This window comes from Vidua macroura, chromosome Z (assembly GCF_024509145.1).
Source record: "Vidua macroura isolate BioBank_ID:100142 chromosome Z, ASM2450914v1, whole genome shotgun sequence".
Classification (NCBI taxonomy): domain Eukaryota; kingdom Metazoa; phylum Chordata; class Aves; order Passeriformes; family Viduidae; genus Vidua; species Vidua macroura.
Window position 1 is genome coordinate 72,647,733 of NC_071611.1, and position 70,816 is coordinate 72,718,548.

Sequence of the window (70,816 nt, forward strand, 5' to 3'; positions counted from 1 at the left end):
GTCTTTAAAACTTTCAGGCTTTCAAATCATCTGTACATTGTTCAGTCTTGCGTGTGGGTGGCCTGGATAAGTTTAGGATGTGTTTTTCTCCGACTGCAGTTAGAATTGTACACTAAACTCTTGGCTGTTCCTGGGTACTTTAACAAGTTGATGAGCTTGCAGCCAGGTGCCTGGGGCTGGGATCCAACGTGGGCGGTTGACGCCGGTGCTGTGTTCCTTTACCACAGGAGCAGGGCCATCCCTGGCTTGCACAGCTCTAAGGACAGTGAGGACTCCAGCTCCCCACCATGTCCAGTGGCTGAGCACAGCTGCAGAGAGACAGGATAAAACCCTCTTTGTGACCTTTGGGGCTGTGGGAAAAGCAAAGGAATTTTTCCTCTGGGTTGAAGAAGAAAGTAACAAAGTCTCTTTGGTCACCATCTTTTTCAGTGCCACCAGCACAGAGCTGTGACTATTGTGGTGGGCATTTTGATGGAGACTCCCAGGCCTCCTTCCATTGTTATTTCAGTCTATTTTAGATGGATTCTGCATCTGCATTTTTTTCAAGAGGAGAAAAAAAATAAAACAAACTTGATGATTTTTGTTTTGTGGAAGCTGTGCTAAAGGGACCAACAAGCACAGCATAGATTCCTTTCATGTAATAATCCTTGGAAATAGTATGGATAGAATAAACGCCCCCTTCCAAATAGCCTGTCAGGCTGGTGCAAATCCTCAGAGAAGCAAAACATGCTTTTGCTGATGTAGTTCCCACTAACTGGGTCAGTCAATGAAATCAACTGCCAAGGCAAGATCTGCTGAATTTTGGAAAAGCTGTGGCTGCATCGGGGTTTGGGTTTTTGGTTGGTAAAGGAAAGTCATCTCTGGGTCTCTCCAGGGCAGTTTCTGCAGAGTGGAGCTTAAACAATGGGATCTGAGAGAGCACTTACAGATGGGAAAGAAGCAGCTGGAGCCTTATGTTTCCTTTCTCCCCAGCCTCAACTCCTGATAGCCATACGAGGGACACCAAAGCTGCGGCAGCCCAACCGATTCTCGCCTTGCCTGCGTGACTTCCTGAGGCACTGCCTGCAGACAGACGAGGCACAGCGCTGGTCTGCCAAGGAGCTCCTGCAGGTAAAATGCAAAGGGGCTGCAGGTGAAAGAGTGTCTGAGGGATGGGCTCCTCCTCCACTGAGGTCCAAGGCATCAGATGAGCCCCCGTTCCTCCTCACCTCCACTCTTGGTGCTGTTCAAACGAAAACAGTGAAGAATCCTAGACTGGGCTGGCAGGGCCCTGTGAAAGTCATCTGGTCCAAGTGTCCTGCAATGAGCAGGGACATCTTCAAAAAGATCAGGTTGCTCAGAGCCCTTTCCCACCTGACCTGGAATACCTGCAGGCATGGGGCACCTACAAGCTCTTAGGACAACCTGTGCCGGTGTTGCACCATGCTCCGAGTAAACAAGTTCTTCCTTAGACCTACTCTTGATCCCCATTTTGTTTAAAAATATTTGCCCACATTCTATTGTTAACTGGCCCTGATAAAAAAGATGTCCCCCATTTTCTTCAAAGCCACTCTGAAGTCTTGGAAAGTGGCAATAAAGTCTCCCTGGGGCCTGTTCTTCACAAAGCTGAATAACTCCACCTCTCTCTGCATTTCCTGAGAGGACAGGTGCTCTGTTTTCTGGCTGTTTCTGGAACCCAAGGAAGCCAGTCCTGGCAGAGCAGTCTGGAGAGATTTGGCTGTGGGCAGGAGGGGCTGTGGGGGCTCACTGTGAGCCTCTGAGGGGCCCTGGTTTCTGCCCCCCACCCCACCCTTAGAGGTTTCTGGCACGCAGACAGGGGCAGCTGAGAGGGACTTGTCCCAGCCCCATCTGCTGCCTGGCATGCTCAGGCAGAGGGGAACTGGCCCAGGCTTACTGCCAGGCTGTGTGGCAGAGAGGGAACTGCAGCAGCCAGCGCCACTCGGCTGGCCCTGCTGGGAAGGAAGGTGCCATCCAGCACAGGAGAGGCAGGGCATGGAAAGGTAGACACTGCTCTGTCTCCCTGTGGAAATTAGCACGGTGCCTGTCTCTCAAAGACAAATGTGGGTCATTGGAGTTTCCTGAAAGGAAGAAACCCCAGGGACAGAAAGCAGCATTTCTAGAGCACTGGCAAGGCAAAAATCCCAGCTAGATGGAGAAACCAGAATAAAGGGATAATTGGGATTCTGGGCCAGGTTTGCCTGTGATGGCAAGGTCCAGCACAGGATGACAGGGGAGCAGATGTCCCCGTCACTCCTCTTTCTGGGTCTTTCTAAGTACCAGAGGAATCCTGATTGAGTCTGTGAAGCACTGAGCTTGGAAAGTCATGGTTCACTGCTCTTTGTTGTTTTTTTTTTTTTCCTGTGGACAGCATCCATTTGTAACATCAGCCAAGCCAACGTCCACCCTGGTACCACTCATCAGCTCAGTGAAGAAGAAGAAGAAGACAAGAATGTAACAATCAAGATATTATCTCCATAACCAAGTTAGAGTAGGATTGTAGAGTAGGACTCCAGAGTAGGATTGTTGAGTAATTTTGTAGTATAGGTTTATAGAGTAGGATTGGAATAAAATAAAGTTTCTGAAGCATCAACTCATTTGGAAGATTCCCCTCCTTCTGACCCCTTCAGAAAACTCAACATTTCCTTCTGAATTGCCCGGTGTTTTTTATTGGTGCTAAGACACGCTTATGGCTTCTTTGGTATGGTTTATAAGTGGAGAAGGCTCTTCTTCATTCATCCTCTTCAGACCACACTGCCTTTGGAATACAGCCCACTGGTCCCTTTTGGCACATCTGGGGCACTTCTAGTTGAGGCAGAAAGGGCAATGGCATTAGCAGGAAAAACCAAAGGGGGAGAGGGGAAGCCAAACCATCCTGTGCTGATGCAGGCCTTCAGCTGTGACTCCAGAGCACTTGGGCGCTTGCCACTTGGATTTGTATCCCTAAGTGCAATGTCTCTGGCTGGAGGAGAGCCTTGCTCAGCTGAGAAAGCAGCAAGATCAGAGGGGGTGCTCTGAAAGGTCTCCTGCGGTGCAGAGCTGTCAGCGACTGTGAGGTGAGAGCGGGCCCGGCCTTGCCCGGGCTGGAGGCGCAGCAGAGCCCCGGCAGAGCCCGGAGCAGCCTGAGCCTCGGCAGAGGCAGGCTGCCAGGAGGCCCTTGTAGCTGCAGGAGGCAGCAGCCCGGCCCTGCGTGCCTCTTCCTGGTGTCATGAATGAGGTGCCATACGTCAAGTTCAGTAAACTGCAAGATTTAAATTTTAGCAGCAATTTTAATTGAGGTATAAAAAAATATAAAATAATAATAACATCAAATATAATGAAGTAGTTACAAATAGAAATTTGGCAGTGGTTCTGATAAAGCATAAGCAAAACCAACCGGGGGACAGGGAGGACCTCTCACCCTGCCGCACGTACAAAAGGCAAAAGAATCCAAGCACAACTTTTACACTGTATGCTAATACATATTCATCAATAGTTCCTGTAAATCTCCTCCCAGTTTTGATTCTTGAAGTCTACGTCACCATATTACACAGCGCATGTTCCCATTGTTGCTGGGGGGTCTTCTGGACTCTTCAGGGGTCTTCTTGGATGAAGGCCGATGGTCTTCCTGGCTGTCCTCTGAATAACCTGGCAGGTTGCGCATGCACAGGGAGCTTGGTGTTACATAAGTAAGCATTATGTTCCTGTTTTGGGTTCTCTATCTGGAATTATATCAACTGCTTTGTCTTCAAGGCTGTTCTTGCCTAAGAAGAAGTTGCCTGGACTTTTATTTGTCTCAATGTCGATTCCACTCTTGGAGGTTTTCCCAACTTTGTCCTTCCCAAGGCCGTTTCTGCTAAAATATCTCAATACTCCATCCTGGATCTTATGAACATCTGCGAACATCTGTTTTGTGATGCTAATGACATATCGCTTTCCCCTATTACTTTTTAACAAATATTTTCTAAAATATCAATATAGTTACAATTATTAGCACAAATCATCTTCATTTATCACATCTCCATCTGGCTGTGTTTGAAGGTAGAGGGTCAAAGCAAACTCCCTTGGTTCCTCCCTGAGCCCTGCCCAAGAGGAGGATGAAACCAGATGTGCCCGCACTAGAAGTTATGGTAGCTTGTTTATTCAACAGTATAAAATCTGGGCCCTCTCACAGCAAAGTTGGCAGCCTGGCCTGAGGGTGGGCGAACCACATAGGAATTCCCCGTTACTGGGAGTGCTTCTCCAATCCTTTGGTGTGACAGGGCATCCCCAGCTGACGTGTGTGTCAGGACAATGGTCAGTATTAGGGTAACTGGTGATGTGTCTTTCTTCATCCCTACAGGCAATCTTTTGTAGCAATAATCGGGTGCATTGCTTAGCTTATCCTTCTCTACTTCTTTGCTGCTTTGCCCTACAGGAAATGACACTTCTTCCTTAAGTTGGTGTGGGTGTCTTTGGTGCTGACCCTGCCAGCAAGCCACTCCCTTCAGAATTGGACTCGGTGGATCCCTTCCAACACAGAACACTCTGTGATTCTGTGATCACTTCTACAAAGTTTGCTCAGAATGACTTTCAGCTAAAACACTTGAAATTATTTGCTGAAATTAGAGTTGGTAGATAGTTCTTGATGGTAAACAATGGAGGGAGAGAACAGCTTCATGTGGTTTTTTTGGGGTGTTGCTCCAATTTTGTGGGTTCCTCCCTCCATTTTGGGATATCGCACCTCCGTTTTGGGGGTCTCCACCCAGCGATTTTGGCTTCCACTCCTTCCACTTTGGGGCCCCCCTTTAATTGTGTGCACCCTATCCCCATGTTCCACACATGCCCAGCGTCCCCAGTGTGCACTGAATGGCCAGCAAGGGACTGGGGAATGCTGGGACCCACAGTGATGTCAGTCATCCCTCCTGGTTACACACAGGACTCCTCGGCCCTTTTTGGGCTGCCCTGGAGTGCCAAGGCCACGGTGAGGAAATGTCTTTGCTGCCATGCTGTGCAGGATCTTGCTTGGCTCATTATGGCCTCATGTCCCCTGTGAAAAGAAGTGATACAGCACCAGCACCAATCTGTGTTATCTCTAACTGGAAACAGCTATTCTGAAACAGTCTACAACAGCATTTCAGTTTACATAACACATTATGTTTCTTACTCCATCATGTCACATGATTAATTTGGGTGAACTAAGTTTTTTCCTAACCAAATTCTGTGTTTGAAAAAAAAAGACCTTGTTATTAAGGACATATGAGTTTCCCTCATAGCATCAGGTATTATTCCTTTCCTATTAATGAAGTCTTTGAAGATATCCAGTTCATGCCACAAAACATCTTGATCTTCCTTGTTGCTGTCAGGGATTAATGAATATATAAATCCAGCAAAGTTATCACACTTGTTGCACAGTGCCTTTAAAGTACATTAACTGATGGCAACAGTTCTAATTGTTAATATTTATTGTACCTTGATTACGTAAGTCATTACAAGGTAAAGAGTTCCTCTGGCATTTTATTAACTGAAACTGCTTGCAAGTTAAGCATGCATACACTCACTGGTCTCATATGGTCTCAGTCTCTGCAGATTTCCAAATTACATCGCTCACATTAGTTCTTGCTGGATGACCAGGGCACTGTAGTATGGAGCCAACACACTTCCATACTCTTCCAAGGCATTTAAAGCAGAAAATATTGCACCTATCCTTTCAGATGCTATCTGCTAAGCCTCACAGTTGGCCAGTTCTCACAATTTTTAAACTAAGCCTCACAGTTGGCCAGTTCTCACAATTTTTAAACTAATCTCCCACTTCTTGTCTAATCTAGATAACACTTTATCTTTTGTTCTCATCTTAGATGCATGCTGCACACACTAGCTTTCTTTCTGGATCAGAAATTCACCCATTCCTTATCTTCTCCCTGCTCATTGTGAACAATTTTTGGTTTGGTTGAATTGAATTTTTCCTGCTATCTTTTCCTTCTGGGCATCAGCTGTAGTTAACTTTTTTTTGCATTTGTACCAGTCCTAAGAAAACCTGGTGCAATGGTTTCTGACTTTCCCTGATAACAAAGCAAAGAATGTGAATTGCAGATGGCAAAACCCCCACATTTAAAAGACAAACTATGCTGTGCAGCAGAAAGTACAATTCCGCCTGAAGCATCCCTGGTGGGAGGGGTATGTGGTGCCTAGAGAGTTGTGAAGAGAACAAGGAAGGAGGGCAAGGAGTGAGAGTTCTGTACTGCTGTGAGTAGCAAAATAGATTTGATATTTCTCAAAAGAAATATTAAAAAAGTTTGTATGGTTTCTGTTTAAGACTGGGGGCTTTAACTGTCAAGCCGTTGGGTATTTCTCTTCTTATGTAAGTTAAATAAATCTTTCGTTTTTCAATATAATTTATATTGCACAATATAAATTTTCCATAATGCCCTGATTTCTAAATTCAAATAAGCATATACAAGACAGTCAATGCCAACGTTAATAACAATGCTGTAGCACTACTAGCTGCACTTAATCTCCAACATTGATATACCCAAAATCAGACATCTCTGAAAGATGAGCAGGAGACACCTGATTTCCAGAGATGCTGGACTTTCCAGAGTTTTCACCAAATCAACAGGACACCTAAGTTCTTCTGATCTCTGAAAGTCAAGTCTACCTCAAATCAGATGTTGAACAATAGAAAAAGAAAAGCACTGTAAACCTCTCCAAATTTACCTAGAAGTGGTTTTGCAGTAGAAAACAGCTGAAGTCACTGCATAAAAAGATGCCAAATGACCAAAATCAACTGACCAAAAAAATGGAAGAACTTCCTTCTAGATAACATTCAGCCCTAGCATTTTCAATTAATCTCTTTCAAAACCCACTAACAAAACAGTAAGTTAATTTGCAAGCAGAAGTTTTAATTTAATAATATTCCTTTGAGCAAGGTAGCCAGGGTGTGCAATGCAGGACTTTCTCAGCATCCAGAGCCCAACTGTCCAGAATACCATCTCTTTCAATTTCCTAAATACTACATCCAGCCCTTTTCACACACTTGCTAAAAAGTTCCCTGTTGCTCCATGAGGTTCTCGGTTAATAGACATGTCAGGGTTATCCGAGTGACACTGTCACCCAGCACAGATGGGTTCTCTTGGGGATATTGGCAGAGTGAGGATAGCACTAAACCATAGGTACAATTCAAACTTTGTTTTCTTAACAGGATGTTATGATTGATACAGAAGAGAATTTATTATTAGAATGGCACAGGATTTCTACAAGCAGAGTCAACATAGTACAATCTGTAACTAGCACGGTAGGGAATTTATAATACAATTTAACTTATAATTTCTCATCACCTGAATCTCTGCAGCTCAGGTCAGATCCCAATCCATGGTTTGCTGTATCAGTATTACAATGACAATCTCGAGGGGCTGGGGAGCCAGAAGTTGCAGGGGCTGCCTGGGAAGTCAGAGCAGGGCCTGGCAGCCAGGACCACCCAGCCATGGCAGCCAGATCAGCCCAGGGTATCAGACACTTCCCTGGGACAACAAAGGGCAGGCTGGGACACGGGACCAGGGTGGAGCTGGCTTGGCCACCAGGCACTCACATAACGTGACACTGCACACGTATACCAAGCTACTAAGATGCAGGTATGCTCAGATCTGAATCTGTGCCTAGCCTATATAAAGCATGCCCAGGTAATATAAGGGCTAAATAGAAGTAATTTCCTATGTAAACCTACTTTTTTTTTTTTTTTTTTTTTTTTTTTTTTTTTTTTAGGGAAATGAAATTAAAAACATAATTTATTTTCTATAATGCAACTTACAAACCACATATTTTTTGATGTTGCTGTAAGATAGATGGGAGAGTTAGGTATTCTAATTGCTGCCACTGCTTAGGTATTCAGACTGAAGATCTTTATGTACACTATGATCAAAAGCAATGCCTGATGGTGTCAAAGGAGAGATTATACCGTGTTTCAGCCGGCTTCAGATAAAGACCATCTTTGTTTACTGACCTTCACTGTAAAAAGATTTTAAGTAACAGACATATAATGTGAGTTCAAATTAATGTTATATAAAACATCACTGTGTACAGCAAACTGCATCTGCTGCTAACAGAGTAATGGTTTAGCTAGGAAATTGCTAGGTTAAATTCTCATCAAAATCTTGTGTCTGAAGTCAGTGTATTACCCTCTTCACATTAGTTTGTTTAGATCCACTTCTCATCACAGATCTATGATTTAAAGCTCCATCTAGAAATATAAGTCTTGTGCAGCCTTTGCTGTGGAATTCTTAGCAAGTAGAGCTGTTTGAAAACTCTTACAACAGTATATTCAAAAGAATTTTTTTTTCAATCTAGGATTAAAATACTTTAGAGAGAATATTAGTTTTTAGATAGAACATTAATGCCTCTTTTGAGAAGCTTCCTAATAATTTTTCACCTTTATAAATGCTCAACCACCTTGTAAAACTGTTCTGAAAAGTGTACTTTTTTGTCATGATGATGATTAGTAGAAATGAGAACAGATTTGCCCCTTTTTCCAAAAATATCCTAAACTGCTCTCCTACGCAGACAGGTTCCTATTCCTGGATCTTACATAAGGATCCACATTTTGGATACAGAAAGTTAGAAGTTCATTTCCTCATTTCTTGTATATACATGTAAACAAAGATATTGAATAGTCCCACTATTTTTTTTGCCAAAGTATGTTATTTGAAGCTGTATTTCTGTTAACAAAATACCACTTTGGTCAAAAAAAGTGGGGGCACATGTAAAGATAAATGGTCTTTTTGTAGACTGTGACTAGGAAGTAACCTCAAAACCTTTTGCTGCAAGCTACTGATGACTGCGATAGGTAAATCTGTTCTGTGCTCCAGAAAATTTCTGCAACATAGGTTTTGTTTTCATCAAAATATTTCAGTGAAACAGTATTCTAGTAGGAAATTACATTCTGGATAAATTAATCTCCCTAGGGAGCACATCAGTTCCCGTTTCAGCAAAGACACAAGCACATGAATGACGGGGATGAAATCCTTCTGCCTTCAGTCGGCTCCTAAGCTCACAAGACATGGGATCCCTGCAGTTTTCATGCTGCCTTGATAACATGTTGTAGACACAGAAAGATCTGCTAGCACAGGATCATTCAACTCTCCCTCCTGTCCTCTGTCATTTGCTCACCCTGGAAACTAGAGTTTCTCAATTTAGGAGTGAGGAGTAGTGGAGAAAGCTGTGGGAAGACCTGGGGCATATCTGACCCTGTTGGGAATCACGCTCTTCCCAGCCTTCGTCCTGGAGTCGTTGCTGAACTCTCTGGATGCCTTGAGGGCACTGAAGGGTTGCGGCTCAGTTCAGTTCAGCAGTGATGTGGGAAATGGATTTGTAGAGACAAAGACCAAGTTCTGCACTGTGGCAAGTGAGCACCTGAGAGAGGTTGTTTTACAAGGACAGAACTGATCAAAAGGCTTTTTCCTTGATGTCTCAAAAATCAATAAGAACTGAAGTAAGGGAAGTGGAAAAGACAGAGAAGTAAGGAATGATGTGTCAGTAGATGATAGGAGAGGTTCCAGAAATGGGGCAGAGGCAATCACCCGCATCAGCAGCCAAAGGTCTGGGGAACTATCAATGGATCAGTGTATCCAGGAGTGTGCAGTAGAGCAAGAAATGCCATTTTCACTGCAGTTAATTTATTAAACAAATATCTCTCAATAGAATTTGACATCAGTCTTACTTCCCTAAATGTGTATAAATACATAACTTACTTCATGGCAACATTAATGATCACAGCAGCCAACAGCTGATTGCTTGCAAATTTACTATAATGCTTAAACCCCTACATACTGGAATTCCTTTTCTTTTTTTTTTTTTTTTTTTCAAATAATCAAGGAACTGAAAAGAGAACTAAATCTTGTGCTCTTTCATTAACTTGGTCTTGAAGAATTGGCTCACCAGTGATCCTTGCATCATATTTCAACAGCTACGAAGTCTTACAGCACTTAAAATCTTTAAAAAATCCCAAACAAACAAAAAACAGAAAGACTAATTATTTTGCAGCCAAACCTGACACAATCGAACACAGTACAGAATTGATAATACTGTTTCACTAACTTCCTTTGCAGTTCTTTTTCTGGTAGAACTGGCACCTTTTGTGGAACATAAGAGTGTTTACAAGAGAGAAAATGTTCTGCAAACTGAAAAGAAGCCAGCAAAAGTGCCTCTAGGGAGGGTAAAATAAGAATACCTAATTGTATTTAAACATGCAGATGTATTTTTGCATAAAACTGTGCTGCTTCTTAATTCTTCTTATAAAAAATACATGGGTACTTGGACATATGTTAATACAAGGAAATCATTCTTATTCCAGGGGTTATTTGTTTCGAGTCAACATTAGCCAGAAGGTATTTCTGAGGCCAATCATGAAAACGGAATTTTTAAATCCTTACAGATTGTTATTTTTAATATGAAAAACCACAGCTAGTGATTTTTATTAAGAGAATACGTATAAAGAATAAAACCTCCATGTCTAAGAGCCTGGGTAAGCACAATTCTTTGCTTATTCATATGCTGAGTGCAGACTGCAACTCAGTATTTAGCAGGGCTGCAGGAGGCAGTGCGTGCCTGACCACACTCTCCTCTTTTTTCACCCTTCTAATAGCATTGGACAGTCAAAAAAGCAGTGAAAGAAGAAAGGCATGTATTAAGGAATTTGTTATGCAGGATGCACTCAGGCTTGACGCCAGTCTCAGCCATGTAGATGAGACTTAACCCAACAGTTTGTTATCTCTGTACCCTGCTGTATTTACAGGATTGCAAACTGAGAGCAGAATTGAACCTGAGGAATCATTTTTCAGAATCATGGGGCTTTTTGTCTATAGGAAGGCAAGATGATGCTGTTAAGAGGCAAAAACTGTTAAGAGATCTGGGTTCATAATTAAAGATTTCTGATGTGACTCTTTCAAATTAGTTATGAACTCTCATTTTTTACTCTTGATACCAAGGATGATAAGAGGAATGCTCATCTTATTCAGCTGAAGTGTTTAATTTTCCATAACTGTGATGTGCTTTGTGGTGGCAGTACTGAATGTCACAGAAACAGCTATGAGGACCTAGCATTATGTACTTTGATTGAAGATACACAGTCAGATAGCTGAACTGAAAACTGAAAAAAAGTTTTAAAATAACCTTAGAACAGATCAATTGTTCCGCTCCAGTGTGATCTCTCAGTGCAGAATTATGCTGAAGTTAGTCTTGTAAAAGCTTTGTTAGAGGTCGCTTAAGAGCTGTTTTTCAGTCAGCTGCATCAGACAGTGAGTGTTTATCTTCTATTTATTTAATTGCTCACTTCAGTTCACAACTGAGGATGTTTGTTCAAACGGAGGAGTAGTTTGTTCTTCTTCCAAGTACTCTCCTTCTGACCGATGATGTTTCCAAAGCAGCAGCCTTCAATCCCGAGCCCTGTGTCAAGCCCAAGAGGATTGGGTTTAGTTTCTACCTCGTGTCCTCAGCGTGGAGTCAAAGGACAGCAGGAAAAGACGATCCAAAACCAAGGGCAAGTAACACTTTACAGAGTGAGGAGGCTGAGGGCCGAGATGACCCTCGCCACAGCTATGTTTAATACCATGCAATTAAAGCACGTGATTTATGACCGGACAGGGCACCAGTGCTACGTTTTGGCCACAGCCATACACATACCTCGGTACTAGGCAGGCTTGGCCCTACCGTCGGGAAAGGAGCCAATTTCCTTCCCTTCGGGCCGACGGGGCTGTGGGTGACTCCACGCAGGCCCCGCCCGCCGCCAGCGCCGCCCCTCGGGCCGAGCCGCTGCGGCCCCCGATCCGTGTGGGGCCGTGTGGGGCCGTGTCGGGGCCATGTCGCGACACAGGCGGGTTCTGCGGCGGCAGCCCGGCGGGGCTGCGGGGGACTGGGCTGCCGGCGCCGCGGGGCGCGCCCGGGCCGAGGCCCTCAGGGAGGTCGGCGTGGACGAGGTGGTGGAAATGGCGGTGCAGCTCGCCCTGGAGCGGTTCCGGAGCGGGGACGAGGCGGGTGCGCGGCACAGCCCGGCCCGGGGGCAGCCTGCGGCTGTTGGGAGGGCGCTGGCAGCGGGTCAGGGAGGGGATCCTGCCCCTCTGCCCGGCCCTAGTGAGGCACGGCTGGGGTGCTGTGTCCGGCTCTGGGCTCCCCAGCACAGAGACAGGGAGCCACTGCAGGGGTCCGGCAGAGACCACCGAGATGAGATGAGAGGTCTGGAGCATCTCTTATCAGGAGAGGTGTGGGAGTTGGTCCTGTTAAGCCTAGAGGAGACCGAGAGGGGATCTCACTAATGCATACGAACATCTTCAAGATGAGTCCCAGGAAGGCGGTGCAGACTTTTTGGTGGCAGGACAAGGAGCAGTGGCCATAACTTAAAACACAAGAAGTTCCACCTGAACATGAGGGAGAACTTCTTTCCTTTGAGAGTGGCAGAGCACTGAAACTGCTGCCCAGGGAAAGTGCTGAGTTTGCCCCTCTGGAGACATCCCAAACCCTAGATGTGTTCCTCTGTCAGCTGCTCCAGGTGACCCTGCAGGGGGTTGCACTGGCTGGTCTCCCTTCCAATCCTAGCAATTCTGTGGTTCTGTAACACTGAGTTGTCAAGATTAGTGCCTGTTGCATTGTTACTGTTTTCTCATTATTATTTATCATTCTTCTAGAGATGGAATTTCCTTCTAGTTTCACTAGTACTGAAAGAGCATTTGTTCACCGTCTCTGTCAGTCTCTTGGACTGGTATCTAAAAGCAAAGGGTGAGTCAGGGTACAATTTTCAGTTTTTTGATGCAGACCAATAGAATTTCAAGACTAATGATAACCTGACTGATGTTTTCAACATACTCAACTGTGTTGCAAGGAATAGTATTAGAGAAAAAAGTGTAAAAGAGAAATGAGCATCTGTGTTTGTTGCTGTATGCATGCTTGGAAAAGCTTGTGACATGCCTTTTGGGACAGCTTGCTTTTATACTTTGTGGATTTAATGGCTCCATTAAAAAAGCTTCTCACTGTGATTTCTGGTTTTTTTTCCCAAAGATTTTGCATAGCATCTCCTACCTTGACAGATAAAAATCAACCTAGAGTAGGTTCCTTTTTCCTAAAATATGTTTTCTTCTCCCGCCGACAGAAAAGGAGCCAATCGCTACCTGACTGTAAGGAAGAAGGATGTATCAGAGGCACACGCAGGCATGACTTGTGGCTTGGCTCTCCGTACAAAACACGCTGTTCGGAGTCTGATTCAGCGCTTTCCCGTCACAAATAAGGAAGGCACGGAACTCCTGCCAAGGACAGAGCGAGGAAATGCCTGTGCTGTTGAATCTGGTACGTTGGGCGTGTGTTCTGCTTTGGACTTGTCCATCGCCACCACTTGGAAAAACCACCTGCAGCCCAAAGACAAAAGAAACCTCTTTGTGTTCTGTCCCCTCTCGTGTCCTAACAGACACCTTCTTGCAAACGCATTAATTTTCCTTACTTTTAAGGTCTTTTAGAACTGGTGCTGTGAGGAACTTGGGAAGTCATATCATGCACATGGTGATGTCCACCTTGTGTTGTGTTACTTTAGAATCTTTGAGGCAGTTCCAGCCAAACCTTTTTGGAAGCACAGTTTGAAATGTGGCTCCATAAAAGTTCTGTGAGGTGGGATTGAAGAGTCAGTGTTCCCCTGCTGCTGTAAGAACACCCATATGAGAAAATGAAGTTGTCTGTTCTGCTTGTAGAAATTAATGTCCTTGATAAATGAAGAATTTTAATTTTTATTTCTTCATCTCTACAAAATAGATTTGGTCCTTAAGAGACTACTGTCCAGACTTCTTGATTTCTTGAATATGGAAGAGTTCACTGAAAGACAAACTTCTGATAAAATGTTGGGTTTTTTTTTTTAAAAAAGCAAGGTTTTAATCTAGATTATTGCTTTAGCAGCTACAAGTGGAAGAGTTACAGTGTGTTTCTGTGTGCAGAGATGGGTGTAGTGAACAGAAAACACTTGTACCAATATGCCTTGTTTAATGGCATGGTTCTGATAGGTGGTGTCTGTTCTTGAAGTGCTTCCTTTGCTGTTCTTTCCAATTGTTTCAGTTGTTTAATAGGATTGTTTAATGAACAGAGGGAAGCTATAATGCAAGGACTGAAATGCAATGTCTTAGGAATGTAAGGGATAAGTTAATGAGCAGTCTAATATTTGCCTTTCTCCGCATCTCAAGAATGTATTTTTAGTTCTCCCGATCTCTTAGTCTGTGTTTATCTTGGTACAACAGAGCTTGAAATTTAGTATATGAATCTGTTACTGACATTACCTATGTATAATTGAGTTTACAGCAAGCTTTTCATTCTTCTGGAAAATAATTCTCAAGGAATTAGAGAGTAGCACTTGCAATGATGGATGTGAAGTAGCTGCCTCAGAAGATGTGCCCGTTTGTTGGCTACTTATGCACTACTTTGTAACACATCACACTGCTGTGTGGGGGCCAGGACTCTTGATACAGCATGCTTGCATTAGTATGATTTCAGGCAAAGGCGTGGAATAGCTTCAAGGTTTACCCCTGGAAGTGTGTATTTCTAGGGAGAACTGCAGGTGTGAAATGTGGGCGCAGATACAAGGGCCACCAAAATCCACCGGGCTGTGTTCTCTGGTTTAGTTTCTGTTTCTCCTTTTGCTCTTTGTGGGCTTTTTTGACTTGGAGCAATGCTCTGGAAGAGTCTGGTTTTGTTCAAAATAGCTATGAAAGTAATAACTGTTTTGAAAGATATTTATTTCAAGCACTGCAGGAGGACATGTTGCTATAAATATGACTTCTAAATGTGCGATGGGTTTGTCACTTTACCCACAGGGATGCATCAAAAGTCAGCAATGTTAATTTTTCAGTACAGTTTTTGAGCAGTGTTTTTGTGACCTTCCTCTGTATCTGCATAAATAAACTTTTACCTTGTCTTCACAGAAAACAAAGAAGTAAACAAGATAACTTTTCGACTTAATGATGGTATCCCCCAGGTCCCAGGGAAAAGAGGGGAATCAGAGTTTGATTCCTTCAGGCAGTCACTACCAGTTCTTGAGAAACAGGAAGAAATTGTCCAAATAATAAAGGACAATAAAATTGTTTTGATCATAGGAGAGACTGGATCAGGAAAAACTACGCAAGTATGTTTCTTCAATTAAATAAAAACTAGAACAGTATTTATGACAATTGTGTAATATTTGTGATACGGGATATTTTGATGCTATTTTAAGGCTTTTCTTTTCCTGTATGATTGAAAATCTTGTTCCAATTCACTTTCTTGCTTTTGAAACACTAAGCCAGTAGATAGGTACTAAAAGCATAAATGATTCCTCACAATTTTCTGGTTGATACAATTTTTTCATTAAAACAATACAAAATATTGAAGGGAAAGTAGCTGTGATGTTTGTATAGCCCTTTTTCTTCTAAGGTAGTTCTGTTCTTAGTACCCAGAGTATTTTTTGTGTTAAAATGAGAGATTATCTACCGGAGTTTTATTTTAGATTTCTCTGAAGCAGGAGGGAGACACTGCAAGTTTTTTCTTTAAAAAAAGCCTAAAGAGTTTATACGTAGAAATTTATTTTCCACTGCTTCAGGTATGCTTGCCATGATAATCCTAATGAAAAGTCTTTTGCAATGTGTAATACTGAGATGCAGTTAAATTGTTTCCCTGTGCTAACTAAGCTGTGACTTTCTCAAAAAGTAAATTGGAACCACTTCTTTACAGATTCCTCAATTTATCCTTGATGACTGCTACAAGAATGGAACTGCCTGTCGTGTGTTCTGTACTCAGCCCAGACGTTTAGCAGCTGTTGCTGTGGCTGAAAGAGTGGCAGCAGAAAGAAGAGAGAAGATTGGCCAGACAATTGGTTACCAGATCCGGTTAGAAAGCAGGTACTAATGGTATTTCTGAGTGCCAGTTGATCTTGTGTTGGTCTTGTGAATCTTGTGCACAGGTAAACTGCAGTGTGTTTGGGTTGCAGCCTCCCAGGTGGGATATGTTACTGCAGGTAAGGAATACGTAAGAGGGAAAAGGATGGCTTTCTTGCTGTGTTTTGCAGTTTCATGTAGTAGGTTGTCTTGTAGAACTGAATCTCAGGTATTTTCTGTTGACTTCTTCTGCGGAGTGTATGCAAGGAAATCTTTGTCTGATTTTCAGATCAAGTCTACACTTTCTTTTTTATTTTTTTTTCTTCCCCCCTCTCTACTTGTAACAAGTGTGGATCCAAAAGTTCTGCAAGCTTTGAAGGTAGGTGTGAAGACCAGCATGCTGTAAGAAATGTTATGTAGTGTGAGTTGATAGGAGTCATAAAAGGGAAAACAACAAAATTGGAAAGCGACTGATGGAGATGAGCATTATTTATTAGTCTAGTTTGGGCTAAATTTACTCTTCTTCAGCTTCTGTGTTTAAAACATGAAGTGAAGTAAAAGTAGAGATTTCAGTATCACATGATGAATTTGTCTGTAAAGCAGAGCATGAATGGATTGTGTGGGGTTTTTACATCTTTGCACCGTGTAGCCAAATGACATTTCAGGGAAGGGCCAGCAGTTGGGATATGAGTGACCAGAAGATGGCAAAAGGTTGTGTTGCTTGAGTGAACAAAGATAACACACAGCTGATGAAAATGAATGCGCTTGAGCAACAAAGCCGCAGTAAGAATTCAAATGTGTGTACGAAAGCTCACAAGGATATAAAGAGATTAGAAGAGCTGGTGAAGATGTATCACAAATAAGCTGTATAATTAATATATGGAAGTACTATGCTGGCAGAAGAAGAGCAAAGTCAGGTGAAAATGGAAGAATTGCTGGAAGCAGTGCAGGAAATCCAGCTTGAGAGGAATCAATACAATTGCTGCAGAGAAACACTAAAAGGGAGAAATAACAATATTTTGAGCTGTGGACAAAAAAAAATCTGGAATGGAGATGTTTAGAGGTGTTTATAGTAAGACAGAAGTATAATTTTTAAGGTTTTCTTTTAGGATGGCAGTACCAGAGGGAGTAGCGACAATTGCTGTTTTTATTGGGACAGCTTCTCTCAGTATAGAATTGTAACATTTTAGTAGTTTGACCTTCTGAAGGAGCAGAGGATGAAGCAGATGACTTTGTGATTTAGTCAGCTGTACTGTATTGTGTCCTCAAGGCAAGGCTTTGGGAGCTGTGGGGAGGCTTCTGTGAGGAGGTGCCAGAAGCCTCTCCCGTGTGTGACAGAGCCGGTGCCAGCCAAGACAGACCTGCCTGTGGCCGAGGCTGAGCCCATCTGTGATGGTGGCAGTGCCTCTGGGACAGTGGGGAACAGGGGAGGAAAACCTGCACAACAGAGGCAGCAGTTCAAGAAGAGCAGTGAGAGCAAGCAGAATTTCTTCACGCTTCTCTTTTACTTCCTTATTTATTAAAGTCTGAATCTTATTTTTTCAATTAATCTGTTGTCCAAAGTTTTGGGGCGCAAGCACTACAAATTGTTAGGAAATGTCTGGGAAAAGGCACCGGTTAAAAACAAGTGGTGTGCAGGAGTCTTTTGGGGAGAGAACTGTAATTCCTCTTGTGGTCAGCAGCTGCTTTAATTTTTGATCCCTGGAAAGCTAGCTGCCTTTAAATGGTGCAAAGCCCCTGAGCTGTCTGTGTGATGTGTTCCATAGGGTTTCTCCAAAGACACTGGTAACATTCTGCACTAATGACATGCTCCTTGGCACGCTGATGGCAGGAGACAGCACCCTCTCCACCGTGACCCATGTTATTGTGGTGAGCATCCTGTGGTCTTTCATGTGGGGTGGGGCAATATGTATTGCCTTGGAAAATGAGGTCCTCATTTGTTTTATTTAGATTTGCTGAGCACTTCAGGTGTTTTTGTTTGGTAGAAGATGAATCAGCTTTAGAGACTTTCTTAGTCCTTAGAGTAGCATGATTGTTTTGTGGAGTTTGTTGTTTTTCTGCGTGTTTGTGTTTTTTCCTGTAAAAATAGTTTATTTTCATGGCAATGATTACTTGTGGAATCAGGAGGAGTGGAGAAAGACAGAAGTGTAAATTTTTCTGAACTTCCCCTGTCAGCAGCAAATCCTTAGGGAGGCTTACATGGATGTGGTTCAATGTGATTGTCTCAGAATTCCTGTTATCATTTGTTTTAGCAATAGCAGGTTTTCAGTCCATTTGTTTGCCCAGAGTTTTCTAGATAATGTGGAGGCTAATGGCTAACAAATTATTCAGATGTGTTCATTTATGAGTATGCTAATATTCCTATTGTGGAATTTAATAAGGAAGGGGAACTAGAATGCTTATGGCAAGATTGAAGTCCTGAAGATTAAAAGATAAGTTTAGGTGCCTGCCTGTTTATCAAAGTTAAAAAGGCATGAGAATGATCTATGCATTCTTGATGTCAGCCTACAAGCCTTGTATTTTGAGTCCTTGTTTCCTTCATTCATAATAGAAATCAAAACAGAAGAATGACAGAGATGATGAATCAGTTAGGTGCCTTAATTTATAGGCTTTGTGTGGCTTTGACTTGTCTAAGCAATCTGTCTGTTTTTTCTGATTATGTGGTGTCATCCATTTCTTTAAATGCTCATCAGTGGTGAAGTGAGAATTTATGAAAATAAGATTTGTAGGATTTGTGGTTTGGGGCGTTTTCTTGAAATTTGGCTTCAAATACAAAATCAGAGAGGTCTCAGATATTCACTTTAGCCTCTAAAGTTAAGGTGCGTACAGCTTCAGCATGGCAACGCACTCAGTGCTGATAAAAACTTTTTGAAGTGTTTTTTTTTTCCCTTATGGATAGTTTTTAAATAAAACCCTATTACTTAAACTAGACTTACACATTTTAAGGCCTCTGTAATGTGCCACCAGATCATGTATTTAATTTTTTTAGAAAAGTTTGTTTTTGTCAGAAGTTGTGATCCTGAATCTATGATGGCTTTTTATCTCTTTTTTTTTTCCTTTTGTTGCAGGATGAAGTACATGAGAGGGATAGGTTCAGCGACTTCTTGCTAATAAAACTGAGAGATGTGCTGCAAAACCAGCATCATTTAAAACTAATTCTTTCTGGTGCTGCTGTAGATACAAATCTCTTTATTAGGTATTTTGGAAGCTGCCCAGTAATACATAGTAAGTCTTGATCTTAACTCTTAAATCTGAGTATACCTGCCCTGAGACTCAGAGATCTTAGTAAACTGTAGCAAACTATTCTGAGTAAAGGCAGGTGCTGAATACACTGAGAGTTCCAGGAATCCTTGTTCTTTGTGTATTCAGGTTTCTTGTTTCTTGACTATTTGCACCTCGTTCAGAGTGAAGTGTTTTAGTCACTGGGAGTTCTGTACATGCAGGTACATCCTGCCCCCCTCCACTGTTAATTGAAGAAGTAGGAAGAGGTTATTGAAGTGCTGTCTTCATGCTGATACAGGACTTAGGAGCTACATGAGTGTGATACATATTAATACATTCCAGTAGAATCTCACTCTTCAGGCTTGGTGAAGGTTGTTACTGGCTACTGGATGAAACACAACTAACTGTAGCTGTTCAGTTCAGAAATACAGGCTCAGGCAGATTGGGTTTCACATGAAAAAAGAATGACATGATTCTTTGATTTAAAGAAAATTAGTAGCCCTTCATCTAGGTGAATATTCAGAAAAGGCATCCAGTTTCTCTTCGTTTGTGTTCAGACTCAGTTACCTGCAGTTAGATTACGTTCAAATGCAAAGAAAAGTTACCATTATTGCTGTTTTAATTTCATGTGACTGATCTTTAGTAGAGGCAAAATATAAATGTGTGGGAGATGGGGGGGTTTTGTGGGTTTGCACACTCCTGGCTTGAAGGTTTCCCCCCCTTTTTTTTTTTTTTTCTTTTTTTGAGAATTTAAGAACTAAAAGAAGCATCTTTGTCTGTTCATGTAATGTAAAAGGTTTGATTCTCCTTCAGCATTATGGCTGACAAAATCCTGACCACAGAAACCAACATTTTGTAGCTGTGGATTGCTGTAGTACACAGAGCTTGTGCTCAGTGTTGGAAGGCTTCCTCTGTGACAGCTTCTAAAAGTGTGTGAATTGTGGATTGCTCTTTCTGAAGGAAAATCCTGAGAGATTCTGAGTCAGCTTAAGGGACAAGAAATCAAAATGCAGAGATTTGAATTCTTCATGCAAAAAGCATCCTTTAATGTCCACAGATAAGGTCTAGAAAACAGTCATGTTGAAAAAGAAATCAGGATAAATTATGAGAAGGGAGAGGCCACTGGGATGTCTCATGTGTCAAGAAGTATTCAGTAAAGAAAGCTCAGCTTTGCTGAATAAGTTGAGGACATGGAGATAAGAATCTCTTCTCACATACTTCTGATCAAAAGAAAGTAGTTCAGTACAAAGATGTACTGTCTCCGTGTGGAACCTTGCAAAAAGCTGTATTAATTGCTTATTAATTCATGAAATTTTAAATCCAGGTGGCAGACTTACATGGCAAGTTCTTGTTTGTAACCCTAAACAAAAACGGCTGTTCTCTTTTTCTCATTAAAAACAAATGAATAACTGTCAGTCTTATGAACATCTCCTGCTGTAACACTTGATAAAATTGAAGAGGTTGAGGAGAAACAAGGTGGCATTTTACTTTGTTTTGTATAATTCTGAGAAAAATAAACTCCAGTGAAGATAGTTTTTGAAAAAATGAATGCTGTAAGTGAAGCTAGTGAATATATAACCTTTTATGGATTTTTTTCTATTTTAGTCCAAGGCAGGCCTTTTGAAGTTAAAGAGTTGTTTCTGGAGGACATTTTACGAAGCACTGGGTATACAAACAAAAAGATGGTGAAGTACAAAGAAGAGAAGCAGCAAGGTCGGTGGACTTGTTAATTGTAAGGGTTGGCCATGAGAATCATTGGTTGATTGAACAAAGAATTAACAGGATACTTTTCTGTTAAAATTCCAAAGTCAGGAGATTAAATGAGATGTGATTAGATGACAGCAAGTATTTTTAAGCTCCCAGTATTTACATTACTGAAATAGTTTATGCAATTAATGAAAAAAATCACTTTGATTTGGTGGTTGCATTCTTTTTTCTTTCAGTTGATAAATGTCATCTGTTTTCTAATTATTACGCTGTAGAGTTATAGAGAACTGGGGGCTGTGCCCACATGAATACTAAAGAAGCATAGGATGCTCTGTACCTTTGGGTGCAAACTAAAGTGCAGCTATTAAAGCAGGCAGGACTTTGTACAGTCTTGCACTAAATGGACAAGTTGTTGCCTTCAGTAACATTTTTCACTGCTTTCTTCAGGCATGGATGTATTTTTTGTGTTAACACTCTTGAGCTAAACATCATTGGTTTTCAGTTGATAAGTAGATACTGCTTCAGAAGTTTTCCTGGCACCTGAAAGTAATGATCCCAGTGATTATTTAAAGAAATTAAAAAAAAAAAAAAAAAAAATGCAAACCCCAAAGCTATAACATACAGTCCTAACTGGATATTTATCACAGTGCTCATCTCTGATCACTGGGGGCAGAAAAGTTCAGTTAAGACACTGGTGTTTTCTAATGTTTCTTCCACTTGTGTAGAAAAATAAGTTGTTATGTGCAGGGACTGTCTCGCTTGTCTTCAGCATTCCATTTCTGGAAAAAGATCTGGGCTGAGATTGTGTGGAAGGTGATTACTTAAGGAAGACCCTTTGAATGCAGTAGTTTGAAATAATGGTGGCTTGGGGGGTGAAACACCAAAGTGGTGGGTTTTACCTCGTTCTTATAGCCCTTGTTTGCAGTGTGCACTTCGGGTACCCTTAAACATGTCATTTACGTTGGACTGGTAGTAGCATTCTAGATTAAATAAGAGAGGTTGAATAGGTAAAACTTGGACCTGCTGGAACTATCTTTTTTAGTAGAAAACAATGGACAATAAAGATGACTCAAACTTTCTTGGGGAATATTTTGCATTCTAGAAGAGAAACAGAAGTACGCTCTTGCTGAGTGGTGTTCAGCTCAAGGCAACAGTAACAAAAGGACATCTCGGAGACAAAAATCAGTTCCAAGGGCAAATGAGGAGTACAAATGGTTGGATGATGGTGGTGACACAGTATTTAATCAACTGGTAAGTTTTTTCTTTAGTTGGAAGAGACATTTATATTTGTGTTGTATTACTAGCCATTTAAAATCTGTTTTCTACAGGTAGTTCTGTAGAGTCTTTGGGGATATTAACCTATTTTAAAGATTACTTGAGTGGGGTGAACTGCTGTAGCTGAAGTGTGCTCTTCAGTTAGGGTGGTTGTACACAGCTTTTCCTCAGATCAAATGGCTCGACTGCCATTGTGTTAGTACTTGCATCTGACAAAATCAATGCATTGATACCTGAGTGCTGGATTTCTGGTTGCTGCTGGGAAAAATTACCATTCAAATTCTTTGTGGGTAATGTATGAGAATGAAGACAACTCTTGGAAGAGATTAATCTTTCAGTATTGTTTTTTATCTTCAGACTGAAAAAGATGTGAATTGCCTTGAACCGTGGATAGTAAAAGAAATGGATTCCTGTCTTTCTGACATCTGGTTGCATAAAGATACTGATTCGTTTGCTCAGGTGTTAAATCTTATTTTAACTGAAAATGTCAGTGGTAAGTTTCATGTGCTATTACATAAGAAAAAAGCAACCTCAAATTTACTTTGATTTTTATGGCTACTTTTATCTCCAGTTTCAAATGTTGTTACCTTTACATTCTGATGCCTACTGAAAAATTGGATAGGGCTAGCAGAATTAATGAGTTGCTTAGTTAGTTGATGATGTTGTTTTCAAGTATTGACAGAAGTGTGTTTCTAAAAGAGTGTGGAATTGACATGAAGTGACTGCAGAGATAAAGTGAGGAAACAAATTCTCTTTGGGCTGGAATTTGAAAGCAATATTTGTACTATATTTAGATGAAGAAATAACATTTCTACGGGGTTTGTGGATTTTTTTGTTTTACTTCTCAGTTGATTATAGGCACAGTGAAACTGGTGCGACTGCTCTGATGATTTCTTCAGGGAGAGGCTTTTTGAGTCAAGTAGAACAGTTGATCAGCATGGGAGCAAGTATCCACTGCAAATCATCTAATGGCTGGTAAAAACAGAGAAACCAAAAGATAGATTTATTTGTCAATACAGGAGAAAGAAAGAAAGAAAATTCTTTAACATCTAAATTAATTTGCTAACTTATCACACTGCTGTAAGAACTGTAGATTTTGACAGCCTAAACAGTTTCTAACTCCTGTTAATCACATTGTTTTCTGTAAATTCTAAATGGAATTCTTAATTACATGGTCTTGATTATGAGCTATAAACTTTGTTTCAGTAGGTCTTATTTAAGACACTGCTTAGCAGAACAACTGTAATCTACTGAATTGGACCAAAATGTTTGGCAGTTTGTATTTTCATGGAGTTACCTATATCAGAAGATCTTTCTGTTACGTTTCTAAATATGTTGTAGCATGTAAAAATATTTGTGAATCTGTAGAAGCTCAAGTTCTGTGGTCATGGAGTATGTCTTCATCTAAGCAGGGAAGTACAGTTTGTAACTGTAGTATGGAATGATAAGAATTAGGATTCCAGGGGTCTGATATCTGGTACTAACATTTGAAAAACTTGGGAAGAAATGCAGTTTAAAGGTGTAAAACAGTGAAGTGCATTGTGAGGAGGACAGCTTCTGAAAGACCTGAAATAGCCAAATGTTAAGCCTGGGGTGTGACTTTTGGAGATGACTTCAAGGGTACTGCAAACAGGCAGGTCTGATCTCTGCACGTTGTTGTGGGCTTTTTAAAGGAATGGCACCTCCTTCCTCCTCATTTCCTTGTGCATGTTTGCCGGTGCTCCTGTGTACAAGGACATTCTTTTGTGGTAAAGAACTGTAGTTACCTAAAAGTCAGATAGCTGTTAACACCTATTTCAAATGGGAAGTTGAAGATCCAGCAATAACTGAGAGATAACTGAGAGAAATGGGTACAAAAGTCTGGTGTCAATTGCCTCACCTGATGTGCTCTTCATCTTCATCTTTTGAAGTGAAAAATCTAATAGAACTACTTGTGCAACTCTTTCAGGATGGCTGTGGACTGGGCTAGGCACTTTGGACAGACAGAGGTTGTTGATCTGTTGGAATCCTACAGGTAAGCTGTAGCTATTTTGCAGAAGGAGTTGTATATGATAGTGGTGGGGAATTTGAGGTTTGTGTTCTTTGAATCAGAACAGGTTTTAGCTTTTCATGCTGTAAAATCTGGACTGAATAGCAATACCTATTTTTTTAAGAATAAGAATTTCAAAACCAAACAACTTTGTACTCAGTATCGTATTGTTTATGTTTGCACAACTTGCTAATTGTATGCTATGTGCCATTTTCTTTTCACATGCTTACTTTGCAAACAAATCTGTCATGTGTTTTTATCTGTATATTTTTTATATGCAATAGGCATGTTAAAGAAAATTGACAGAAGTAATGTGTACACTAGGCCATTCAAGAATGCTTTTCTGATTAACTTACAGTTATCATAGTTGAGGTAGTGTTTTGTAAAGATTATATTTATTATAATTTCTCTTAGTGCAGTTTCTGCTAGTGGGAAATTTTTGGAGAATACGTATCTCTTAAATATTTTTCCTTGAACAGATAAATGAGAAGTATCTTTACACTTTCATTTGCTTATGGTTCTGTTTCAATGAAGTTGAAGAAACCTAAAGTTAGCACTAATAAATGAAGGGGCATCCTTTGTTGGGTTAACATTGAAATCAGTGAACAGCAATAGTATGGTGGTTCCCTTCTGCTACACTTCAGCATTAGAATTCAAGACCAATAATCGTGTTGGTCTTGATCTAAGTTTGAGCTGATGGCTCAATGCAAACCCAAAGGGGCAGCCTTGACTCTGGTGTATTTTTCTGTTACAGCGCTTCATTTGCATTTGGAAATCTGGATGAAAGTTCCCTGGTCCAAAATAGTGGTAGTGACCTTAGTGCAGAGGACAGAGAACTACTGGCAGCTTATCATCACAGTTTTGATGATGAAAAAGTGGATCTGGATCTGATAATGCACTTACTTCACAGCATCTGTCATAGTTGTGATGCAGGTAGGTAAATACCCAACCAGCTGTTGTGGCTTTGGCTTCTGATGAATCGTGCTCTTTTTTCAGCAATCCCCAAACGTTAAAACCTTCTGAGTGCTAGTCGACATGTATTTGAATTTTCTGTTTAACTTTGCAAACCCACTTCCTTTTTTAGGAGCAATTTTAATATTTCTTCCTGGGTATGATGAGATAGTGAGCCTCAGGGACCGCATTCTTTTGGATGACAAGAGATTTGCTGCTAATGCTCACAGGTAAAACCTTTAGTTGCTGTGGCTTTTCATTGCTTCTTTTCAGGATCCTTAAAATGTTCCTTTTGTCTTGCATTAGATACCAAGTTTTCATGCTTCATTCAAGTGTGCAGACTTTGGATCAGAAGAAAGTACTTGAAACTCCACCTTTTGGCATCCGCAAAATTGCAAGTATTAGAGGACTTTGTCCGATGCTACAATGATCTGTTTTGCCTTTGCTTTTACAGTGACTCTAGTTTTGGTGGTTTTGGTTTTTTTGCTTTGCAGATTCTTTCTACTAATATTGCAGAAACCAGCATAACAGTCAATGATGTGGTGTTTGTCATTGACTCAGGCAAGGTGAAAGAGGTAGGATTGCCTTAAATTTTCCTAGTGCAATTCTAAAACACACAGTGCATAAACTTTGGGGAACTTGGTTTTTTTTTCTTTTTACTTTACATGAAAATGAAAAAAAGCTTTTACTAGCTGAGAGCTACTGCCTGTCAGGCAACAGTCCTCGCTGAAAAGTTTCAACATCCATTTGTTTGAAGAGAAATACTGTAAATAGCTAGCTGTCTAAAAAACCTTGTAAAAGCTAATCTAGGTTGATGTATTAATGGATCTCTCTCTTTTGCAATTTAGTATTTCTGCTGGATTTTTAAAACAAGTCGTCAGTTTAGACCACCACCTTCCTGAGACTTAGGGAGCACTGGGAGTTCCTTTTGTCCTACTATTGTATCAAGTCCAAAAATAATCCATGAAGTTTTTAAGCAGTTTTTTTTGCTGTGTTCAGTGCCCGTTCCTAATTACTTGTTCAAGAAAAGTGAGAACACACAATGAGGTAATTTAAGACCTAGTGTACAGCTTTGAAAATGAAATTGGATTTCATAGGTGATATGCCCACCAAATTTCTGAGGTTCTCATAAAGTGTTTTTTTTTGTAATTGTACATCAGTCTTAAGAAAACAAGTAAGTAATTTCCAAGTGAGATAAAAAGGAAAACTTTATTTGGTATAATAATGTAGTTTTACCTGCTTTGTGATATCTCAGAACACAGATTTGACATAGCTTTTACTGACTTGCAATTACCTATTGACTAGAAAATGGTGACTTTCACAAACTGTGGAGCATTAAGGTACTACAAAGGAGATACCATCATAAATTCACTTGAAACTGAGAAGGTACCTTTGTTGCAGAAGCTACTGTATATCTATTAGTGCTTCATACTTTTTAGAAAACTTCTGTTGGTAATCTAAATAACTAGTAACTTTTATTTCATGTACCCTATTGACTTTTCAGTTTATATTCCTTTCTTTGTTTTTCTAGAAGTCTTTTGATGTGCTGGGTCGTGTTCCAGTGCTAAAAATGGGCTGGATTTCAAAAGCCAGTGCTGTCCAAAGAAAAGGCAGGTAATAAATGCCTCATACTGGTTTCCATTTTGCAGATATCCACAATCTGTGTTTCGAATAAAGCACACAACATAGTAACTGTTTCTAGCCTAGTCCAGTGTGTAGGGTCAGTATGTATTTCCTTGGAATAATTTCCCAAGTTGTAGAAGAGTGATGCTCAGGCATTTCCCAAAGGTCTGGGTTGTTTTCCCCCCATTAATTTGTTCTCCTTCCTCTTTCTCCCATGTAGCACCAGCAGTCACAGTGTCCAGTGGGGTGTTTTCACATCTTGTCTGTGGGCAGAGGACTGCCTGTTTCACTTTCTCCAAGCTATCCATGACTTAACAGGCCATGATTATATTCTTCCCAACACAGTGGGTGAGGGCTCAGAAGTTTGTGTAGCAACAAATGCCTGTTTAATCAGTCATACTGGCATTAAGCTGCACATTTGCACATAGATGTATATCAATGAGAGAGCTGGCTGTCTCTCATTCACTCACAAGTTATTTAATCTTTATTCTGCCTTTTACTCCAAGCATCACTTCTGTTTGGGGGATGTGAGAGGAAACAATAAAGTTTGCAACTGATTCCTTACAACAAAGGATGATTGAGATTTGGACTGGTCTTAAGTTAGCAAAAACCCCACAGCACTTTACATTAGATAAGCCTTGTTTTTCTTTCTCCAGATTTCTCAGTGTTGGGTTAAAATTACCATAAAAAATTGCCACACTCTCAAAGATAACTCACGATTGGAACACTCTCACTTTGCGTGTGACTGACAACACTGTCTTCATAGAACTGCTTCTTCTTTTCCATCCTGAGTTTCTGTGTCTGTCTGTTGGCTTTAGGTTTTGTTTTTAGAAAGAAATCCTCATTTTCACCACTTCCCATATTTTATTTTCAAGGGCTGGGCGCTGTCAGCCTGGAGTCTGCTTTCGTCTCTTCAGCAGGCTGCGATTTCAGAATATGTTGGAATTTCAATCTCCAGAACTTCTAAGAATGCCGCTTCAGGTGCATGTTCAGTTAGAAACTGTAACTTTAAAAAATACAATGTCCTCAAACCATACTATTAATTGCAACAAATCATGGGTTTGGGGTTGTTTCCAAATCTTGGTAATCTTTTTTGTTCTGCCTTTTACCTTGCAGGAGATTTGTTTGTTCACAAAACTTCTGACTCCAATTAATTGTCCAGTTGTAGACTTTCTTATGAAAGCTCCTGATCCGCCGCCTGCTGTAACTGTGAGAAATGCTGTGCATATGCTTAAGGTCAGAGAAGGAATAGGTTTAGATGGTAATTGTGTTTGATCCCAAATTTGTGGTGTAGCAGTCTGTCTTACTGACTTCAGTTTGTACTGAAGCCGTTTTTAATTACCTAAGGATGTTCTGAGTTTTTGTTTATTGTCTGTTTTCATTTTGTGTGTGGGGATGTGGTTTTCCATGTCAAGGGAAGAGAGTGTTTTGAAGTCTTGTCTCTGTTAATAGTTTCACTTGCTTTTTTAGTGTTTGGAAACAAGTCTAGTTAATGTCCAGTATTCACATCCTTTCTGCTTTCTCTGTAAAGTGATTTTGTCCACCCTACCCGTCCCCCTCTCCTTTGTTTGTTCATTTGTTTATAAACAGACCATAGATGCCATGGACCCTTGGGAAGATCTCACTGAGCTTGGTTATCACCTCACTGAATTGCCTGTAGAGCCACACCTCGGTAAAATGGTGTTGTATGCTGTAGTTCTGAAGTGCCTGGACCCCGTTCTGACCATTGCCTGTGCTCTTGCCTGCCAAGACCCTTTTGTGCTGCCCACGCTGGCCTCCCAAAAGCGAGCAGCCGTGCTGTGCAGGAAGCGTTTTGCTGCCGGGACGTTCAGTGACCACATGGCCCTGCTCAGGGCTTTCCAGGTAGAATTTCATTTCAGAGAGTTCTGATCACAGCACACCAGCCAAGCAATGCAAATGTACCAAGCCACTTGGACGTAGAGTGGTGGACTGTGCTTAAGTCCTCGGAGAAGACTTTCTTTTTGCCTAGTGGCTTTCCTGGGTATTGGACTCATAAATTTGTGAGGGAACCCTTTTTGTAGCATGTTTTGTTGATATTTTCAAACCTTATAAAATTCTAAATGTTCTAACCATGTGCCTCTTTATATCCTACTACACTGAGCTTCAAATCATGATCTTAATGTAATGATCTTTATTTCTTGTTTTAGCTTGACATAATCATCATTCTAGTGAACATGTAAAGAGAATCTAATTCTTGAACAGAAAAAAGTATCTGGTTTGATACATTAACTTTTGGAGTGGGTTTTGCATTTTATTGACATAAATGTAATCTTTTTTTAAAAATGCAGTTTTAGTTTAAGCCCTTCAAATTAATAGGCAAATGTAAAAACGTTGTCAGGCATGGCAGAAGGCCCGCAGTGACGGCTGGGAGAGAGCCTTCTGTGAAAAGAACTTCGTATCCCAAGCCACAATGGAAATCATTGCAGGAATGAGAACACAGTTGCTTGGCCAGCTTAGAGCCTCAGGTAAAGAAGTTGGAAACAATTTTAACCTTGTTTTAAAGTCAAGCATATAGAAATTGTAACAAAAGTCATGTTCACTGGTGTAATTTTCCTTACTTAATTTGAAATACACCTCCATGTACACATTCATGCAGGGTATGGTGTAGATGAGGAAGTGTGGCTGATCTAACTGAAAGCACCCTCATCTCCACATGCCACTGCATTTCATGTTTTAATAAATTATTCCCAGAGGAAATGTCTTTAAATTGTAGAAAATAGCGATATTCTGTGTTAGTATGAAACCCCTTATCAGGAAGGATTTCAGTGTAATGGTTTCTTCTTGCTGCTGTTAAGGTTGGCAGTGGTGAAAAATGAAACAAATAAGTCATTTATTTCACCTTTAGTTTCTAACTCCTTTTGAGAACCAAAGAGAAGCTAACGTGGTGCTGTTTTGTCTTTTTCATTTGTCAGGTTTTGTGAGAGCCAGAGGAGGAGCTGATATTAGAGATGTTAATGCTAACTCTGAGAACTGGGCTGTGATTAAAGCTGCCTTAGTGGCCGGGATGTATCCCAATCTGGTGCATGTAGACAGAGAAAGCCTGCTGTTGACTGAACCAAAGGAGAAGAAAGTGCGATTTCATCCTACCTCTGTTCTTGGCCAGTCTCAGTGTAAAAAGGTAAAATCACTTGGAATTCATAGTTCAAAAAACACGGCACTAAAATCTCTCCCATGTTTTAGAAATGTCTTTTCCTAGTTGTCAGTACGTTAAAAGCACTATGGGCATTTAACACTACAGCTTTAGAAAATACTGTTCTACTCAGCTGATAGAATTGAAATTGTTTCATTTTTCCATTGTTTCAATTAGTCCTTTCTCTAGATGGAACAAGGCAAAATGGCAAAAAAAAGGTCCCAATTATAAAATTGTTTTAAAGATATAATGATCCCTACTCTTAAAAGCAAGGTTTTATCTGAAACTTTTTTTTTAACATTTCTTTTTGAAGCAAAATATTTTGTTTTTTCATGGTAGGATAATTTGTGAATCTGGTTGAATTCTCTCACGCTTTTTTATTTGCATGTATATTTTTATATGTATCTAATTATACATGTATTTATTTCTCAAAATACAGAATCATAGAATGGTTTGGGTTGGAAGGGACCGTAAAGCTCATCTCATTCCAACCCCTGCCACGGGCAGGGACACCTTCCACTAGTCCAGGTTGCTCAGAGCCCCCCCCAGCCTGGCCGTGAACACTGCCAGGTTGAGGCATGCACAATGTCTGTGGATAAAATGAGAGATACGTTCAAATTTACATTCATTACAGGTAGAGGGTATAATAGCCTGGTCTTACCTGCTCTTGCACAGATTGCCCCAGCAAATGAACAAGCTGCAGCCATCCAGGCCCTCCCTACAGACTGGCTTATATACGATGAAATGACGGCAGCTCACAGGACAGCAAACATCAGGTGCTGCTCTGTTGTGACACCTGTCACCGTGTCCCTCTTCTGTGGACCAGCCAGACTGCCAAGTAATGCCTTGCAGGCATCTTCATCCTTTCGAGGTACACCGGAGTCTGGATTTGGAATGTTTCCGTTGGTGTCCATCAGTGTGTGACATGGAAAGCTTACTTTTCAGTAATATTTAATACATATATTGGCTGATTCTGGAAACAGCGCTGTTATAATTCCTGTAGTTATTCAGGAAGAGTTTGTTGGTCCTGTAAGAAATCTCTCCGTTTTGGGATTCCTTACATATTCAAGTCCATAAATGACACAGTTCCAGGGTATCAGAAACTGCAGTATAGTTCATAAGGAAAGAATGCAGCCACAATGTCTAATGATCATACTGGTACTGAGAAGTGTAGTATGTGTGTTCTTTTTCTACAGACCACTTTATTTGATACATTGAACCAGATTATTGAAATGGCAAGAATAATTTAGAAACAATCAATATGGCAAACAAGTCATGTTGCTTCTAGCTGACACATACATTTTCAAGATAGGTTCTATTGATAATTTTTAATGTCAGGTAACTGCACTATGAACTGTAAGTAATAGAGAAGATATAGAAATTTCCCTTTTTTTCCTCATTTCAATTGAGTCCTGCTGGAATGGAAGCAAAAATAACTGCAGCTAGTTGTCATAGTTTGAATCAAACTAAAAGTCCAACTTATTTCTGAAGCTTTCCTGTCTTGCTTTTAAACTGTGAACCTTAGAGTAGTGTTTATGCTGATTGAATTGCATTTTAGAAAAATCAGGAATCCTAATTAATAGCCATATCTGTATATATATATTTCCTTACTAGGTCTTTAAATCTGCTGTTTTACTAGGAAATAGAGCCACGTGTGGTTTTGCAAACAGCTTTAGGCAAAAGTTGGATAGTGGCCTGTGAATACTGGGGAAGGTACATGAGTTGAGTCACATCATATCAGTACAGGTTTTTACATAGCAGGAGTTTCAGCAGGTCTGGCTACTTGATTGCTGCTATCTGGAGCAAAGACTTTCCAGTGTATTTGCAGAAAAGAAGAGGTAGTTTTACAAATGGTTACATTTAAAAGTCAATTTTAGAAGGAAAAATATTATTGCTGGTAACACAGTAGTATGCAGGTTTTTGTGTGTAAGCAGAAATAATATAGAGATGCTAATGCACCTTTTGTCTTTAATTCAGGGGGATGGGTATCTAATGATAGCAGTGACAGTGAGATGGAGGACAAAACAGCTGCTGATCTGCCACTGCTGAAGCTGGATGAATGGCTCCATCTCAAACTGGACCCTGAAGTAAGAAAGAAATTAGTCCTGGGCTTGTTCATGTAGAAGAATTGTAAAAAGATGTGAAAAGGTGTTTGTAACATTTGAGTAGCCCAGAATTTTCTCCAAGAACGTCATGGTCCATTTGGGTCTCTCAAACCATGTACTCTGTGATTTAACCTTTGCTTGATGAGCTCGTCAGGAATTGAAGGGCTTCAATCCCCTTTGGCACAGAGTTGTCTGTCACGTGAATTCGTGTATTCAACATCCGGGCTGCAATGCTTCATCACCTATCACCCATACCTTTCTGTTCTTTTACCTGTGAGCAAAAAGAAAGAAAATAATTAGTCACCTAAGTCAACAGTGAGAGTGCTCACCCCTCTTCCTCCCTCTTGGTGTGGGTGTCCTGTCTCTCACACAAGGGAGCAGGAAAGCCTCTGCAGTCCAGATGCTGTTGGATCTGCTTCACAAACTTTCTGGGCAGTGCGCTGTTTTAAATGTCTGAGCTTGGTAGATTTGTCCCTTTCCACAGGTCAGCAGATTCTGAAGAGATTCTGCCAGACAAAAGATAATGGCTGCAAGGGACAGCAAGCTGCAGGTGACAGTGGCTGCGTAAGGGCCCTTCTGCTCCTTCTGGCCTCCTGTCCTGCCTGCATGGTGCTCCATCAGGCCATAGCATGAGCTGGGATAGCCAAAATCTGAACAAGAGCTGAGAGAACAGTCACATTGGCATATTGTGCTCTTCTTTCTCTGAGAGAATAACCAAAATCAGATCAAAAAAGGAGCACTTGAAGCTGGAGTTGCTGAAAGAAAGTTGCTGTCAGATTTTGGAAGGAGAAATTTCAAAACCTCTTTGAAATAGAAGTCTTTATGTCATTGAGGAGCTGTGGCGATGGTAGGAGGTAGTTTATGGGTCATGAAACATACAGCTTTACCAGCTCTAATAATAACACTGTCTCTCCTAGATGTGTCCAAAAGAGTAATTTTTAAAAACTGATTTCAATGGAAGCACTTCTGATAACATGGGAATTAGACTACAGTCTTCTGAACTTAGTCATCACACTTGAGCAGGTGTCTCTGTAAGAAAAATGTCACTTAGAGCTCTTTTCCCTCAAGTATGACTGAAGAGTGCATGAGTAGAGACTGATTTGAGAGGAAGGGCATAAAGCATGAAAGGATTGGGTTTTCTCAGAAGATAAAAAGGAAAAAAAAAGTCTGTGGGTTTACAGTACAAAGCTAAGTTTAGTACTTAGAGCTAAATGAAATGTTTCAAAAATTACCTTGCACCCAAGGAAAAGAAAGTAAGTCAGCATCTTAGTTTAAATATGGATTATTCCCCTTCCCCAAGACCTTAGTCTTGCCTTTCATTGTGGGCCCTGTTTATATTAGAATGCCAGGTGCTGCCTGCTGTGAAAAAGACAGGGTCCTCTTACCTGTGTGATCTAATTTTCATCAGTATTTAACAGAACTGGAATTCACTGCAGGCTGCTGGTATGCTGCTGCAACTCAGGCAGAAGTGGCACAGCTTGTTCCTGCGTCGTATGCGAGCTCCTTCTAAGCCGTGGTCTCAGGCTGATGAAACAACTGTAAGAGCAATTACAGCTGTTCTGAGTGCTGAAGAACAGTCTGCAGGTCTGCAGCAGCCTTCAGGAATTGGCCAGAGACCAAGACCTGTGACTTGTGAAGAACTTCCTTTGGCATCTACATGGAAGTCAACCAACAGCAGAAAAAGCTCAACAGAAACTGAATTGTCTGCCTCCTCTCATGCTGAAAAGTAAGATGTTGAGGTCTTCCTCTCACTGTAGGTTGCAATTGATGTATACAAGCTTCACTTAAATTTCTGCTAGTCATAGGAGGTGGAAACCATGGAAATACAGTTGAAAGGTGTTATACTGTTGTGTGCTGCTTTGTAATCCCATAAAGAAGTGTTTCATACCTGGGCCTGCTGTTTGAGAGAGCTGTCAGGAATATTGTCCGTGAATTGTGATGCTTGAGAAGTAGCAGAAGAGGTTTACCAGTAGCATTAAAAAGCAATGCATGATCAGTATGGGATTTTTAGTTAGGGTTTAATAGATTTTGTAGTTGCTGCAATACGTGTGGTCATGCAGTAGCTGACAGGTCGATGTAAAATGTTCAGTGACTGCTTGTGAAACTCAAGGTATGTCCTTTTTAGGGTTTCAGTGAAATCTGCTTCTCCTGCACTCCGCCAACCAAAGAAGTACAAAGAAAAAGACATTTTGCTGTCCAGACGATCCTCAGCTGACAAACCAGCTCAGTCCTCAGTGAAGCCTGCAGAGAGCAGTAGCTGTTCCAGCCCCTGTGCTAGTCCTCCTTCTCCAGTGTCTGGAAAGGTAGAGTTCTCTAACATATCACCCTGCTCTTCCAAAGTAATAGAATTTCTTGCTGATCTCATTCTGCAATTAGGTATTTTACTGATAAATTAGGAACCTAACTTAACTTTCCATTTATAACAGCTGCATAATACTTCCTTCTGGAACTTAAAATCTAGACTAAATATCCTTGTTTCACTAGTTTAATACAGCAAAAATAATTTGTGGACTGCTGAGGTAAAGCTATGCAAAGTAGAAAAAATGAGATTTTAAAACAAAACTTGTTCTAATAAACGTGTATTAGATTTTCCAACTACATGAGTATATTATACGCACACCTGAAGTTTTTGGATTCTGCCTTTCTCGGCTTCTCTAATAGATTTTCAGTATCAATACTGATTCTGTCTTATCTGCCTTACTATGACTGATTGGGGTTTTGGTGATGGTTATTTTAACAAAGCACGCATTTTTAATGAGAGTATTGTGGTAGTTGTCCCTGTATACTCGAATAGTAGACTGCAGTAGCACTAAAGAGATCATTGAGAGGAAACTTCATGGACTCGTTGGAGGATTTAGTAATTCCTTTTGAATCTTTCAGCTTTTCAATAAAGACAGTGTAAAAGGAAGAAACTATGTTTCCTGAATGCAGAAATGCGGGTAGTGGGCTGTAGGCTGCACTCTAGGATGATTAATTTTGGTGTCATCTCAAGGTGTGTCAGACTTAAACCAAGTCTAATTAATCACCAGACTTTTTAATCCTATTCTGTTCTACTTGTTTTCTGCCCCTCATGGATGAATTACTGGGGAAGGGGCTAACGGCGGGCCTGTCAGCTAAAGGAGCGAGGAGAAGCTGAGAAGCAAGAAGCTGATAAGGAGCTCTCTCCAAGGCTGTTACCAAGGAGACCGAGAGAAGAGAGGAATTGAAGAAAGATAAGGAGAGAACTTCGTAGCTGGACAACGTAGTTTTAGAAAGTTAGCTGAAGTCACTGTTACTTTTCACCAGTGGTGTTATGTTGATTTATTGATGCCAATAGTTGGGGCAGAAGAAGTATAAACAATAAGAAAGTATATAAAAGGTCAGCCACTGTCGATAATAAAGAGTTGCCATCTGAGACTGCGTGTGGTCTCTGCTTTGTGTCGCGACCACCTCGACAGCGACATGTGGTGATCAGCGAGTGGAACAGCCCAGTGTGAGTGCTCAGTCGAATCCATTTACAAGCAGTGCTTGAAATAATGTCAAATCAAACTCTGACCATGGATCTCTTAAACAGCAGCAACAGCAAACACGATCAGTAATTTACCAGATTCGATTGGCAGTAGACTACCTCCTCGCAGAGGAAGGAGGGATCTGTGGAAAATTTAATACTTCAGAATGCTGCCTAGAGATCGATGACCACAGTTATGTAATTAAAAACGTTACTCAAAATATTAGAAAACTAACCTGTGTTGGAACACTTGTTTGGAGAATCTGATTAGTGGGACAACTCGTTCACCTGGAATGGCAAATTGTGGAAGAAATTGGTCTTCTTTGTGGTGTGTGCACTAGCAAGTGTAATATTTCTACCATGTGTAATTCCATGTCTAGTCCAGATAGTAACCAGCATTGTCCAAAGCAGCATCATGCTGCAAGGTAACGTGGAAGGGAAAAATGGTGAAGAAGTAACCGTAATAAAAGAACAGAGTGATCAGAATGCCAGAGATATGCTTGAACATCTCATTTTCCACAAGCAACTGAGAAAAGTAGAAGTGGAACTTTATAAAGGTTGATGCAGGCTAGAAGCCTGATCAAATAGTTAGAGGGGGGAATTGTTAACAATAGGTTAGAAAGGGTTGTAAAATAGTTGATAATTGTTAAGCAGGTGCTGTTAGTTTGGTTATGGTAAAAGGGGTTAAAAGGGTATTTATAAGAAACTCGGTACTCAGCATACTGTATTACACCTGTGAAAAACGCCAGTCACTTGTGTTAAAATTTTAGAAGTTTAATAGTAAAGAATAGTAATAAAAACAGGACAATAAGAATTTGGAGAATCAAAGTTAGGACAACAAAAGACAATAAAAAGCAAAGAATAACAGACATCCGTATGCTCTTGGGCACTAAGCCACAAAAGCATACCTCGCTAACAAAGGATTAACCCTTCAAACCCAATATGCCTGTTGCATATTTATCTATCTCATACATGATTCACAAATTCTTTCCAAACAAAGGGTATTTTCTAGTTATTGTCAACTTCCCCCCTCATCTTGTAAATCAGTGTTTTGGCTCCAAAAAGTCTGAAAGAAGTCTGGTTCTTCCTGATAAGGAGGCAATAATTCTTCTTTTGAAATTTTGGTGTCTTGTTGCTGTTATTTCTGTGCAAAGAATTTCTTGATGATCTTATCCATTCCTTGAGCTAGTTAAAAAAAGTATCTTACATCGCATAGTTTCTATTTTAATATTATCTTAGAGCCTAAAACTATATTTACCACACTACTTAAAAGGATTAATACAGCACTACAAAAATTAATACAAAATTAATAAGTTAATTAACATAACTTTCCAACATAACACGTATAGTATTCATTTTGATATTTGTGAAAAGACAATCACATAATATGCATTTTTCACACACCTAAGTAAAGTGCACCACCCCCCAAGTGAAACCAGCCAGCCTGGACAGAACTGTAATGGGCCAATGAAGCCCCTTAAACTTTCATGCAAATGAAGGATCCAAAAAGAAACAAATCCAAAGGGACAAAAAACAGGATAAAAAGGGGCATCTGACCCACTGAATTCGTGCCGCTCCACCTGGAACATTGAGGACATGGCTGTTCAAGAAGACCCAGTGCCAGCGCCGCGGCATCCTCAACGGGAACGCTCCTGCTCGGCCTGTGGGCCCCCTTGCTTTAGGCCTCTTTATTATAATAAATGCTGAAATCACTTTTAGTACCGGGAGTGGGGTCCCATTTTTAACTGTACTATATCAGAAGAATTTACTAAAGCCAATAATAGTCAAAGTCAATAACTACATCAATTATTCGTAACAATCAGTTAACAAATGTTTTCTGAATATGGGACTGGGAAGGCAGTGGACTTGGACGGGCGTCCTGGTTGGGAATGGGAGGAAATTCAGGGAAGTGATGCAAAGCTTTTTTGTAAGTGACAGTCTGTTGAACCACTGAGAAGCTGGACACGGCTCTGTGAAACACGCATGTTAAAGACAAAAAAACCCGGGAACTGTCTCTTGCGATGGGTGAGGAGGTGGAGGGCCCTGGCCCCCGTCTCGGCCAGGCCGGGCCGGGCGGTCCTGCCGCGAGCCAGGCCCCTTTCCCCCTCCCCGGCCACCCGCCGGTCGCCTCATCGGCTCCGCCCTGGCCAGGCCAGTTTTTGATTGTTTTATGGGACTTTTTCTATGTTTGTCCCCATTTATGAAGGGATTAAACCAAAGCGTAAACATAAATGTTAAAAACAGGCAAAATGAGGCTAGGATCTTTTAAAAAGCTCCGGCCTGTTTATTAAAAATCAAAGCAACTGAAGACGAGAGCCCAGGGTAAGCCTGTGGCCTACGCAGCAAGTCAGAGATACAAGTGTCAGCCTGTAGGCAGCACAGGGTGCTTCCTTGGACACTGGCTCCGCAGAAAGACCCAGGCGCTCAGCACCCGGGGGTTTTAAAGTCTCTTAAAGCTGCCGGATTGGTGCGCTCTTGATCCTTTCATAGATTGGCCTTTTTCCGGTCACCGGTTGGTCCAATTTGCGGTGCGTTCCTGGCCAGTCATTCTGGGATGCTTCGATGTCACTGGCTGGCTCGTTGTCCGATTACAGTCCGGGCTGCTGTCATCAGGCCGTGAGGTAACCTTCTGGAAAGTTCTTACCACCCTCCTCTAGCGGGCACATGCTCATGCTACAGTACATTTAACTTCAGAACTTACTGCATTAATTAGGCCTAACAATTCATTACATTCATTAACAATTCATAACAACATGACATCATTAACAATTTATAACCCCACCTACGAAAGCCAATTTTATTTATAACAATAACGTTGAAAGAAACGGGAGAAAAAGGTTCTCTAGACCAGAATGCAGTCCTACAAGGGGATATTGTGAAAAACACCAATCACTTGTTTTTTAAAATCTTAGAAGTTTATTAGTAATAAAATAATTATAAATAAATAGTAATAAAATTAGAGTAATAAAAATTTGGACAATGAGGATTAGGACACTACGAGACAATAAAAAGCAAAGAACTACAGACGTCCGGATCTTTTTGGACACTAAACTGCCAAAAACATGCCTTGCAAACAAAGGAATAGCCCTTAAAAGCAACAGCCTGTTGCATATTCATATATCTCATACATGATGCAGAAATTCCTTGCAGATTAGGAATTTTTCTGGGTTTTGTCAACTCCTTCCCCTTAATCCTGGTGGCTCCATAAAGATGGAGAGAAGGTGGAAGAATGTTTGTCTTTTCCCATAAGGAGGCAGTGACTCATTAGGTATCCTGTTGCTGTTATCTCTGTGCGAAGAGCTTCTTGATTATCTTATCCCTTTCTTGAGCTAGTAAAAAATATCTTACATCGCAGAGTTTCTATTTTACCATTATGTTGTAACCTAAGACTATATTTAACACACTACTTAGAAAGGATTAATACAGTATTACAAAATAACCCTCCATAATACATATAGCATTCAATTCAATATTTGCCAAGAGCCAATTATAAAATACGCATTTTTCACAGATATTTACTCTGTGAGCACTGAGTTCTGTATAATGGAAGTCTCTACGGCACTATATGGGATCTTGCACGTTTGCCTGATTATCAGCACAAGAGACAAATTGTGTAACTCAGCAGACAAACTCTTAAACAGAGGAAGACAGGCAAGGAAGTCCTACCAGTGTAGAAAACATACCAGACTCAAAAAAGTGTCATCCCTCATGCATAGGTGTCTAAGCTACTTTTTAAGAATGCCACAACCTCCACGTGTGCTCTGTCCTAGCACTTCACTGTTCTCTTCTGCAAGTTTCCTAATTTCAATTTTCCCAGATACAATTTGAATTGCTACTTCAAAAAGGAAGTTAACACACTGATTTCTGCCATTAGAGTGGGTAAGAAAAACAGTCTTTACATCTTTAAAGCCCAGAATGAGATGTTCCACCTTCTTTTGAGTAAAGAACCCCATGTTTTGTATCTCCAATCATCATAAGCTGCTCTTGTCATTCTCTAAATGATCCACCAACTGAATGGATGACAGCACACAGAACTAGACACCAGCTTAAAGCATCACTGAAAAGAGACTGGAAGGCAAAAGCAGAAGTCCCGCTCTGCAACAGCACAATTCTGTTAATTCAAGTTTAACTTGAGAACCACGATAAATCTCATAAAGTTTTTCATCCAGCTCACATCATGTATGTCTACCACCAAATGTGCTAATGTCTGCTTATCCCTACTTTATGTCACTTGATTTTTTTCAAGCAACAGCTTCATCTGTCAGCACCAATTGTGACTCTTATCCCACAGCAAGCCTCCAATTTTCCCTAGCTTGATGTCATCTCAGATTTAAGAAAGTTTCCCCCTTATTATGTCATCCAGATCATTAATCCTTTGGTGGTTGCATTCTTTTCTCTTTCAGTTGATAAATGTCATCTGTTTTCTAATTATTACGCTGTAGAGTTATAGAGAACTGGGGGCTGTGCCCACATGAATACTAAAGAAGCATAGGATGCTCTGTACCTTTGGGTGCAAATTAAAGTGCAGCTATTAAAGCAGGCAGGATTTTGTACATCTTGCACTAAATGGACAAGTTGTTGCCTTCAGTAACATTTTTCACTGCTTTCTTCAGGCATGGATGTATTTTTTGTGTTAACACTCTTGAGCTAAACATCATTGGTTTTCAGTTGATTAAGTAGAGAGGTCCCACTTGTGTCAAGGTTCAGTAACAACTAGAAGTCATGACTGGCCATGCCTCCACAGACGTGTCTCTGGGGTTTGCAGGATAGCAGTGACATCAGAAAATTATAAAAAGGGTCCGCCAGAAACTGCTGCAGCCTGCAAATGCCTCAGGCATCTGTCTGGGACAAAGCTGTAGCATCCCATCAACTCACCTCTCTCAGTCAATTCCCAAGTCTTCTGCCCTGGCCATGGCAGTGACTAGCTAGCATAGAGTAGTCCTCCTGGGAGTAAAAGACAGATTCCCCCATGGACTTCTGGCTCTTTGACCCCTGGTTTCTCCTTTCCCTCTTCCCTCATGGGTTGGATATATTGTTGCCCGTCTACTAATTGTAAAATATCAAAGATGATATTTTTACTAATTTCTTTACTTACATTCATACCAATACCTTACTTTGCCTGATCTCCTTTTCCCTTTTCTCCTAGTTTCACTCAGTTTTAGCCTTCCATATGTTTTCCCCTGACCCCTTCCTTGTTTTGTTAAACTAATAAAATGGGGAAAGCGGAGTGGAGGAAGGGGGAACAGGGGAACGTGGAATAGAGGCATGCACATAGAAAAGGGGAGAGAGAGGGATTCATGTAATTGTTACAATAAATAAGGTGCCTTATTTATTGTAACAATTTTTAGGTTACAGCCCAGTACCCAGACAAACACCAAGATGCTCTCCAGCATGATTGTGAGGCTGCCCTGGATCATTGTCGGCACCAGCACTGCCTGGATCATCCAACAGCCCAAGCAAAATATATGGGTCACTCTTGTGAAGTCTTTACAACAGGACAGTTTCTGCATGGCCATGGGCAGCGTGGAAGAGCCTTTATCCCCATGCCTGCTGGGAATCCCTTTGGCATCCAAAGATTATCCCTATACAGGTAAGAGGCCCAACCCTGTGGGCACCTGGGATGAGTGGACAAAGATTTTACCACATGCACCACAAGAAGCCCAAGAACTGGGGTCTTCCAAAGCAACATTGTGTGTTCAGTTTTACTATAAGCAATCTAATCAGCTATGGTCTGAAGCCACGCAGGCCCAATTAATTCCTAGAAGAGATGTGACACCAATTTGAAAAGAACATAATTCGGCCAACTGGTGCAATTACACCAGTCCCATATTGTCTACGTCCTCTCCATACCCCAGAGTGCTCCCCAGGGGAGTGTTTCTTGTCTGTGGGGATGGAGTGTGGGCAGGGTTCCCCTCACGACTCCAAGGGCAGCAGTGCCCACCATCCACCTCCCCCATTTTTAGTGGTTCCCTTATGAAATCAGGTATTTATTGCCTTCGATGGGTTTGTATTTTTCCCAAAGCTGTTTGTATTTGTTTGGGAAGCAGGAGTGCCTGTATGTGATCCTGTTTACTCCATTGAGACAGCTTTGACTTTGCTTCCCAAAATGAAAAAGCAGGAGACTGTAGCAGGAACTAAGTATAGATAACATTTAATATATTGCTGTTGGTCTTTGCTATACCCGTGCCAAAATTGTGTGAAAATGTCAGTGTGTTCTCTTCCCTTCATTTTCACTTCCTGCTTTCCTGACCTATACAGTGTTTTTTCATCTTGTATACCACTTTTATGCTCCCTGAATATGTTCTTTCCACTCTAGTCTGAGAATCTTATCTTGATCTCTGACTGTACTGATACGGTGGTTTACATACTTTGTCCTCATGGCATTTGAGAAACAGCTTTCTATTAGCTTAATCAAAGTTTCTAAGTCACTTGTATGTTCTAAAATTAGGAAGAATTGAATTTCTACTGCATGCTGTTGTAGCTGAAATTTATTTATAACCTGAATCCATTTATTCTGCCACTGATTAAAATCACTGTAAAGCAATGAGACATGGCTTGTGGAGTTTGACTGATGGAGCTGTAGGCCTGTTTTGGCCAGCTATTTAATCGTATATAATCCATGCAAAACCAATTTTTAAACAAATTCAGAGTGTGTTGTGCTGCCCAGCCAACTGGACCGTTTTCTGTGTGCTGTGCAGTTGTGTGGGGGCACAGTTTGAATGCACCTCACAGTATTAACAAGGGAGAATGAATTGCATCCACTAAGAGCACGGAAATTTTTATCTGTGCCAGGTCACGACTGTGGCCCCGACAGCACTGGGATTTATTCACATACTTTATAGACATACTGTGTCTAATTAGATAAATTTTGTGAAATCTCTTTTCTTACTCTGCTGTAAGATTATGCAATGTTATGGCTGCAATCATTAGAAATGAACTGAGGAATTTTGTAAAGCTGTGAGAATGAACTTTGAGGGCTTGTTTTCAGCTGCACGCAGCACCGCTACTGCACATATGATGCATCTCTCTTGATTTTAACATTGCCCAGCTACAGCAATTAATTTTTCTTTGTGTTCCAGAGGGAGCTGTCCATCCTCCTAAACTTATACCAGAGCATGGCAAACGCCCATGTGCCTGCCAAATATTCAGACGTCGCCCTGGAAGAGTTACCTTGGGCAGGGCTTTGTGCACTCTTGCGTGAGAATGTTGAAGCCCTGATCTTGAACTTCCACAAGGCTAACGAGAGGCTGAGTGTCCCCAGGCATCAGCTGCCTCTGCTGAGCTCAGGGACATTTGTGCACACTGCAGTCTCGTTACAAAGGAGAAGAAGGAGTGGTATTCATCCCCCCAAGAGGATTTGGACATTAACAAATGAACACCATTAATTATGGCTGGTCCACTGCTCAGTTTGATGCTGTTGCTGTGAGCATTTAGATGGGACTGGAGTGTGCATCAAGTCTCTCAGCTCCACTTTCTGTACAGGACATTCTGAAAGGACTGTCTGATACCCGCCACAGGCACCTAATTCAAGGATAATAAATTCATCTTACTGATGAAGAAACTCACAGAATGTAGTCATTTCCAGTCATAAAGCAAGTCTTTATTTTACCATAATCCATAGGCAAAATACACTTTCTCCAGGAATACCATCTTTAAATGATGTGTTTACGACTCAGATGCACTATTTGAAAGATTGCCAGTCTGGGGTTTTCTGTTTAATTGCAACTTTCGGATTATGGCATTTTTATTCAGAAACACAATAGAAATACCTATTCTAAAACATGTCAGTATTTGTGTGAAGGAGGAGCTGTACTTTTCTGAGTGATATTAATGCAAGTGAGCTTACGTGGCCTTTCTTCCCAGAAAACCTTGTATTTTTAGGAAAAAAAATACCAACCCTTTCTAAATAGATCAGCTGGGTCCAGAGACTAAGCTAAGAGTGGCTAAGCCACTCTTCAGGGTTCCACTTTGTTTTCTGGTTTATTTCTCTTTTGAAGTAAAAGAGGAAAGGGAGAAGGAAAGATATGGGAAGGGAAGGAGATGGATATTGTTGGCAGTGTTTGTGGGGATTGTGTCTTACTGTTCTTGCTTTTTGATTAAGCCTTGTTACTGAGACTGATTGTGAGGTCTCTAGGGATCTTCTCATGTACTTAGCAGCTTTTCTGGGATTTTAGGCTGTGTTGCACCAAACTTTGTTCCTACAGCTCACCGTGATCTATCTGGAAGTGCCTTGCTGATATTTTCTAGTAACAAAGTGCAGGTGTGTGCATTTGGAGATCATTGTTGGCTTGGTTCATTCCTCCATTTAATTTGCATGGGAGGTGCAGTGTTAAACCACAAGACTGAATCCCTTCATGCTTGTTAAAAACACATCGTAAACTTAGGAGCTACTTGTAAGGAAAACATTCTAGAATTCCCTGAAACATGCTAGAATTGCCTGAAATTGTTTAAAAACTTAATCGGGAATGTCTTGGGTTTTCAACAAAAAAAAAAAAACAAAACAAGGGTTTTACTTAGTTTTAATGATAATTTTGAAGAAATTACAGTTTAGATTTTATGCTGGAATAGTCTGTGCTTGACTCAAAGTGAAAAGGTAAATAATAATTTCTTCTTAAATTCTTGTCACACAGATATTTCACCTAGAATATATTTGCAAGCACAAGACTGACACTATGAACAAACTTCAGCAGAAGCAGGGGGAGGCTTTTGAGAAAATGTCTGAACAGTTAAAAGCACAGGAACATTGCAGGCAGAAAGAAAAGCAATATCTTGAAGAGCAGGACTCAAATATCCTTGCAGAAGTTCATGCAAGAGCACAGGTATGGTGCTGGGAACTTCTAATTTTTTTTCTTGTACCATTTAATGGATTCTTTCAGTAGTTTAACACCCTTAGCAGTTTAAGGTCACTTGGGAATGTTAGTATATTTTTAAAGTAAAAAAAACCCAAACAGCAAACCAAGCCATCACTGTGCTGATATTAACATCATTTAAAATAAGGCTTGGGGGTGTATAGGACTTTTATTGTGAGTCCAGCTCCGAGCTGCCTTTGGAGGAAGTAATCCTGAAGTGGTCCTGGTCATCTCTTCTGCTTCCTCGATTGCTTCACTGCAAGTTTCCTTCCTTTTCATTTGAAAAGCCCTTAGAGTTGGGACTTAGATGGCAGGGGCCCATGTGATCTGTAGAAGGAATAATAGAAGTACAAACAGTCATAGAAACAACAGCAGTATGAAACCAGCCCTACAGCCAATTTCTCTGAAGTATTTTGTCTCCAAAGACTGGTGACAAGTCTGGAGTCTAAAGGGAATCTAGGAAGCCAAGTGTTCTGATCAGTGTGGCCAGACTAGCACACTCACCTTCTCTGAGTCATTGGCTAGGTCACAGCCATCTGCTGCTCCCAAAACAATCCCTGCTTTTGTCTTTACTGTAGAGGGAAGCTCAGGCAAAGCCCACCCACTGCCAGCTGCCCTCAAAGGCAAAAGGAATGCCCCAAATGCTCCCTGCCTGCATCCAAGGGCCACAGTAGCTTCTGTAGGGAGTCCAAAATGTCTCTCCCAACACCAAAAGAGGAGGAACGTGTGTTACAGCCCATGCTGAGGCACACACACTATAATACACTGCTCGACTGGACAAGGAATGCACAGGACGTACTCAGCAGCTTCAGGCACCTCCTCAGCAGCCTGACAGCCAGCCCTCTCCCACAGCTCCAGCCTGGCTCTGCAGGGCTTCCCGTGGCACCTCCCTCCTTCTGAGGGGAAGTTCTGGGCTTCCCTTTCTCTTTGGGCCTGCAGCACCATTCCTGCCTTCCTCAAACCTGCGCTCTGGTAGCCTCTCACCAGACCGCTCCCTGAAGACACAAAAACCTCTCCAGCACTGTTTACCAAGGGCCAGCTAAGAGACAATGCCACCCAGACAGACAGTGTCCAGAGAAACAGTGCCCAGAAGGAGCCCAGAGGAGTCCAAAACAACACACAAACTCTCTTTTCACACTCTGTACCTCTTGACTCTCTCTGGTTCTTATCTTTTCTCACCCAGGCTGCATGATGGCAATTTACTGCGTCATCTCAAGCAGCCTGTTCTCCTGCTCCTTCTGTACCTCTGCCAGGAAATTTTCCCCTTGTGCCAGCAGCTGCTGTGCCTCCAGACGCTGCCCTTCCGACTCCTGGTGAGGGGAGGAAGACACTTCCACATGAAGTGCCAGCCAAGCTCCCCAAATAATCAGTGGACGCTTCATGCCTCGCACCACCCCCCACCTGAAAAGTGCACGTCAGTAGTGACTTTGTGCCCTCCAGCAATGCTGTCCCAAGCAGAAATTCAAAAGCAGGATCAGCAGGTGCGAGGAAAAGGAGATGCCACCTTCCTTTCCTGCTCTGATGGCTGCCTGTTTCCTGGCCCCTCTCCCCTCAGGATTTCTACCTGTTCTCACAGGTTCAGTTCTCCAAGTGCTCAAGTGGTCCTTGTCATCTCCTTTGCTTCCTGCATGACTTGGCTGCAGGGATGACAGCGATCAGGCTGTCAGAAGAGGCTTAAGAGAGGCTCCGCTGACTGGAGAAATGGATGCTGCCCAAAGGGGAAAAGGAACAAACCAAACCTAATTAAAAGAGAGAAAGGAAAAAGGAACCATTCTTTTCCAAACTGACTTCCTAACAGGGTCAAGCTGGATTCCTCTAGCCCCCAGAAATACACAAACATAGGTGGCCTGAGGGCACCATCAGCACATGAGCCTTCATGTCCAGGATGCTGCTAGCACAGGCAAACATGGCCCAGAACTGCACTAGTCCGTTCCTCAAGGTGTCATCACTTGCTGGCATTTTTGTCCTGACAGCACTGTGGGATTGCTGCTTGCTGTCCAAAGGTTTTGTTCCTTTCAGGAAACTCAACACACTTATTCCAGCTCCTCTTTTCTACAGACATGGGCTATTTGAGTGTCCAAAAGAGATGTGGGGCATTGGGCAGTCCTCAAGAGACTCCCAAGGGCTCTGAAATTATTGACCGCACGTGTTGTTCTCAGGAGCGCTGGACACGCAGGTTTTCAGCATCAAGCCAGGAGCAAGGACACAAGCAGCAGGGCACAGATGGGCTGAGCTCTGGCTTGCAGGAAGAGCAGTGTCTGCCTTGGCATGCCCCCCGCTCCTGTGCTGGCTGGCATCTTCCTTCTCAGCAGGAACAGCCAAGGAAATGGCCTGGTCACCAGCTCCTTGTCTGCCACAAAACCTGGCAGCAAAGCCGCAGCAATCCTCATCTACTTGAGTGGGCCAGGCAGCACATGGGGCTGGCACAACTCCTGCTCAGCTCTCCCCATCTGCCTGGCAGAAACCTCTAAGAGTGGGGCAGGAGGGACAAGCTGAGTGCCCTCGGATGCTCACAGTGAGCTCCCCCACAGCCCCTGCCTTCCCACGGACCAATCTAGAACCGCTTGGTTCTAGACTGCTTTTGTTGTGTTCTTCAAGCCCCCGTCCCTGGCATTGCAATACTTCAGTTCCTTTGCTACCAGGTAAACATGAATACACCACCTGAGAACAAAAGAGGGTCACAGAAATGACCAGAAGCTGGGAGCTCTCCTCTGAGGAACGGCTGGGAGAGTTGTGCTTGTTTAGCCTGGAGAAGAGCAAGCCCCAAGGAGACCTTTCAATATTCGTAGGGCCTTCTAAGAAGAATGGGGACAAATCTTTTAGTAAGTCAAATTTTAAGGGGACAAGGGTGAATGGTTTTAGACTACAAGACACTCGATTGGCTCTAAGGAAGAAAGCGTTTACGAGGAGAGTGCTGAAACACTGGCACAGGCTGCCCAGAGAGCTGGGAGGAGCCCCAGGCCCGGCAACATTCAAGGTCAGCTTGGATGGGACCCTGAGCAACCTGATCCACTTGAAGATGTCTTTGCCAGTGACTGGGGTTTTGGACTAGATGACCTTCACTGGTCCCTTCTAATCTCAGTCAGTCTTGGATCCTGCTTGGTTTTCATTGGAAAAGCACCCAGAGTGGATATTGCTATGTGGGGGGGCCCATCGGAAGCCCTGGAGTTTGGCCGAGGAACAAAGCCTGACAGGGAACAGCTCTTTGGGCTGCAGCCGCTTTGCCTTGTACCTGCAGAAGTTCCTTGGCAGAGCCTCGCCTGTCCACATCCATCTGCAGGCAGCAGCCCAGAAATTCACACAAGCCAGAGGGCAGCCTGAGCATGTGCAGGTCTGGTACGCCTTGCTTGCCTATCAGGTAGTTAGCCTGAAGCCAAAGGAAACATGAGACTCTACGTGATTCTTCCATATCCTTCAGTGCTCACCTAGACCCCATCTTTTAAGCTCCAGGCTGCAGTGGCAATTTCTTGCCTAGCAGATGCTTAGAGATGAGCCTTCCCTCCCAAAGGAAAAAAGGCTCCAGTGCAGCCCCAGCTCTTCCAAGCTGCAACAGGTCTTGCCTTGACAGCTGATGCGAGCCCCAAGGATGGTTTTACAAGTGGGCCTTGGTGGAAGCACTTTAAGCTGTTGGCATGGGATTTTGTCTAATGGACACACAGGAGAAGGACACTGCTCTCTGAGCGTATTTGCACCTTACCCTCTCACTGGTTTCCCGAATATAAGGAGCCTCTCCTTTGGCCATTTCTATTCCCACGATGCCAAGGGACCAGATGTCCACTTTGGGGCCGTATGGCTCTCTTCTCACCACCTCGGGTGCCATCCAGCAAGTGGTCCCGACCATCGACCTCCGTTTACTCTGCTCAGGGCTGAGCGGAGCACAGAGGCCAAAATCAGCTGAGGAGAAAAACAAACACTGCTTCAAGTAGGGAACCATGGAAAAGGCTTCCTCACTCTACGTCTCAGAATGCAGTGCTGAATCGAGCTGGAAAAGCAGCTGGGCTCTCATTCCTCAGGGCTGCAGCCAAGGACATGGGCAATTGTCCACTTAGCAACCCCCCCCCAGGATTCCCACCCTGGCTTTTCCTCAGGCACCGGAACGTTTACACTGTAACTCTCTCCCTTTGGAAGGAACACACACACAAACCAAAGTTACTCTTGCTACCTTCTTGCTCTCTAGACCACTCAGCCCCTTACAGCTGCGCCCTGGGCTCCCAGAGTGCTCCCTGCCCTCTCACCAGCGCCACTGCTGGGCACCCGGCAGCCGCTCAAAAGCAGCCCCACACCGCCTCCCCGGAGCGCTGCGCCTGACCCAGAACACCCACCCAGCTTGACGGAGCCATCCCGGCCCAGAAGGATGTTGTCACTTTTGATGTCTCTGTGGATCACCTGGTTGGCATGAAGGAAAGCCAGGCCTTGCAGGCACTGGGAGAGAAAAAAGAAACAGGAGGCCAAAAGTTAGCCTGATCTGATTTCATCACACCCAAAAGGAGACTGCTCCTGAAGATTCACAGATCTCAAAGGAGCAGTGAGCGCTGGCAAGAGGAAGTGCTTGCTGCTGCAACACTAGGAGGAGAGCAGGATCTTTCCAAGGCAAGGCATATTAGCGCTTGAGAGGGAAACATCAGTCCTTGCTCAAGACTGTCCCCTGCAAAGCCAGTCAGAATGATCCCTGCTGCACTGGATGCACTCTCCCTGTCTGGAGGACAAGCAATGGTTTGCCAAAAGAGGAAAAGTTCCTGCCTTGGGTACAAGGGGATCACTGTCGGGTGGGAGGCTGGAGGACAAGGGTTATAGGGCCTCCTTGACAGCAGACTTGGAAGGAGCTCATTTGTCAGTTTTCAGTAGCAAGCAGCATGGTGGGTGCCGTGCCATCCTTTGAAGTTCGGACTGTGACAGATGAGTCTCTCTTTGGCTTTGCTGCTGGTTTAAAACTTGGACACCAGCACCTTTGCACTTACAGGCAAAGAAGGCAATGCAGAAAGGGTTTGGGCAAAGGCTTGGAGAGGCAAAGTGCAGAACAGAAAATACAAATGAAAACGAGACAGGGAGTTCAGCAATGGTCTAGAAGAGTAAAGAACAGACTATAGTAAGGGCAGGGACACTGGCAGGCAGTTCACTCCCAATGCTCTTTCTTCTCCAAAGCATAAGAGCAACACAGAAAGAAAGCTCTGAACATGGAATCACTCGCTTTGCAGCGCTTTTGAGGGACGAGCCTGTCCAAGCCATCCCAAGCACAAGCAGGGCCCCTTACCTCCCGACACACTGTTGCTATGTGTCCTACAGCCATCCTTTTCATGCTGACCACATCAGCTAAGGAGCCTCCATCCATATACTCCAACACCACCAGGACATCCTCATTGACAAGGTAGCTGCAAGATGAAAGCAACAGCGTGGAGCTGAATGTGCACAGCTGAATTGCCGGATGAAGGAAAGACTGCAGCTGAGTTTTGTTTCCAGGTCACTGGTAAATGAAGACAGAATCAAATGAAGACACACTCCACCCAGGCCATCCAGTGCTTGCCCTCTGTGCCGTCTGAATGAGGAAGGCACATCCGTGGAAAAGGAGGAGGCTTAGGTGGCAAACAGGGGAAAAGGGCAGTTTTGTGATGGCAAAGATTAATCTGGAAGTGGACACATCCCGACAGCTGCTTCATCATCTTCATACACAAATTGCACCATTAAGTCCAGCAGCAAGGAGGCACAGTCTTCACAGCTTTTACTGTGAAGGGCAGGTGGGTGTGCAGCACTGCCAACACCCTTTGGAAAACCTTGCAGAAAGGACAGTCACAAACAGGAAAAACAATTTCAAACCTGGCAAATTATGTTTCTCCTAGCCTAGTCTTTTGGCATGCAAGGCAATGGAAACCAGTGGGAATGGCGCAAGGGAAATCCTTTCTGTGATGCTTTCTCGGCACTTCTCCTCGACGCTTGGAAGAAATCACACCCCAAAAGAGCAAAACAACATGCAGAGAGTGAACATGCATGCTGCTGGCTTAGTAAGAGAGCCAGGTTTCTGAGATCGATCTCCAAGCTATTTCTGCCAGGAAGCATTCATGGGAACAAAATGCAATCTCCTCCCATGCCTTGTGCAGGACTAGATTGATGTTAATTGAAAGATCCATTTTCTGCCAGAATATTTACCTTTCTAGGTAGGTGACAATATTGGGGTTCTTATATTCTTTCATGACCAGGATTTCCTTCAACACATCCTCGCAGCCCTGGCGCTGGAGATTAAGTTGCTTTACGGCCACCTACAATGACATTGAAAAGCCATCAGGAGCGGACATTACGAGAGCCTCTTTCTCCATGCACTCACGGGCCTGGATGCCTTGTCACCTCGGTAGAAATGGACACTAAACCATCAACCACAAAGCGCTAACAGCACTCTCTGCACCTGCAGACTTCTCAAACAGACTTTGTTTATCACTACTATTATCATTCACACATCTTTTGCAAGCCAAAAGTAATTTTGCTCCTGTGAAGGTAAATTGAAACCACTGGAAATACGTTAGCATTTCTAGGGGCTTTCACCAGCCTTTTGGAGATGGCTGCCATTCTTGACTGGGTGCCAAAGGAAACACACACCTACATGACGGGGAACATGCTGTCCAAGAAAGAACTCCAAGGCGACTTAAAGTAAAGTTACAATCCTAGCACATCCTAACTTCTTCAGTTTGGGCTTCGCAACTCTGAAGAACAATCTTGAACACGGTTTACACCGTGGAATTATTGTCATTTGTAATTCTTTAGTGGCTTTAAGAATGAATAACCCTTTATGTGGTACCCTATGGATGCACGGCAGGTCATAAGCAGGGCTTCGGGCTTTCGGACGCCTCCTCCACCTCCCTCCAAGTGCAGTTCCTGAGCGCAGCACTGCAGGTGGATAATGAACTACCAGAAAGATGCAGTTGTATTTGCCGAGAGCCAAAAACAAGAATCAAGGACTATGAACTTATCGTCCCAAAGAGCAGCGGCACTCTCCAAGACACCATGTCTTCAACACAGGATCAACACAAGGTTGTATTATTTAAGGCTCTTCATCAATTTCTTCTCATTGATCTGTGCCTGTGTGTGTGTGTGTGTGTGTGTGAACTAGGTTCCCTAGGACTGAAAGGCAAAACTGTGCTCCAGGCAAGATCTCTCCTTCTTTAGGACTTGCATTATATTTTCAAACTGAACCACGTGATGGAAAACAATGGGAAATCCTATCTGTGTCTGAACCTGGGCTTAAGAGGAATTGGGCTGGAATGACGGCTCTTGCCATCTGCTAATCTATGCATGTTCATCCAGGAAGTCCAAGCCAGCGTGTCCTTCTCTGAAAGGCACCACCGCCATCCTTGCATTCATTCAGGTAGGGAGGGAGGACAAAGTCTGTCCTAAATGCATTTTGCAGCCTGCCTCTGGACAGGCTGCTTCTGTGGGACAGCCTTTGCAGCAAAGAGTTAGGCGGCCCAAAGCTTTGGCCACGGATCACATCACAAGGGAAAGCACTCAAGGGCTGCAAAATCTGAATGGGCTGTTGGCACTTACCGCTCGTCCTGTGGCAGCGTTGAAGGCCTTATAAACGGTTCCAAACCCCCTGGAAACAGAACAGTGGCAAGAAGAGAGAAGTTGGTCAGTGCTGAGAAGCAAAAGGCAGCCCAGGCAGGAGCTCTCTGCTGCCTGCAGTGTCTCAAAACCACCGGGCTTTGTCTACTCTTCAGCCAAAGGCACAGCAGCCCAGCAGCCCTCTGCCACGCAGAGTGTCCAAGGGAAAAGCTGGGTGCAACCAGAAGGAAAAGAGCTGCTACAAATCTCAAATGTACACACTAGACTGTGCATGCGGGTGTTTTCTTCGCCTTTTCCTTCTGGCATCTGTGCCTGTGGCATGCCTTTCCAGGCAATGAAACATACAGTCCTGCTGGGCCTTCTCACCACTCTCTTTTCATCCTACCTGCCAAACTCAGGCAACACCACACAGCCCTCCTTATTTTCCTGACCACGGAATGTTGTTTTCAGCAAAATACTACTAAGAAATGCTACTGACAGCTGCTATCTGACAGCTATCAGGTGGGACGCTGCTCTCTCAGGTTCTTCTTCCTTCATGAGTGTGGCCAAATTACTTTGAATCGTACAAAACCATGTCTCCTGGGAAAATAGACAAACTGGCGCCACATGTTTGAGGGACAGGAAGGCTTCCAGGTCCTGCTCCTTGAGGCAGGCAAGCATCCAGTGATCTTTCATGATGCCTTGTACTGCCTCAGCACTGAGACAGGGACAGACTAAAGCCAGGGCCTGAAGATGCTTGCAGCTTGCCTGACTTCCCACGTGATATTGCAGCACCAAAATACCTGGCCCATGGTTCTGTAGAAGTAAGCGTGGCTGCACTCACCCACTGCCAATAGGTCTCCATCCAGTGTACTTCTTCTCTGGATCTCCCACACTCACCTCACACCCTGAAAAACAAAATGCAAGAAGCACACTTCAAAACAGAGATCCTGACTTCCGGGAGATCTGAAACCCAGCTCCACTCACATCAACAAGAACAACAACAGCAGCCCCAGCAAGACAGGCAGCTCTGTAGCACACCTGGCCTGCACAGAGCCTGATTCTCCACACTCCATTGAAGGGTTGCCTTGAGAGGAAACTAAGCCCATGGGAAAAGCATCAGAGCAGACAGAGACCAGAAAAGAACAGGCACCAAGGCAAGTGGTTGTCATCCAGAAACAGGAAGGAGGGCTGGAAAATCAGGACACTTCATTTTCTTGGGAAGAAACACTCTCTTGTGAGATTCAACAAAAGCTTTCATACTTCCAAAGTTTCAATGCACCCTCAGATCTGGGATGAATTTTTATCAATTTTTTTCTGCTGTTTTTTCCAGAGAATAAAGAATATTGCAAAGTGAATTCTGGCAGAGGAGGGCACCTTATCTACCTCTCAGCAGTTTGCCTAAAGAATGCCTTGACATTTTTAGAGAGCAGCAGCTCATGCTATAACCGAGAACAATGACTCTAAGAATTAGGACCCTCTTCATTGATGAGCAGGCTAAGTTCTGAAGATGACTTTGCCCATTCCCCATGTAGTGAAGAACTACAAGTCCTTGTCTTCAGCCTGGCGTGCAGCAGTCACTGGCACTGGACTCAGCCCCTTGAACACCACCCACATGCCCCATCTTCCCAAATGGGCACAGCCCAGACGGGGAACAAGGACAGCGCCGCTCCTCAGGCCCTGCCGTGACACAGACACCTGCACAAATGAGATGCTGATCCTTTCATCAGTCCAGGCAAAGCTGCAGCAACGGGTCGGCAGCTGCAACCTCACAGCTAAGGAAGGCTCCAGCCTCTGCAGTCACACCAGCTGTCAGTGGCAGGGCAGGTATGACAAAAAGCTCGGCAAAGCCCACAAATGGCCACTGACAGCCACTGTGAAGAAGACAGAGCCAGACTGAGCCCCGTTACAAGCTGCTGACCTCACTCAAGACAGAACATGATTGTCTTTGACTTCAGACCCACAGAGCAGTAGATCAATCCACCTTTTGTCCCAACAGCTGGTGGCAGACGCTGAGTAAACCGGGCTCTGTTCTGTACCTGACCGCTTATTCTCTGACAGCACTGCACTGGCAGCTATTACCAGTGGCAAGAAGCAACTCAGTTGTACTGCAGAATCAGCAAGGCCTTGATGTGCTTTCCTAGAGTACGATCTGTGCAGGGATTGAGGCCAATGCTTAGTATTCCAGGAGTATTTACCAGCGGGCAGTAGCAGTACAGCGTGCCTGGTACCAGAGGAACATGCAGCAGAGGCTTCCTTCTTTGATGCATCTTCCTAAGCATACAACTAAGATATCAAAGAGGGACTGTAAAAAGAGTATCATGTTTTGCTTCTTTTGGGACACTTTGAAAAGAACTCTTCCTCTCTGATTCCTCAAGATTCTTCTAAGAATATCATTTTTTAACTTTTAGGGCGTACTGAAAAGACCTCTTCCTCTCTTAATTATGCTGTCACCTGATGTTCATTTCAAGGAGGTCAGGCTAACCAAAATGGAGGATTCTTATCAAAACCAACTGTGGAAGGAATAGGAGACATACTAAGAGTCATAAAAACAACACCAGCACTATACAAGCTGCACAGCCAATCAAATTCACTGATGTATTCTGTCTCCAATGACTGGTGACAAGTCAGGAGTCTAAAGGGAATCTAGGAAGCCAACTGTTCTGATCCGTTTGGCCAGACTAGCACACACATGTTCACTCGGTCACTGCATAGGTTGCAGGCTACTGCGGCTCAGGACACAATCCCTGCTTTTGTCTTTATTGCACAGGGAAGCTCAGGCAAAGCCCACCCACGCCCAGCTGCCCTCAAAGGCAAAAGGAACGCCCCAAATGCTCCCTGGCTGCCTCCGAGCACAACAATGGCTTCTGTAGGGAGTCCAAAAGGTCTGTCTGACACCAAAGCGAGGAAGAACATGTGCTACAGCTCATGCTGAGGCACACACTATAATGCGCTGCTCGATGGCACAAGAAATCCCCAGGACGTACTCAGCAGCTTCAGGAACTGCTTCTCTTTCTCCCGGCTTGAGAGGGCCGAACTGCTCACGCTCGGGTTTTCGGGCTGCGGAGAGGAGGCTTCTTCGGAGGATGCTGCTGCAGCGGCAGCTTTGATGGCAGATCCTGCATCCATCTGAGACAAGAAATTTGTGTGTGTCAGAAAGGTGCCTGGCAGAGATGCCCCAGACAGAGCATTTCAAAGGCAAGCCCTTAGGAACAGCACTGGTGCTGTTAGGCTGCAAGCTGAGCTGCCAACTCTTCCACCTCCAGTCAAACCCAAACGAGCAGTCAGAGACCACAGCTTGTCACAGTCAGCCGTAGTAGAGAGTGCAAAAGGGAAAGAACAACTTCACACTTCACCCCGTTCTGAGGACTGCATTCACCATGGACAGGGACAACTTGCTCAGAATCTGTGTGGGTCACCATGCTCGCCTGAGCAAACCCCTCAAAAAACAAAGCCAGCACTAAGAGGCCAGCAGAAATACATTCAGAGGATTGCTGGCCCACCGGCCAAAGCACTAGCCCTGCTGCCCAGGGCAGCAGCTGAGATTCAGCGGCCCAGTAAGTGTCCTTCTGACCAGCTGCCATGGAGACCACAGAGCATGGCGGTCAGAGACATTGCCCCCATCCACCTGCTGCTCTGCAGGGGAAAGGCAGCAAGGGCAGAGACCACTTGTTGCACCACTGCAGTGCCTCCTGCTCTTTCACTCACCTGCTTTTCTTCAGCTGGGCTGTACTGCAGCAGGACCTTATGCATCCTTTCCATTTCTTCTTTGTGCCTCTTCTCCATGGCCTTCATCTTCCTCTGAGCTTCCTGCAGCTCTGCCTGCAGCTTGATATTCTGTCAAGAGGAATCTTACTGGCATCTGCAATCTTGCTCAGTTTCCTCTTTTGCACTCTCAAAAGCACTTGTGTTCAGCCACTTCCTTCTGCTTCTCTACCCAGCTCTAACCCTTCCATCCTAGCTCTTCTGCCTGCTGCTCAGCACTGGAGCCTGCCAGGCTCTGTGCTTCCAGTGCCTGCAGTAGTCCTTGCTTCCCCTTTCCTGACATCTCCAGTTCATGCCCCCATCCCTGTCCTTCCCTCTGCTACCTGGCTAGTCAGGCTCACCTGCCCTTTCTTCAGCTTGTTCAGCTCCTGCCTCAGCTGGCACATGTTATCACACAGAGCAGCATTCTGGCACTGGAGCTGCACAGAAACAAAGAGAAGACGGCTTTAAACGTCCCACACATCACTTGTGTGGCAACCAAGATTGACGTGCTGACGCTTTCCAAAAGCAGTTTGTTCTCTTTCTTCTATTTACCAAGGGCCAGCTAAGAGACAATGCCACCCAGACAGACAGTGTCCAGAGAAACAGTGCCCAGAAGGAGCCCAGAGGAGTCCAAAACAACACACAAACTCTCTTTTCACACTCTGTGCCTCTTGACTGTCTCTGGTTCTTATCTTTCTCATCCAGGCTGCATGATGGCAATTTACTGCTTCATCTCAAGCAGCCTGTTCTCCTGTCCCCTCTGTACCTCTGTCAGGGCTTTTGCCAGCTGCTCCATCTTCTTCTGCGCCTCCAACCTCTGTTGTTCCAGCTGTTGTCTCGCCTGATGAGGGGAAGACACACTTCCAGATGAAGTCCCAGCAATGCTCCCCAAAGAAAAGAAATAGAAGCTTCATCCCTCCAACAACCCCCGTACCTGAAGAGTGCACACTAGTGACTTTGTGCCCTCCAGCACTCCTGCCCTAACAAGAAACCTAGGAGGAGGCCCAACATGTGTAAGGAAAGGAGAGGTCACCTTCCTTCCCTGCTCTGATGGCTGCCTGTTTCCTGGCCCCCCTCTCTTCAGGATTTCTGTCTGTTCTCAGAGACTCTGTTCTCAAATTCCCCCTGCCCTTTGATCAAGGAAAAGCTGCAGATGGACTGCAGGACGAGGACGAGGCCAGCACCTCGATGACCCAGTCACAAGACAGGCCACCAGCTGAAATACCAGCAACACGGGGCCTGTTGCAACTGCTTCAGGCTCAAAGGGAAGACTTCTGTCCACTGTGGAAAGACAGAAAGCAAGGAAGCCAGTTGCTGGCACTGCACTTGGCAGCAAGGTCAGCAGCAGTCTGCTGCATGGCACGAGGCTGTGGGGAAGACGCTGCCCCTTCGCTGCCATGCTTTGGGTGGCGACCACCCAGCCTCCTGGGGAACTTGGCTTATGCCCATGCTCAACCTGTGGCTGCATATACTGTCCCAGCATTGTCCTCTGGGTCTTCACAGGCCTTCAAGTAGGAGCCCTTGAAGCCCTCTGCTGCCCGGCCCAGCAACGTGTAGCCTACAGCAGATGCTTGCGACCATGTCACAGACTCAGGCTGCTCTTCTGCTAAGCCAGCCCTCCAAACTTGCCTGAAAACTTCCGGGATGTATTGTTTCTTACCAGTTTTTGCATGATCTTTCTTTCCTTCACTTTCTCAGCAGATTGCCAGAGTCTCAGAGCCTTGCTGCACTGCTCTTCTGCCCAGCGGAGCTGTTGAGCCATGTCTTCACATTGCTGCTTGCTGAGAGATCTTACAGCCAGCAGCTCACGACGAAGGCCCCTCACATCCTCTGCAAACATGACACACGGCAACAGTCAGGGACTACACAAGCAGAGGAATCTGCTGACCTTAAGCCCTTTCAGTTTCAGGCCAGGAGGAACCTGCCCTCAGCTCCTTCACTCCTCAGAAGCCCTGCAGACAGAGCTGGCTTCGCAGCAGCTGCACTAGGCAGGGCGATCCCCAGAAACAAAGCGCACCAGCCTCTCACCCAGTATCGCCTCCTTGGCCTGCGTGGCTGTGCGCACTTGGGCTTCCACATGGCTCCTGGCTATCTCCAGCTCTGATACGTGCTGCTGAGCCTCCAGCAGGCTGCTTTGCAGGCTCTCCTTCTCTGACCTACAAGTTGTGAAGACGAAGAGCAATTGTTCCTGGCACACAGGGGCAGTTTCTCCAGTATGATGTGCCTTAAGAACCCTACACCTTAGTATGGAAAACAGCTTGCATGGAAACTCAGGTACAGCAGGACAATTTTACCACTTCAAATAGCAAAGCAAGCCCCTCCAGGTGACTGGGCAGCCTTTCCTCATGATCTAGCCCAGCACAGAAAGCCCAGCTGCGTTTGAGCTCAGCGGACAAAGCTCAGATTGCCGTTGCCTGACTTATCACACACGGGTGGCTGTGCCCACAAAGTCTCTGCCAACGAGCAAAAGCCCAGCCTCTGCTCACAGCCCTCAGCTCATCAGCACTTCCAAGTCCCTCTGCAGGGGGACAGAACAGTGTTCTCCTGGCCGACCCGTCAATGTTTCATGCTATCCACGGTGTACGTATAGGTACTTTGTTTGCCAGGCACTCTCTAAGTAAAAGGGACTGAAGGAATTCACCAAACGATATTATTGGAGTGAAACCTCCAGCTTCTAGCAACATGAGTAGGAAACCAGAACTGTGTAGGAAAAGGAGAGATGGACAAGTATCCTGCCATTTAAATCACTGGAAGTTTGTGAACAAGAACACTTGCTACCTTTATTTATGGCTAATTAAGCCAGTAGTGCCCAAATGACTTGGCACTCTTTAAAAAGGAAGAGGGACCAGCCAAAGGGACCTTGACAGAGGTTACAGAGGTGGGTGGACAAGTGGGCAAGTATCAGTGCTCAGCAAGAATCCCTAGAGACTGTTGAGAAGTCACAAGACCTTTCCCTGCTGCTGCTGCTGCTGCTGCTATTAAGCTACTCTAGGTCCTGCATCATACTCCACAAGAGTGAGCTCTGAAGAGTCTCAAGATTTTTTTTCAGCATGACCTTCCATCTTCAGCTGAAGCATCAGCACCCTACTCACAACATTCCCATGTAAGAGCCTTGAATTCTGAAAATCCCATGTCAAACCACTTGGCAAGGAAAAATTGATGTTCAGATGCACCGAAGGAGAAAGCAAAACCAGAGGGAAACCTCTGGTTTCAGGAAACATCTGCACGGTTTCCGTGGTACTCAATTCAGTGCCAAGTTGGTTTTCTTTGCACTTTTCACAGGAATGTGCAAGAGGTCCCAAGCAGGCACCCAAAAGAGCTTGGAGAGCTTGAGTTGGCAGAAAAATAACACTCAGATCACAGTATCCTTTACTTTTTTCTCATGTCTCTTTGCCTCCCTGTCTGAGAAACATCAGGAGAGCACACAGGAGGCAGTAAATCCTGACATAATGCTCACCACCTTTGTAATTCCAGACCTTCAATCATGTCCCCTCCCTGCCTTTACCTGGCCTCTGCCAGCTGCTCTGAAACGCCTCGTAGGTCCCGCTCCGTGGCTGCCAGTCGGGCTTCCAGGGCAGCGTTCTCTTGCGCCAGCACCGCCTTCTCTCTGCACACCTGGGACAGTGCGTGCCCTTGGCGAGAGAACTCCTGGAGCAGCTTCTCCAGACCCCTGTGGGCTGGCCGCTGCGGGCGGCAAACCTGCAAGTGGGGGGGCACCATTTTTCAAGAGGAACAACAACAACAACAACAAGACAGTCTCGCTCTTAGCTTGCTGCCAGAAGCAGCATTCAGGGGGGCCTGGCTAGGACCAATCCCTCTCCCACAGGTGCTGCCTAGGATTAAGGTGAGCGTACCTTTGGCGCTGCCAGAGGAACTGCTTCCTTCAGCAGATCCCTCTGAGGCTGTGATTCCTCCGCTGTCTGTGCCGCCACTTCAAACGCCCTCTCTAGTGAGGAGTGGTGCTTTCCCTCAAATGCAGACAACTGCTTCCATCTACAACAAGGGGACGGACAAACAAGCCTTTAATTGCAACACAGTCTCCTTGCAAAACCAGCACTACGTACCATGCCCCACATAAGGCAGTCTCGGGGCCTTCCAACAGCCCTCTACTTCCACCTCAAGAGAATGTTGCAATTCCCTCTCTAGACCAGCATCTCTCTTTGTCATTCGTGCAGGTGAAAGAGTTGCCACTGAGGAAGTCAAACAAGCTTCCAGAAGCCACAGAACATTTGCAGAAAGCTCTGGTACTCTCAGCTAACAGCTTCCTGCCTGCTAGGTCTAACGCTCCTTTCCCATACAGTGGATACCGGACTTGCAAAAGCTTTTCTTCGGCTAAGACCCTCTTGGTAAGTCCAAATGAGTAGTCCCACAATTACTCTTGCTTTCACTAGTGAAACAAGGAAAGAGCCTGCAAGTTGCAGCTTGGGGAGGTGGTGGGTACGATTTTCCAATTCAATAATCACAGGATCCCAAGATGGTTTAGGCTGGCAGAGACCCCAGGAAGCCTCTAGCCTAGTCTTCAGCTCTAAGCAATTGGGGTCAGCATCTGGACAGGCTGCTCAAGGCTCTATGCACCTGGGGCCTCCAACTTTCAAGGGGTGGAATCTGTACATGCTCTCTGAGGCACTTGTTCTGCTGCATGATTGTCTTTCCAGGTCAATGCTTTGCTTTCCTTAAGCTCAGCCTGAACCTCCCTTGTTTTAACTCTCGTCTAGTTCAGAATGCTTTTAGTCAAGGTTTGAGAAGTGAGTCCCAGGAGGCAGCTATGCTCTAGGTCAGTCAGCATCCAGACCTGCCCTGGGCTGCCTTCTCCTGGCTGTGCTGAGCAAGTCAAACTATGAGAAAGCCAAATTTGTTCTTCGACCCTGGGCCTCCGAAAGCCCAGCAACGCCCACCCCTGCTCAGAGAAAGTGAGAAAGCTTAACACATACCTGAACTCCTGAGCGCCGCGCACTCTATCCGTGCTCTCCTGCCGCTCCGCCTCTCCTGCCTGGACCGAGGAGTCCTGACTGGCAAGGACCTCTCCTTGAGGGACCTGCAAGGAATGGGCAGGGAAAAACCACAAAGCAGCAATAAGGAGCAGGGAAGTTGGCTCCTGAGAGCTGGCAGAAGCAGCAAGCAGAGACACAGCTCATGTGAAGGCAAAATCAGTTATGTGTGGGGCTGTTTAGGTGGTGTTTAGGTGGTGTTTATGTCCCAACTAACCCTTGAGTTGCTCTGGAAGTGTCTGAGTAGAAGCAGGGAATACTTCCCTGCTCAGCTCTGATCAGCTGGCTTCCCCTCAGGATTTCAGGCCTTGGAGAGCAGCCAATAGGAACTGCATTCCAGCCCTTCACAGACAGACCTTGTCTCTGCCATGCAGAGCAGCTCAGGATTCTTCTCAACAAACTTGGCTCATGTCACAGTTAAGGGTGTAGTCGAAGCAGTGACTGTAGCTACCTAGACAGGGCATGGAGAGGGGTAGGTCCCTGCAGGCAACAGTGGCTCCTCCGTAGCCCGCAAGGCGGTGAACTGCGCCTTGGGACCTCTCCCTCTGCTGACAACAGGGAGCCTGCACAGGCTCTGTGCACAAAGGGGCTGACTTTTGCACCAGTAGCACTAAGGGACATCATGCTACCGCTTATCTCACAGCAAGGGAAGTTCCCAGTCCCTGTGAGAATGCCAGGAAAATGGTGCCTGCATGGGAAAGTTCAGATCCCATTTCCCACGGGTCAGTGGCTGGGCTGAAGAGCTAGGTCATGGCAGGACTCCAGCCCACAGCATCTTCAGCCACAAAGGGCAAGTGCTGCCTGCTCACAACCTTGCAGCTCTGCACTGCACCAAAGCTTTGCACTGACCCAACCAAAGCTGCCACTCCTTGGTGCAGGATGCTCAGGCCCTGCACTGACGACACGTGGAGGTTAGAACCTTTAGAACCTTATGTCTCCTGAGCTCTATCCTCAGCTCTCTTCAGCAGAAGTCATGAATTTGGAGACAAGTGGGATGCTCAGTCATTCAAACTCAATTCAAGTGCACTAATGAGACTAATGTTTGGACGGGATTGCATATGCTTCTGAAGGAGATGTTTCAGCCTGCCTACAATCAGCATGCAGCCTTCTGTCTGCAAAGCTTGACTTTCATTAATTATAACCTCTTCCGTGGAAAAGGAGGAAACGGATGGAATCCTTTTGGTAGTGTTCATGCACACATCGACTTAGTGGACTTTCTTTCGGCCTGCCAGGCTGGCACTCTACTGCAACAGGCCAAGGCCACAGCTTTCTCCACAATCCTCAGACACCAGGAATGTCAAGGGTGCCCGTCCCACTCACCGAAACGTGCCCTTGATTCCTTCCACGTCTGAGGCGACCTGCCGGGGACAAGGGAAAATGAACCAGGTGCTGTTAGAAATCTGTTTGTGCTGAGGAATCCCACAGAACAAGTCCACCCAAGCAGAAAGCATTTTCCTTTCGCAACCAATCCCTCCAGGAGCAACACTTCTTTAGCACAGCAAGCGAGACTGCAGGCCAATACCCTAGGCTGTGTCTACCTTTTGCTCGGCTTTGCCACTAAGGACCTAGAAACTTGGCTGAGAAGATGCAAATTGTTCCTTAGCAGTCAGTGCCTACATTGAAGCTCATTGTGCAGCCTGCAGCTAAAGCAGCTTTTTTCTCCTCTCTTTTCTGGATTTGCTCTTTCTTTTTGTAAATTGCATGCAGCATGTCCCACATGCTTGCTGTAAACAATTCCCCACAAAAGCTCCCACCAAGCTCCTCTTAGCGCTTGCACTTCTGTTGGGACACAGCACAGGCCCAGCTCCGGGGTTCAGGAGCACACACAAACTGCTCGGCACTTTGCCCTTCAGCGCAAAGCCAGTCGCTCTGGTAGCACACACAGGGGGCCCACTTAGACAGGCATGTCCTTGAAGGATGGTATGCAGAAAAAAGATGCTTTTCCTCAGCTCTGGAGAGAACCAAGTGGTTTTTAGAAGGACACCTGCAAAGCTCCCCCAGTCTGCATTTGGGAGGTTCCCACACCCTGCTGGGCAAGAGACACCCCCTTTTTAGGTGAAGCTGTTGACAGGAGCTTTACCAAACACATGGCATCTTTATGCCATTTTTGTTTCAACGTGCTGCCCCAAGGAAAATCTTCTATTTACCAGTCAAACGATGAAAAGCTTTCCGAGAAGCCGCCAATGAAAAGGCGCTGCTGACTGCTCTACGGACTCGCTCCATCGTTTGAGCAGTGCTGCTCGAGTCCGTAGGCCAGGAAAAAAAATAGAAAAAACCCCCCTCTTGCACAAGTCCCCAGACTGTGCAAGGAAAAAGGGGAGCAACAGGACACTTGCACGACTCTACGGACTGTGCAAGAAAATACAGAAGCAAAAGGACACCCGCTGTAATCTGAGAACAGCACAGTCGAGGTGATCCTCCTGCCACGAGCGTGCCAAGGGCTGCTCTGGACGCTGAGGCCTTGCAGGCACCAGGAAACCTCCTGCTGACAGCGCTGTGACGTGGCAGCCCTCTGCTGACATCACAATAGCAGCTGCTCTGGGTTGGTCTGTGAATTCATGCATGGCAACCCAACCTTCTCAGCAGCTAAGACAGAAGAAAAGCCCGGAAAGTTCTCCTCTGCCCCAAAGCAGCACAAAACCCCCTTGCAGTCCAAAACCCACAGCTCAAAGGAACCAAGAGTAACACAAAACAGGCACCAAGCACATACACCCACCCTGTACACCAAGCTGAACACTGAGAGACAACCAGGATGTGAGGAAACCAAAGGCCACGTGCCCTTTTGGCCAGCAGTGCTTCTGACTAAAGCCAGTTTTAAATTTGCTTTTAAATTCTGTGGGTGAAATCGTGCTTTGCTAATATCCCAGAGAGTTCCCTAGATTGGAATGCCTGCCATTCCTGCCCATTTACTGCATGGCTGACATCAACCAGCAAATTGTAGGGCTCGCTGAAGGAAGAATGACACCTAAGTGGGGAGAAAAAGCCAAGTAACCAACCTGCTGCACACACAGCACACTGCTGCTGAACAATCACAGCACCTCAAAGAAGCCTTTGGGGCCTGTGACTCACTTCTGGCAGCTTTCTTGGGCACACATCTGGGAGTCACAGAGATCTGACTCTAATGGACACACAGAAAGAAGGAACAGGAAATCAAATCCCAGTGCGGGACACCGGAGAAGCTGGTGGGGGGAGGAAACCAATGTGGCAAAATGGGCAAGTCCCACCGAAAAAGGAGGAGACCCTGAGGCAGAGACCAAATAGCTCAGCTGGTGGGCACACCTTAGGAAGGCAGGCTCAGGAAAACAGAGCAACCACAAGCCTTCCAAAGTTCAGAAGCTTCCTTCCAGGCTGCATATTGTCCTGATGCAAATTCCCTCTGTGTGTCAGACTGGAAGTCAGGACAATTCTCAAGAAATGACTGATTAGATGACGAATGCCTTTGCATCTACAGACACCACATTTGCACCGTCCTAGTGTCCTAATCCCAAAGCTTTAAAATGTTGGTGGGTGACCCTCATTTCCTCCGGGCTAGAGATCAGGGAGTAGTTTCAAGCATGCACTGCTTACAAAACAGTCCACAGAGCTATGCATACCGTTTTCTGCCCCCCAGTCACAAAACACTGCTGTTTCCTCAAATGAAAGCAACAGAAAGCTCTGGCAGCCTGCCCCCACCCCAAGAGTTTCCAGCCATTTTTTTCCTCTACTTTCTACGTCCTACGTCTTAGCAAAAGTGCTTTCTGCCAGCACAGTGAACTGGAGACAGACCATTTGTTCATGTGCAACAGCACGGGTTGGTGCTCCAGCCTGAGAGCTGGAACACAGGAGCTTGGGCAACTGAGCTTTGAGATGCAACAGAGCCAGAGAACGAAGCTGGCGGTGACTGCTTGGGGAGGAAAGTGGCCCAGCAATGGTACTGCACACAAGCTGTGGAGGAGGCACTCACTATCAGCATGACAGCCGTCATAATAGCACACAAACCCCCATAGTTTTACACATATATGTCTATACTGCTGCCTTTATAACCTTTTGGAAGCAGTCAGAGCTAGCAGGATTCACCCAGCATCAGGAGCCAATGCAGCCTGGGAACCTGCTGATTTATGGAGGCTTCTGGCTTCCCAGGTGAAGCCAAGGCAAGCCCTGCTGCTGCTGCTGCTGCTGCTGCTGCTGCTCTGCCAGAGAGCTCCGGCTGGGCAGGGATGGCACCACTGTGCCGCGGGCTGTTTCTCCTTCCAGAGCTGGGCGCTGCTTTTGAGCCAGTAGTGGCAGCTGGTGGGAGAACAAATGGGCCTTTTCCTGCGTCAGCACTTATGGACGCACTAGGCCCACCTTCAGGGGAGACTTTCGGCCCCCTCAAAGGAAAGCAGAGGGACACAGTTGGAAAAGGCTTCCTTTCAAGCCGCGCTCGCTCTTGGAAAAGGGAGCCGAGCGCCAGGACGAGCAGCAGGGCCCGATCCCGCCCCCGTGCCTGCAGTGAGGGGCGGCTGCCGCTGGGGGGCGCCATGGGAAGGGAGCGCCCCTGCGCGGGCCGGGCGGGGCGGGGCAGCCGCCAGGGGGCGCCTGGGGCGGGGCGGGGCCCCTCTGTGAGGGGGGAGAGCCTCGGGCAGCTGCGAAGCAGCGCGGAGCCACAAACGGGACTGACCGTCCGCAAGGCACAGCGCCAGGGCAATGGACAGCGCCCGGGCACAGCACAGCTTAAGCGCAGGCTGACCGGGAAGGCAATCTTCCCATGCACTGCAGGATTTAGGCGTTTTGATGCCACAGCCCTGCCATGAGCTGGCTGGGCACAAAGCCGCCCCGAGCACCGGTGCCTCCTCTCCAGGCTTGCCAAGGTACGAAGTGTTCTTGTTCACAAATTTCCAATTATTTAAATGGCAGGATACCTGTCCATCTCTCCTTTTCCTACACAGTTCTTGTTCAGATAAAAACCTGGTTCTGGTTTCCTACTCATGTTGCTAGAAGCTGGAGGTTTCACCCCAATAATATCGTTTGGTGAATTCCTTCAGTCCCTTTTACTTAGAGAGTGCCTGGCAAACAAAGTACCTATACGTACACCGTGGATAGCATGAAACATTGACGGGTCAGCCTGGAGAACACTGTTCTGTCCCCCTGCAGAGGGACTTGGAAGTGCTGATGAGCTGAGGGCTGTGAGCAGAGGCTGGGCTTTTGCTCGTTGGCAGAGACTTTGTGGGCACAGCCACCCGTGTGTGATAAGTCAGGCAACGGCAATCTGAGCTTTGTCCGCTGAGCTCAAACGCAGCTGGGCTTTCTGTGCTGGGCTAGATCATGAGGAAAGGCTGCCCAGTCACCTGGAGGGGCTTGCTTTGCTATTTGAAGTGGTAAAATTGTCCTGCTGTACCTGAGTTTCCATGCAAGCTGTTTTCCATACTAAGGTGTAGGGTTCTTAAGGCACATCATACTGGAGAAACTGCCCCTGTGTGCCAGGAACAATTGCTCTTCGTCTTCACAACTTGTAGGTCAGAGAAGGAGAGCCTGCAAAGCAGCCTGCTGGAGGCTCAGCAGCACGTATCAGAGCTGGAGATAGCCAGGAGCCGTGTGGAAGCCCAAGTGCGCACAGCCACGCAGGCCAAGGAGGCGATACTGGGTGAGAGGCTGGTGCGCTTTGTTTCTGGGGATCGCCCTGCCTAGTGCAGCTGCTGCGAAGCCAGCTCTGTCTGCAGGGCTTCTGAGGAGTGAAGGAGCTGAGGGCAGGTTCCTCCTGGCCTGAAACTGAAAGGGCTTAAGGTCAGCAGATTCCTCTGCTTGTGTAGTCCCTGACTGTTGCCGTGTGTCATGTTTGCAGAGGATGTGAGGGGCCTTCGTCGTGAGCTGCTGGCTGTAAGATCTCTCAGCAAGCAGCAATGTGAAGACATGGCTCAACAGCTCCGCTGGGCAGAAGAGCAGTGCAGCAAGGCTCTGAGACTCTGGCAATCTGCTGAGGAAGCGAAGGAAGAACTGGTAAGAAACAATACATCCCGGAAGTTTTCAGGCAAGTTTGGAGGGCTGGCTTAGCAGAAGAGCAGCCTGAGTCTGTGACATGGTCGCAAGCATCTGCTGTAGGCTACACGTTGCTGGGCCGGGCAGCAGAGGGCTTCAAGGGCTCCTACTTGAAGGCCTGTGAAGACCCAGAGGACAATGCTGGGACAGTATATGCAGCCACAGGTTGAGCATGGGCATAAGCCAAGTTCCCCAGGAGGCTGGGTGGTCGCCACCCAAAGCATGGCAGCGAAGGGGCAGCGTCTTCCCCACAGCCTCGTGCCATGCAGCAGACTGCTGCTGACCTTGCTGCCAAGTGCAGTGCCAGCAACTGGCTTCCTTGCTTTCTGTCTTTCCACAGTGGACAGAAGTCTTCCCTTTGAGCCTGAAGCAGTTGCAACAGGCCCCGTGTTGCTGGTATTTCAGCTGGTGGCCTGTCTTGTGACTGGGTCATCGAGGTGCTGGCCTCGTCCTCGTCCTGCAGTCCATCTGCAGCTTTTCCTTGATCAAAGGGCAGGGGGAATTTGAGCACAGAGTCTCTGAGAACAGACAGAAATCCTGAAGAGAGGGGGGCCAGGAAACAGGCAGCCATCAGAGCAGGGAAGGAAGGTGACCTCTCCTTTCCTTACACATGTTGGGCCTCCTCCTAGGTTTCTTGTTAGGGCAGGAGTGCTGGAGGGCACAAAGTCACTAGTGTGCACTCTTCAGGTACGGGGGTTGTTGGAGGGATGAAGCTTCTATTTCTTTTCTTTGGGGAGCATTGCTGGGACTTCATCTGGAAGTGTGTCTTCCCCTCATCAGGCGAGACAACAGCTGGAACAACAGAGGTTGGAGGCGCAGAAGAAGATGGAGCAGCTGGCAAAAGCCCTGACAGAGGTACAGAGGGGACAGGAGAACAGGCTGCTTGAGATGAAGCAGTAAATTGCCATCATGCAGCCTGGATGAGAAAGATAAGAACCAGAGACAGTCAAGAGGCACAGAGTGTGAAAAGAGAGTTTGTGTGTTGTTTTGGACTCCTCTGGGCTCCTTCTGGGCACTGTTTCTCTGGACACTGTCTGTCTGGGTGGCATTGTCTCTTAGCTGGCCCTTGGTAAATAGAAGAAAGAGAACAAACTGCTTTTGGAAAGCGTCAGCACGTCAATCTTGGTTGCCACACAAGTGATGTGTGGGACGTTTAAAGCCGTCTTCTCTTTGTTTCTGTGCAGCTCCAGTGCCAGAATGCTGCTCTGTGTGATAACATGTGCCAGCTGAGGCAGGAGCTGAACAAGCTGAAGAAAGGGCAGGTGAGCCTGACTAGCCAGGTAGCAGAGGGAAGGACAGGGATGGGGGCATGAACTGGAGATGTCAGGAAAGGGGAAGCAAGGACTACTGCAGGCACTGGAAGCACAGAGCCTGGCAGGCTCCAGTGCTGAGCAGCAGGCAGAAGAGCTAGGATGGAAGGGTTAGAGCTGGGTAGAGAAGCAGAAGGAAGTGGCTGAACACAAGTGCTTTTGAGAGTGCAAAAGAGGAAACTGAGCAAGATTGCAGATGCCAGTAAGATTCCTCTTGACAGAATATCAAGCTGCAGGCAGAGCTGCAGGAAGCTCAGAGGAAGATGAAGGCCATGGAGAAGAGGCACAAAGAAGAAATGGAAAGGATGCATAAGGTCCTGCTGCAGTACAGCCCAGCTGAAGAAAAGCAGGTGAGTGAAAGAGCAGGAGGCACTGCAGTGGTGCAACAAGTGGTCTCTGCCCTTGCTGCCTTTCCCCTGCAGAGCAGCAGGTGGATGGGGGCAATGTCTCTGACCGCCATGCTCTGTGGTCTCCATGGCAGCTGGTCAGAAGGACACTTACTGGGCCGCTGAATCTCAGCTGCTGCCCTGGGCAGCAGGGCTAGTGCTTTGGCCGGTGGGCCAGCAATCCTCTGAATGTATTTCTGCTGGCCTCTTAGTGCTGGCTTTGTTTTTTGAGGGGTTTGCTCAGGCGAGCATGGTGACCCACACAGATTCTGAGCAAGTTGTCCCTGTCCATGGTGAATGCAGTCCTCAGAACGGGGTGAAGTGTGAAGTTGTTCTTTCCCTTTTGCACTCTCTACTACGGCTGACTGTGACAAGCTGTGGTCTCTGACTGCTCGTTTGGGTTTGACTGGAGGTGGAAGAGTTGGCAGCTCAGCTTGCAGCCTAACAGCACCAGTGCTGTTCCTAAGGGCTTGCCTTTGAAATGCTCTGTCTGGGGCATCTCTGCCAGGCACCTTTCTGACACACACAAATTTCTTGTCTCAGATGGATGCAGGATCTGCCATCAAAGCTGCCGCTGCAGCAGCATCCTCCGAAGAAGCCTCCTCTCCGCAGCCCGAAAACCCGAGCGTGAGCAGTTCGGCCCTCTCAAGCCGGGAGAAAGAGAAGCAGTTCCTGAAGCTGCTGAGTACGTCCTGGGGATTTCTTGTGCCATCGAGCAGCGCATTATAGTGTGTGCCTCAGCATGAGCTGTAGCACATGTTCTTCCTCGCTTTGGTGTCAGACAGACCTTTTGGACTCCCTACAGAAGCCATTGTTGTGCTCGGAGGCAGCCAGGGAGCATTTGGGGCGTTCCTTTTGCCTTTGAGGGCAGCTGGGCGTGGGTGGGCTTTGCCTGAGCTTCCCTGTGCAATAAAGACAAAAGCAGGGATTGTGTCCTGAGCCGCAGTAGCCTGCAACCTATGCAGTGACCGAGTGAACATGTGTGTGCTAGTCTGGCCAAACGGATCAGAACAGTTGGCTTCCTAGATTCCCTTTAGACTCCTGACTTGTCACCAGTCATTGGAGACAGAATACATCAGTGAATTTGATTGGCTGTGCAGCTTGTATAGTGCTGGTGTTGTTTTTATGACTCTTAGTATGTCTCCTATTCCTTCCACAGTTGGTTTTGATAAGAATCCTCCATTTTGGTTAGCCTGACCTCCTTGAAATGAACATCAGGTGACAGCATAATTAAGAGAGGAAGAGGTCTTTTCAGTACGCCCTAAAAGTTAAAAAATGATATTCTTAGAAGAATCTTGAGGAATCAGAGAGGAAGAGTTCTTTTCAAAGTGTCCCAAAAGAAGCAAAACATGATACTCTTTTTACAGTCCCTCTTTGATATCTTAGTTGTATGCTTAGGAAGATGCATCAAAGAAGGAAGCCTCTGCTGCATGTTCCTCTGGTACCAGGCACGCTGTACTGCTACTGCCCGCTGGTAAATACTCCTGGAATACTAAGCATTGGCCTCAATCCCTGCACAGATCGTACTCTAGGAAAGCACATCAAGGCCTTGCTGATTCTGCAGTACAACTGAGTTGCTTCTTGCCACTGGTAATAGCTGCCAGTGCAGTGCTGTCAGAGAATAAGCGGTCAGGTACAGAACAGAGCCCGGTTTACTCAGCGTCTGCCACCAGCTGTTGGGACAAAAGGTGGATTGATCTACTGCTCTGTGGGTCTGAAGTCAAAGACAATCATGTTCTGTCTTGAGTGAGGTCAGCAGCTTGTAACGGGGCTCAGTCTGGCTCTGTCTTCTTCACAGTGGCTGTCAGTGGCCATTTGTGGGCTTTGCCGAGCTTTTTGTCATACCTGCCCTGCCACTGACAGCTGGTGTGACTGCAGAGGCTGGAGCCTTCCTTAGCTGTGAGGTTGCAGCTGCCGACCCGTTGCTGCAGCTTTGCCTGGACTGATGAAAGGATCAGCATCTCATTTGTGCAGGTGTCTGTGTCACGGCAGGGCCTGAGGAGCGGCGCTGTCCTTGTTCCCCGTCTGGGCTGTGCCCATTTGGGAAGATGGGGCATGTGGGTGGTGTTCAAGGGGCTGAGTCCAGTGCCAGTGACTGCTGCACGCCAGGCTGAAGACAAGGACTTGTAGTTCTTCACTACATGGGGAATGGGCAAAGTCATCTTCAGAACTTAGCCTGCTCATCAATGAAGAGGGTCCTAATTCTTAGAGTCATTGTTCTCGGTTATAGCATGAGCTGCTGCTCTCTAAAAATGTCAAGGCATTCTTTAGGCAAACTGCTGAGAGGTAGATAAGGTGCCCTCCTCTGCCAGAATTCACTTTGCAATATTCTTTATTCTCTGGAAAAAACAGCAGAAAAAAATTGATAAAAATTCATCCCAGATCTGAGGGTGCATTGAAACTTTGGAAGTATGAAAGCTTTTGTTGAATCTCACAAGAGAGTGTTTCTTCCCAAGAAAATGAAGTGTCCTGATTTTCCAGCCCTCCTTCCTGTTTCTGGATGACAACCACTTGCCTTGGTGCCTGTTCTTTTCTGGTCTCTGTCTGCTCTGATGCTTTTCCCATGGGCTTAGTTTCCTCTCAAGGCAACCCTTCAATGGAGTGTGGAGAATCAGGCTCTGTGCAGGCCAGGTGTGCTACAGAG

The 70,816-nt window shown here is 44.9% G+C and overlaps 2 protein-coding genes across 2 annotated transcripts in view; both read left to right on the forward strand.

The window, feature by feature from the left end:
* The window catches only part of LOC128822336 (serine/threonine-protein kinase PAK 3-like), an 11,996-nt gene extending 9,409 nt beyond the window's left edge, over positions 1–2,587 (forward strand). Inside the window, exons 9-10 of the mRNA XM_054004030.1 lie at positions 973–1,110; positions 2,369–2,587. Coding sequence (XP_053860005.1) covers positions 973–1,110; positions 2,369–2,455 — 225 coding nt within the window. The 3' untranslated portion in view covers positions 2,456–2,587. The remainder of the gene's footprint in view (positions 1–972; positions 1,111–2,368) is intronic.
* Positions 2,588–11,793: 9,206 nt separating this feature from the next.
* LOC128822286 (3'-5' RNA helicase YTHDC2-like) lies at positions 11,794–34,462 on the forward strand. The gene is made up of 26 exons (XM_054003976.1): positions 11,794–11,979; positions 12,627–12,717; positions 13,088–13,281; positions 14,895–15,094; positions 15,679–15,845; positions 17,588–17,690; positions 18,890–19,046; positions 20,649–20,756; positions 21,853–22,001; positions 22,383–22,518; positions 22,874–23,000; positions 23,974–24,039; positions 24,809–24,987; positions 25,139–25,235; positions 25,312–25,399; positions 25,500–25,580; positions 26,537–26,619; positions 27,504–27,609; positions 27,745–27,864; positions 28,219–28,491; positions 28,988–29,114; positions 29,562–29,767; positions 30,455–30,650; positions 31,757–31,866; positions 33,321–33,610; positions 34,010–34,462. The coding sequence occupies exons 1-26, from the start codon at positions 11,805–11,807 to the stop codon at positions 34,278–34,280; spliced, it is 3,900 nt and encodes a 1,299-aa protein (XP_053859951.1). The 5' UTR covers positions 11,794–11,804; the 3' UTR covers positions 34,281–34,462.
* Positions 34,463–70,816: the final 36,354 nt, after the last annotated feature.

Bases quoted from the DNA above. Each gene is read 5' to 3' on its own strand.
- LOC128822286 (XM_054003976.1), top strand. From the start codon at position 11,805: ATGTCGCGACACAGGCGGGTTCTGCGGCGGCAGCCCGGCGGGGCTGCG. The intron at 25,400-25,499 runs GCAAGTATTAGA...TTTGCTTTGCAG, and splicing joins CTTTTGGCATCCGCAAAATT to ATTCTTTCTACTAATATTGC. The intron at 26,620-27,503 runs GTAATAAATGCC...TTTATTTTCAAG, and splicing joins GCTGTCCAAAGAAAAGGCAG to GGCTGGGCGCTGTCAGCCTG.